The sequence below is a fragment of the Ailuropoda melanoleuca genome, chromosome 7 (genome assembly GCF_002007445.2).
Source record: "Ailuropoda melanoleuca isolate Jingjing chromosome 7, ASM200744v2, whole genome shotgun sequence".
In the NCBI taxonomy this organism is placed as follows: domain Eukaryota; kingdom Metazoa; phylum Chordata; class Mammalia; order Carnivora; family Ursidae; genus Ailuropoda; species Ailuropoda melanoleuca.
The window spans coordinates 44,105,220-44,177,308 of NC_048224.1; positions in this window are offsets into that span (position 1 = coordinate 44,105,220).

The following is a 72,089-nucleotide window of genomic DNA, read 5'->3' on the forward strand; positions in this document are numbered from 1 at the left end:
TGGGGGAGGCACCTGGGTGACTCAGCCAGTTAAGCATTGACTCTTGGTTTCTGCTCAGATCACCATCTCATGGGTGGTGAGATCGAGCCCCTGATGGGGCTCTGCCCTGGGCTTTGTGCTCAGTGAGGAGTCTGCTTGAAGATTCTCTCCCTCTGGCCCTCTCCCTGCTCTCTCCCATGCATGCACCTGTTTTCTCTCTCTCTCAAAATAAATTAACTAATCTTTAACAAAGTAAAAAATAAAATAATTTTTAAAAATGTGGCCTTTGGGGCAAAACTATACAAGACAGGTAAAAAGGAAGGGAAAGCTCTGTGAAGTCAGAAATATTTGCTTCTGACTTCACCATACAGTAGCGTACACAGGGTACCCCCCAAGTCATTTGCAAACTAGAACGCAGTGTGGATTATATCATGGCCCAATTCTCTACCTCTCCCAGTGTCTGCAACCTTTGCCAGGTATCTTTGCAGGTGCTCTTACGAAAGAGGCAGATTCTATTTCCCTTCTCCTTGAATCAGAGCCTGACCTTCGGACTTGTTTTGACTAAATGAATGAGGCAGAAGTGACAAGGGACCAGTTTTGAGCCTTGTGTATTTCTGCTTTAAGTCCTCAGTCACAAGGAGAAGCACATGCCTTGGCTCGCCTACCGGTCTCAGAAGCAGCATGATAAACACGTGGAGCAGAGATTTCCCAGCGAAGGTGCTACAACCAAGCTCAGCTTAGAGCTAAATCCCAGCTGCTGCCCACTGATGAGCCTCGCCCAGAGCTCCAATCAACCCTCTAATTTGTAAGCTCTAATAATAAATCATTGCTTTAGGCCACTGAATTTTGGGGTAGTGTGTTATGCGATAAGAGGTAACCAGGACAGCGAATGATCATATATACTTACGCCCAGGAACAGAGCAACTGAATAAAGAGTAGCTCCCTTTCATGCTTCTTTAACCAGAAGTCTCAGTTCCTGCCAGTGGAAGTCCCCCAAAGACATTAGGATCATGGAGCACATGGGTGGAGGCAGCCAGCTCAGGGACAGCATGCACCCAAGCTTCCCCTTTGACTCCTCAAGCAGGAGGGACGTGCATAGACACCATGGAGCATGAAGTTCCACCACTGACACATGGATGTCCTGGCAGCCTCAGAGCAAGTTTTCCTAGAGTGATTATTTCCATTGCCACAGCTGGTGATTTCTATGTCAAAGTCAGTTCCCCTCTTCACTCTTGATTTTTCATTTCTCGAAAAATGACAGTATCTGATTTAGCTCTTGGAAGAGGGCAGGGAGTTTAGGGAGGGATGGAGGCACGGAGGAGAGAGGCAAGGGAGTAAAGGAACAAACTGCCTCACCAGAATGGGCTCTCCACATATAAAGTGCTAATGAAATTCGAAATAACAACAATAATTATGCTTCCAAGGCCGAAGCCTCACATTTCTCACCATGAATATTCATCTCCATGTTATCTTTCGAAGGAATAAAAATTGGGTGAAACAGTAATGTGCCTGTAGTTTTTTTTTTTTTTTTTTAAGTTCTCCTATTCTATTTTTACCTAGATCCAGGCAGGCCCCTGGTTTGATAGTGCCTGCATTCTAATATTCCTTGTAGCTGTTATTTGAGTCTCACTGGGTGGCCACATACAGATATCTTCAGTGGAAGATGCTTGAAGTGTCAATAAAATGTAAATTAAAAAGAAGGGGTATCGGAGGAAACCTGAAACTCTCTGTGCCTGGTAAATGGTCCCAGGTGGATATCACTTTGACTTTGAGCTTGGCAGCCAGGAACCTGGACAAGGGAATCCAATGTATCTTTTATCAACTGGCACGGAAGATTAGGAGGTTATTACTAAGCTCTCAGTGGAGGGGTGCAGCTTGCCCTCTGCAGTGATCTTCAACTGACTCCCAAGCTCAGAACATCTCTGCAGCAGCAGACATTACACTTCCTGGTAAGTGTATATACAATGTATCAGTCCACTCAGGCTGCAGTAACAAAATTTCACCAGCTGGGTGGCTTAAACAACAGAAATGTATTTTCTCACAGTTCTAGAGACTGGAGGTCCAAGATCAAAGTGCCAGCTGCATTAGTGTCTGGTGAGAGCTCTGTCTTTGGATTGCAGATGGCTGCCTTTTCTCTGTATCCTCACATAGTCTTTCCTTGGTCTGTGAGAGCAAGCAGGGTGACAGAAAAAGAGAGAGATATCCCCCCCTTTTTCCCTCTAAGATTTTATTTTTGAGTAATATCCATACCCAACGTGGGGCTTGAACTCACAACCCTGAGATCATTAGTCTCATGTTTTACCTACTGAGCCAGCCAGGTGCCCAATTCCTTCTGATTAAGGCCCCACCCTCTTGACCTCATTCAACCTTAATTAGTTCCTAAAGGCTCTATCTCCAAATACCACTACCTTTGGGGCTCAGGGCTTCAATATAAACATTTTGAGGGACACAATTCTGTCCACAGCATACAGAATGGTCAACTTTCTCTGCAGGCACTTGGGAAGGTTGCATGGTTCCCACTGTCTCCAAGGAGGATAAAATGGCTCATAGTACCCAGTTATGATGTAATCATTGGCCTATATTTCAAGGATGAGAGTCAGAATGTCAGCATTGATAACATCACTCTGGAGGGGGTGGAAGAAGTGGAGGAGTGAGACAGGAATCACACGCTTTAGCAAATCCCATGAGAACAACTGGGCCCAAGAGCTGTGAGCCAGAGGGCTTCCTTTGCCAGGTCTCTGCAAAGCAACCAGGTTTGTCTAAGTCAGCAATCAGGTAGAGAGCCCCAGAGACAGGAGAAGGCCCTTGGGGGATCGCTGAGTGCAGGTGTGCCCTGGGACAGGGAGGCACCCAGGTCAGTAGGCTGATGGGGTGAGAGCGGGAGAGAAAGCCTAACAAGATGGTAAACGTTGGCACAGCAAGACTTCCCCAAAAATAACTCTCATCATGTCACCCACAATTTTGCTTACAAACTTTCAGCAGTTTTTCAATGCCTTCATAATAACGGGCTAAAGTTCTTAACTTGGCATTCATGGCTCTGCTAGCTGTGGATTCAACTAGCCCTTCCTGTCTTTTGAGATGACAGTCATAGCTAACATTTAGGGCATGCTTATTTCAGATAGCCACTGTTCTGAGCCTTCTATACATATAGACTCACTTAATTCTAACAACACCCCTTTTTAAGGTCTCCTGTTCTATTTTTACCTGGATCTAGGCAGGTCCCTGGAAGGCAGTAGTGACTATCCTCATTTTACAGATGAAAAACAGAGAGTTCTTGAAAGTTAAGTGGCTCGGCCAAGGGCACATGCATAGTAGACAGTCAAGCTGGAACTCAAACCCAAGACATTTAACTGTAGAGCCCATGCTCATAAAAATTAGAGGATACTTTTCCTTCATGCACTTTATGAGACAGAATCTCTGGTTTTCTCCCAAACATGTCCTATATTTTCTGCTCCTGGGGTGTTCAACCTCATCCCATTCTCCGCAGATCCCAATGCTCATGAATATTCAAAGCCAAGTTCAAGGGGTGTCTTCTCCATGAAAAATTTCATGGTGCCCCCTGCTGTATGTGGTACCTCTCAATTCATATCCCACTGAGCATTTTATCTGTTCTTTTTTTTTTTGTGGTGATTACCATTTGGGAACTAAAAGGAAAATTAATATGACTGGGGTGTAGCGTGTCAAATAATCATCAGATATGGATGCACTGAAGCTCTCCCACAGGCTGAGTGCCACATAAGCATGGGGTAGGTATGTCGGCGCGCCTCACAGTGCCTAGAACAGTGCTCTGCACTTAGTAATTATATCAAGTGGGATTAGGTACAGGAGAAATTAACAAAAAACCAAAAACAGTGAATTTAATAGGACAGACGTCTAATTCTCTCTCTCATAAAATAAGTCTGGAGATAGAGGGCAGAACTATTCTAACAGTTCCAAAGTCATCAGGAACGCAGACTGCTTCTACATTTTTCTTCTTAATCCCTAAGGCGTGACTCTGCTCTTCGTGGTCTAAAAGGGCTGCTTGAGTTCCAGCCATCACACACATGATCTAAGTAGTAGGACAGAGTAAGAGGAGACTTCGTGGAAGTGCAGCACAGCAGTTCCGCTTCTATAAGGGATCAGATTTACACAGGCACTCCTAACTGCAAAGCAGCTGGGGATGTCTTTTTAGTCCTTTAGTTGGAGGTATGGCCTCCCAGGTAAAAATGAGAATCATGCCAGTGAGGAAGAAGGGATAAATAGCTGTTGGAAGCAACCAGCAATCTTGTCATAGTAGGTCCCCTGTAAATATTCAACAACTATTTCTTGAAACCTGCTCTGTGCCAGTCCCTGCGTGAAACATAAGGACACAGGATTCAACAAGAAAGCCAAGGTCCCCGCTCGCTACAAATTTATGCTTTACTTGGGAAGATGAATAAAACATGCCTTACACAAAATTGGTGTTGGGGGCTACATAGGGTGAGTCCAGCATACTATAGGAGTCCTGAGTGGATGAGACTTGGGCTGCCTGATGGAATGAATTAGTTGTTTACATAAAAATGTAAAAGAAGCCTTTCTTTTGTTCCATTCTAGTGGGAGTAAATGAGCAAGGGGAGGAGAAGGGGTGCTGGGGGGATGTAAGTTTGGAAGAAAGAATATGGCCAGACCCGTGGTATTCTAAACATGGCAGCCCACCAGTTATATTTTGGACAAATTACTCACCATCTCCAAAACGTAGTATCTTCAATCCATACAATGAAATTACATTGAGTCTTTCATAGAGTTTGTGAGAGACCTTACATGGTACACAGTAGGTGCTAAATAAGTGTTAGCTTTTTTATTGGAGGCAAAGGGATGTAGCCATGATTACCATATTGCACATGCTCGTCCCTTCTTGCTTTTGCCCTCCAACACCAGCCAGGGCCCTCCGACTTCCACACAAGTCAGTTTTGGACAAAGCTGAGATTGAATTTGATTTTTTTCCCCCTTGAATTGACATAAAGGGGTCTGTCCCTTAATTACTAGTCATTGCCCTTCGCACACAAAAAATGGTAACCCGTTCAGCCCATCAAAGCATGCCCTTTGAAATGCTGAACTAGACACTGAACAGAAAGTATCTGCCAAAAGGCGTCTTTTCTTCCAGAGATAAAAGCAACTTGAAATGTATGTAAGTCGCGCGCCCATGTTAATTAATCAGGATTCGCATTAAAAGCTTAAACGTCTTTGATGCAGGATGCTCGGGGAGCCGGAACCTTTTTTCTGTTCTATAGAGGGGAGAGGGGTGAACAGGGCAGCCTGAAGAGGTGTGTGCGGGGATGGGAGGGTATCACTAGCCTGTTGCTACCAGGACAGTTGTAACAGGCAGGGAGGGGATGTGCTCTACGGTAAGAAGACCACCCCATTCACGCAGGTTTCACCCATTCATTAAAGAGCAACTCAAAGCTCAGAACTAGCAACGCTTCCAATACAGCTTTCTTCCTAAGGTGTATTTGTTCAATAGGAGCTTATAGTAGCGATGTCTGTTCCTTCATGCAACGTTTGATTAGTGGCTTTCTACTACATGCCAGGTTGGGGATGCAGTAGTGAATAAGACACAGTCCCTACCTTCAGAAGGGTCTGGCACCGTGGTTCTCAGATGGTGTTTGTGTCCCCAGGGAATATTTGGCAATGTCCAACGACCAAGAGACATTCTTGGTCGTCACGACAAGGGGAAGTGATGTGGGCATCGAGTGGGTAAAGGCCAGGCATGCCGCTAGACACCCTCCCATGCACAGGCCAGCCTCCACAACAGAGTTATCCAGTCCAAAATGTCAATAGTGCTGAGGCTGAGACAGCAAGAGAGACAAACATTTCAACAAGCAATTTCAATAAAACATAATAAGTGCCATGTTCTAGCAGGAGCAAGTAAGTAAGTGTCAGGGAAAGCCTCCCTGCAGAAGTGGTATATAAGCTGAGACTTTAAAGATGATGAGAGTGGAGGGGATGGGCAGGACTGGGCAGGGCAAGCAGAGGGAAAAGTATGTGAGAATTCAAAGGCAGGAGAGCAAGGAACCAGTGAGAAATGGACCGGTCTGTGTAGCTGGAAGGGAGAATGAGAAGGGAAAATGTTGCAGAGGGAGGCTAGCAGGCTAACAGGGGCTGGGACTTATGAGCTGTGCTGAGGAATAGGATTTTATCTGAAAATTATTGCAGAGTCACTGAAGGAATTTAAACCAAAACGTGACCTAATAGAAATGTATTATAGAAAAATATATTGCTAGACACAGTCCTGGGTCCTTGGGAAGAAATACCAAGATTGCCTGGACCCTGACAATCTGATAGAGACCCATGACAATCTGATAGAGAAAATACAATGAGATCAGAGTGCTGTGATACAAATGATGTGTAAAAAAGAGTTGGGGCAGATTGGTTTCTAGTTACAAGGCCAGGGGAAATCAGTCCTATCTTAGTTTGGGCTGCCCCAACAGAACCCCCTACACTGGGGGACTCAAACAACACTCATCACTCACAGTCCTGGTGGCTGGAAGGCCAAGATCAAGGTGCTGGTAGGCTTGGTGCTTGGTGAAGTCCCTCCTCTTGCTTTGCAGATGACTGCCTTCTCATTGTGCCCTCACTTGCCAGAGACAGAATGAAAAAGAGAGAGAGAGAGCAAGAGAGAATGAGAGAGATCTCTTTATTCTCTTATAAGGGCACTGATCTCCTCATGGGGGCTCCACTCTCAGATTTTATCCAAACCCAAGTTATCTCCCAAAGGTCCCGCTTCCAATTATCCTCACACTGGGCATTAGGGCTTTAACATACAAATTGTGAGGGAATATAAAGATTCAGTCCATAGCAAGTCCCCTTTGGGATCAAAAGGATCTGAAGGGATCCCATTCAGTGTTGGTCCAAACCGGGGAGGTGATTCATAGACTGTGGGGCAAGGGGGTCAAGCTGAAGTTGGAAACTATGAATAAAGAAGTTGGCTTTTGTTTACCGTTTAACTTTGTCCAGACTGTCTTTCAATATCTTAAATGCAGCAGTTTCTTTCTTGCTTCCCAGTTGTGCTACTCGGAACATTCTGCCTTCCCTTCCTTCTCAAGCATACTTTCATCCCAGCCATCTGGTCTCCGATTGGACATCACCTTTTCTGGGAATTTCTCCATGGATTCCCCAGTCTAAAGACTGAGGTTGTCTAACTGTCTATCACCCTATTAGATCATAACCTCCACGAGGCAAGGGGCATGAATTGTCCACAGCTGTATCCCATGACTTAGTACAATCTTAGCAAACAGAAGGTGCTTGCTAACTATTTATTGATTTGACTTGCAGTTGAATGCAAACAAGGTGGGATCTAATCTGAGGAATGACTCAGGGTCAGGGTCAGAGTTCAGAACTGAGGCTATGAATTTATGGAGGGTAAGGAATCCTCTGTATTTGGTGCCAGTTGGATGCTGTGGGGGCTGGCATGGGTAGGTAGAGCTCAGAGTTATACCAGGGGCACCTGGTTGGCTCAGTCAGTTAAGCGTCCGACTTATGTCAGGATCTGAGGGTGGTGAGATGGAGCCCCTCTTCAGGCTCATGATGGGCGTGGAGGCTGCTTGGAATTCTCTCTCTCCCTCTGCCCCTCCTCCCCACTCTTAAAAAAAAAAAAGTTTGGGCTACACCAGTAATGTGAAATAAGTGCAAAGATTTGAGAGAATTTTTTCCGCTCCAGGGGAAAGAGGATTCCTGGAAAGCTACGTGGTTCAAGTGATAGTTCAGCCTGGCCTTGACTGATGGCCTTGACATAGCCTTGACTACCGCATGGTTGTGTTGTCTCTATGTTGCCAAATTCTTTACACATCAGTCTCTGTCAGAGCACAGGTGGCTTAATGTGCAGAGTGTCACCTAGGTTACATCCCACAGAGGACACCTATTACGTGCTCCAGGCTGGGATCTCCAGGCGCATGCATTCAAAGCACAAAACACCTACAGTGTATTCAACACAGTGTACTTTGTGCATTAATGATCATGAATAGCGTATGTGTCTGTAGATCCATAAAAACGTGTGTTTTGTTCAGAGGCTTAAGTGTTCAAAGAATTTCTGCAACTAGAACCTCATTTCTTCCGCGTAGCAATCATACGAGGCAGGCAAAGGCCCTGTGATACTCACATTACAGAGGAGGAAGCAGGGGCCCAAAGAGGTTAAATGTCCTGTTCGTCTTGTTCAAGGCCACACGGCTCTCATGATACAACCTGGGATGGGACCCAGGCCTTTTAGTTGCCAATAAATTAGATCCATCCAACCCACTATAGGTGAACTCTCTAGATTGTAAGAAAATATGTTCACATGTGTTCCAAAAATCAACTGCTTGCCTTTGGCTTGACCTACTGTGGAATGTTTGCTGGAGTCTTAACATGATCATTTGCCATGTGAATGACCTTTAATTAAACAGTGGTACCTTCCTGATTGACCCAGAAGATTAATTTCTTTAATTATAAAATTTGTATTCTCATGTTTTAGTAATATGTGCTATGGTGAATTTTAGAAACAAACAAATAATTGGTAATAACATGAACTTACAGTCATTGGAAGTTAAGAGGATTTGGTTACACACCCAACCTCCATCGAAAGAAGCCAAGGATAATCAGTAAGGATCCAAATCCTGCAGAGGAACTGTTTCTTCCCAGAATTTGAACATTAGGCCTAAGAACCAGAAGGTTATTATTGAGATAATCTGGCCAAAAGCAAAGCATATATACATATGCAATTACAACTAGTTGCACCAATTCACAAAGTTCTCCTAAACCCTTTCAACTCAAACTTAAAGCAAATACCTTCTCTTTGTTCCCTTCCCCATACCCCTCCCATCAATCTTTTTTTTTTCTTTGTCTTCGTTTCTCCCACCTGTTTCTCTCCAAGACTGTTTCCTCCCTGTGAAGGTTTACATAATAAAGCCAATGATAACCCAGGCTCGCTAATTCCAAAGAAGAAAGAGCAGAGGTGTGTTGAATTAGGCACAAATGCACTCCTGTGATCCGAAGTTTTTCAACACCGTATGTTTTCAAGCATTCACATAAAGAAGTGTCTTTTTATGGCATTCACATTGCCTTTATCTTTTACTCTCGCTGCTTTCTGCGTGCACTCCCATACACACATGCTTGCTGAGACAGAGGCTGTTCCTACGCAAACTTTGTCGAAACAGTGTTCTCCCACAGATAAATCACTTCCTTCCCAAGGAAGCAAATACCTTTGCCGCATGGCTGGAGTGGGCGGGAGGACTCTTCGTCCTGAAATACTCACCCTGCCTGTCAATCATTCAGCACCCGCAGCAGGGAGAACCTCTCTGAATGCTGAGTACTCAGGAGTTGCCCGCACCGGACATGACACCAGGGCCCTCGAGGAGACTCCAGTGACCAGCTCCGGATGGTCTGAAGGACCCTGTGTCAGGAGACAGATCTGATTAGCGGTAGGAACTCCAGGATGATTTCTGTGATCTGCCTGAAGAGCAGAGCATGCGTGAGCTTCCCAGATGTAATGTAAAGCCTTGGACAGATGACTTCTGTCTGGGAGATCCTGCGAAGGACAGCTCACTCCTCCTACATTACTCAGGGTGGAGAAAAATCACACACAACATACGGATGGGCTGCAAATATGTGAATGCTGATAATGTGCTTCCCCTATTGCACAAAGGAAGAAAACACATAAATGGGTTAATTAGCTCCTATGCAGAATTTAATTAGAGCATCTTTGTTCACTCTGCTTCAGCAAGAATCTCAATTATCAATCCCTATTTCCATGATTTTTGAGCATGGACGTACATTTTCACTTGGGGCTTCCCATCAGAAGCTCAGGGTCTCAGCTATCTTCCCCACGGCAGTGGTAGCCAATTTCAGCACGGAATTCTGATAACTTTGAATTCATCCCATTATCACAGGGAACAATGACTCCTGTCTGCACTCAAAGGCATTTCCCCCCTGTATGTGTATAATGATAACTAGGTTCTTGAAAAGTCCAGATTGGAGCCAGGGCTGGGGACTGGGTAACTTTTTTTTTTTTTCTTTTTCCCCATAAGATGAAGCAATGGTAAGTGACCTGGATCATGTAACAACTCAATTAATCCTTACAACAATCCTCTAAGGTGGGTATTATTATTATTGTCAGCATTTGCTAGAGAAAGAAACTGAGTCACAGAGAGGTTAAGAGGTTTGCCCAGATACTTGAACCCAGGAGATCTGGATCCTGGGTCCACACTCTAAATCATCGTGCTCCCATGTCTCACAATAATACCATAGCCTCCTGCTGCAAGAATGCCCGTGTCAATTCTACTGGAATCATACATTGAAAAAATAATTCATTTTACAGGAATGATATTACTTAGAGCTATTTTGACTCTGAATGACAGAAATCAGACCCTTACTTAACTTATGCAAAAGGGAAAACTTATTATATGGGGCGTGGGGGGGGGAAGGGATGACTCTTGAGCAAGCCTAGGGCAGGAATGTAACTGGACATGAGAAAAGAGTGGAACCAGGATCTAGAAAATCATCAGGACTTCCTCGTGTCCTTATTTCTTTCGTATATCTCTGGCACCTGCTGTCTTCACTCCGTCTGTCTGCAGAGTTGCACCCTGCAAGTAAATGTTCCACAGAAGAGAAGCTCATACCCACAGATTCTGAGCTTCATATCTCACACACTTGGATTCAAAGAGAGACTTATCCAATATTTGCTCCTAATATGTCCATAAAGCCCCAAATGAAAGTGAATATTATTTTTGTTATCACTGAGGACCTTGTTGTACATAACTCTATTGATTTCTGTGCCTGGTGCTTCGAACAGCTCCTTGACGTACGCTGCTCACATGCCTGAAGTAGGAGCAGCTGCATTTTAAAGTAAAAACCTTACAAGGGTCCCTCATCCTTCCCGGGCTGGTAAGGGGCTTCCTTGAACTTTTTAAAATCCATATGTGCTGTCCAGCGTTTGATACTTGAAACAGCATCAGGAATTAAGCAAGGTGGTTACTCTTCTTTCTTTAACAGATGAAAAAAACAGAGGCTCAGAGGCTTGATAATTATTTAATTGTGCACTGCTATCAAGTGGGAAAGTTCTTTGTCAATGACTCTGTACAAGTAATCAAAATTCAAAACTCAGCTTTTAGTCCTGATCTACCCTACATAGGAGAATCAATCCAAAGGCAGTGCACCTGATTTGAGGATTAGGTACCAGATCTCCAGCCTTCTGGTCTTGCCACAAAACACTTCTCTGCACTTACAAGAGGTTTCAAGCACACATTATTTTGTCATCCCAGGCTTCAGAGTTTGACCTTTTTTCCTAGAATCAGTCCTTCTTGGCAATGAGCACATACCATTCACTTTTATTATTTTCTACTTAGCTTCTTGTTTCCCCTGCTAATTCTGGGTTCTGAAAAAGTGGCCAACATTGTAGATGTCGAAGCAATTAAATGTTCACATTTCCTACACGGAAGCCATGATGAGTTTCTTTGCTTCTACTCTACCTTTTTAAAGAGGATTTCCTCCACAACCCATCAACCATTGCCATCATGGAATACATATGGGGACCCACTCCTCACTTCACACTGAGCTAGGCATGGTTCTCTGCAGGGACTTGTGTAACACATTTCCAGGGAAATGAGAACAGATCTCTTGGGTGGATGATGTCCTACAAATCATGACTATGTCGTTAACCAGCTGTACAGCATCTCTCATGCTAAGGCACCAAAGTTGGTTTTAATTTTGAATTTAAAACAGGAGAGACTGAGGGTGTATCTAAAAAAGTGCTTCTAGATCAGCCTGGGGAAAAATACTGGCATGGGCCACTCAAGGACGACGTTGCATCTTCGTCCCTAGAAACCTATGCTAGTGCCGGCTCTCATGGTAGCAGCCTTCCAGGTGGCCCCCAGTGATCCTCACCAGCTGCTACTCATGCCATTGCGTAGTTCCCTCCCAACATGACTGGGACTGAACTTGGAGCCAATAGGAAATTATAGAAATGACAGTATGTAACTTCTGAGGGTAAGACATAAAACGTGTGACTTCCAACTCCTCTCTCTTGGACTGCTCCCTCTTGGGAAACCAGCGGCCACGTCATGAAGATACTCAGGAAGCCCCTGGAGACGCCTGTATGGAAAGGAACTCAGGCCTCCTGGAAAAAGCGAGCAACGACTTTCAGGCATGTGAGTGAGCCACGTTTGACGTGGATCTTCCAGCCTCAGTCAAGCCCTCAGATGACTGTAGCCCTAGCAGACACTGGACTGCAACCCTGTGAGAGAGTATGAGCTAGAACCACTTAGCCGGACTGCTACCAAGTTCCTGACCCACATAAACTGTGAGATAATACATGTTTACTATTATTTTAAGTTCTAGGGAAATTTATTATGTAGCAATAGATGACTAATACAGCTTTAAAATCCTGCTCTGTCCATATCCCATCGTAGAGAAGCTACCTTGATATAACCCTTAATGAATGAGCAGAGCTGTGTTATGTGCTCAGTGACATCCTTAGTCTGACCATAGCACCCTGGGACAGAAAGCCAGGCACAAACACAGCTGGATTCCTCATTCAGGAGTTTGGGTTTGGGTAACTGACAGACTGAGTCAGTACCTGAAGGGCACAGCTTCTGGGGAAAAAAAAAAAAAAGAATAGAGAGTTGGTGGTTGTGTCAGCCACCAGAAGTCAGGCAGAACGCAGAAGATGCTCATGACCGAGAGAGGGACAAGAGGCAAGAGAGAAGCAGAGAAACAAAACAAAACACAAATGAGAAAGTAGTTTTAGCCCCCGGTGGCTACTCAGTCCCTCTTCTTGGGGGATTTGAAGCCAAATCTGAATTGCCAGGTCTCTATGAAATTTCAGACTCCTTGATTTAAACCAATCTAAAATGTACCCCAAATGGTCCTGACAAAAAACATATGATCACCTTTCCAGATGTAAGGATATTTCCCTGGAAGGAAGAGTTCTGGACTCAAAGTCTTAAGAAGCAGTGTTCCATGGAGGTAATAACATATTTTCCTTCCCATCTCTTCATTTTAAAGGCAAAGAAATGACTGAGAGAAATTGGTTTGCACACAGTCTTATTACGCTTTAAAGGGATAATGCTCTCTCTCTCTCTCTCGCATCACATAGGGACAGAACTAAGAAAACTATGTCTAGTATAGATGCCTATTCACTCAGGTTCAAGAACAAAAGAAATTCGCATAGCTTTGGAAATGATCTTGCCCCTCTGAATCCTATGATTTCCCATGGTGGATAGCTGGAAAGGTATCACATCCCTACATTGCTTACTGGTGTGAATACTGTCTCGGGGAGAGGACACTCGCTTGAGAGACCCTGAGTTAATTTGGCACTGAGGCTTCACCCTCTGTGTGCAAAGGAGTTCTGGTTAGATATTGCTAAATATCCAGATTATGTTCCAGTTTCCTCCTCTGGAGTGATCTCACAAAAAGGAGTCTTTACATGTGAAAAATGTTGAGAGAGCTGCCCTCACTTTTCCTTGCAAGAGGGTATAATAATAGGCAGTATTTTGCACCTGAGAACATGAGGTGCGTGAGGTCCTCAAAGCCAGAGGAAGTCAGATTAAGAAGGCATCGGTGGGGATGTGCACAGCTGAGGGAGTCTGTATGCAGGAGGTGGGATTAGAGCTAGAGGTGTGAGGTGAACCCTGCAGACTAGAGAGGCAGAGAAATGCAGTTCTTGTGCTAATTTCCAAAGAGAGTCTGATGAGGTTTCCATCATGAATACGAAATGATGTCTTCTGCAAGGAATGTTTCATGCTTCCATAAACAGCCCACGCCGTGTGATTTTATAGGAGAAATTCTCCATAATGGTGAGGGATTTCTACTTACAGAGAGTTTTAAAATGAGCTGCAATGATGTGTCTTCAATAAAAGAAGAAGTGAAACATCAGAGACATTTACAGGGACGGTCTTGGAATGTGTAACCATCTCTTTTTCTTTCTTTCTTTGTCTCTCTGGAGAACACTGGCTGTCTAGTTTGTGCTTTTGCTTTTCAGTGGAGGGGATTTAAGGTTTCGGGGTCTTGGCTCTACTCACCTCTACAGCCTCAACTTTGATCATCTCCCTTGCAAATCCATTCCAGCGACATTGAACTGTTGCCGTTCGCATCTGCAACCTTATGCACCTGCTCTTCTGCCTGCCTTGAACACTCCCTGGGACCTGTCTTTACCCGCCTGCTTTTTTCCATGTTACAGAGCTCTGCAGAGATATCAATGCCTCTGAGGAGCTTGTTGTGCTCCTTTCTATTTTCCAGTCCCCCCCCCCGCCCCCCGCCACCAAATTCTCCAGCGGAAATCTGTAATGGATACTCGTCTTGCTTTTTCGGCCACTCAGCAGCTTTTGAACATACACACATTCTCCCTCTCTGGTTAGCAATGTCCTGCCTCATTCCAATTTGATGGGTTACAGTCCCAGCCTGCCAATCAGGCACACCCAAGTTAGACTTTGAGTAGAAAGCCAGGTACATGAGGAAGGAGACATGCACAAAATCTCTTTCCTGGTGAAGAGGCTGGGAGAATCATCTGGTGCAAGGAAGTTCTGGAGTCTAGCACCCAGGCCCAGTGGCATGTTCTGCCATCTTTGGGCAGGGGGCAGCAGGGTGCGTTTTGCTGGCACATCCCCACACTATGGTTTGGACGGTATGTTGTAAATAACCTGGCTGTCTGTGAGCCATTCTAATCTATTCCTTTCATCAATTCCTTTTCTGCCTAGGTTACTTAGAAGAGTTGTTTTCAGCCAAGAACCCTGACTGAGGTGGTACCCCCTCCTCGGTGTCCCAACAGACACCTGAACCTCCCCTTAACCCCACCTTATAAGTTCTTCTAGCTAGCCACCCGCCCTCCCCGCAGCCCATCAATTTCCTGAGGACTGGGGCCAGATGTGCCTTCTTCATAACGATAGCCTAGTTCTTACTGTGACGCCGGTGAAATAAATATTTGCTGATTAAATAAATACACACATGAAGATTCTTTCCAGGTGCCTTTTACCATTCTCCAGTGCAGGAGCCCCTTGTCAGCTGTGCTTTCACCCAGAGCACATGTCTGTGGGTAGCAGGTGTCCTGGAAAAGGTGTTTAGGTTCAGAGTAGGGGTGGACAGTCACCCAGAAGAGCCAGAAATAAAACACAGGCACTTTGATCATGGAAATAGACAAGCTCATTACCAGGCGAGTTCAACAGCAAGGACTTCAAGAGGTGGGTCCAAGTCCATGGACAGAGGTGGATTCAAGAGGTGGGTCCAAGTCCATGGACAGAATAGGGAAACCAGGGACAGGAGCGGAGGACAGAACAAGGCCTCAGGAGTGCAGTGTCCAGTGAGAGGGAGAATGAGCAGGGCTTACCTGGTAGTGAGTGGGGGCGGGGCAGAGGGAAGGCAGCTACACAGTGACCTTGAGATGGAAGGTTTGGGCATGTGCCAGGAATGGAAAGAAAGCTAGTTGGACTGGGGGTGGTGATAAGTCCAAAGCTGCAGAAAGCAAGACCCAGAGAGGTAAAGTGACTAGCCTAAGTCTGCATAGCGGGTAAACAGCAAAGAGGAGATATGACCTCAAGCCTGCTTATTTCAGGGACTCGGTCCTTAAACACTAGGTTATAGTGACTTCAGGCAACACTCAGCTGAGTGAACAGGTGCTGCTTGTCTCATCCCCCTTTGAAGTTCAAGAAGCCAAGTGAGGACCTAAGAGAGAGGAAAGAAAAGGAACTTGTCTGGATGGCACAGACAGTGAATGACAGAGCTGGCACCCAGCTCTCAGTGCATTCCAGCTGATCACCTCACTTTGGGAGAACAGTCTAGGAAGACAAGGCTGACCCAAGTAGACTAGGGATGGATATGGGGGAAAGAAGGGGATACCGGCAACTGGCTCTGCAGGTGGGCCAGATCTCAGTGCTCAGAGAAGATGATTTCTGCACAGAGAGTTTGAAAGGCTGGTAACTGATGTCAGTCTGGACAAGCTGCTGCCTTCCCAAGCTGGTGAAACCTGTATGGACTTGCTGCTTGCTTACTTGACATACCCAGACATCAGATGCTCTGAGGGGAAATGCTTCTGATCTGCATTGGCTCCAGTCCCAAAAAGCTGAGATTTATGGGCAGGCCTGTGGGGAGAGAGTTGAGACTGGCTCTAGGCCCTCTTTCAGCTCTCTCCACATGGGGCCCATCCCCCCTTTCATTACCTCCCAGCTGACAGGTTAAGGGACACTCGAAATATGAAATCTTAAGCCTGGTCGTGTCTTCTGGGATCCCCTGAAATGAGGGCCTACCTGCTCCTCACAATTAGGCGGGGCATTGTCAAAAACACACATTGTAAGTCTCATTTAAGCCCCCAGAGGTCTAGGCATTAGCCGTTTCCAGTAGTCCCTTAAAGGATGGTAACCACCAGCCGGGTGGAAGAGCTCTGATCTAATCTAATAGAACAATAGTCACATTTTACAGGTGGGCAGGTGGAAGCACAGGAGGGGAGCGGACAGGCAGCATAAGAAAATGGTTTAAGCCTCAACTCTGCTGTGGGCTTGCTTTGTAGCTTAAGGAAAGGCACTGAAACTTCCCAAGATCCACAGACATAATATTTAAAACACAGACATAATGGAGCTTATGTTATAGCACTGTTGTAAAATAGAAAAGTTCTTAGCTCGGCGACTGACCAAGGAAATGCTCTTGTGGACTAGGAGTGGGGGAGCAGACAAATGAAATACATAAGCCTATCTAGTAGGTTATTTCAATCATTGTTGAAATTGTTTCCATCATTGTTGCTGCTGTTTCTTTTCTTCATAATTTTTTTATGTGATTCAACACTGTTACCATTCTTTCCGTTGTACCCTGCTAGAGGAAATCATGCCCAAAACACAAGCTGGGGCGCCTGGGTGGCACAGTCGTTAAGGGTCTGCCTTCGGCTCAGGGCATGATCCCGGTGTTCTGGGATCGAGCCCCACATCAGGCTCCTCCGCTATGAGCCTGTTTCTTCCTCTCCCACTCCCCCCTGCTTGTGTTCCCTCTCTTGCTGGCTGTCTCTATCTCTGTTGAATAAATAAATAAAATCTTTAAAAAAAAAACCAAAAACACAAGCTGATCCCCGTACCCCATATGTGCCTATGCAGATGAACACCGTTGCTTTGACATGGATCTCCTTTTGTTCTCGACTTTTCCTCTCTCACCAGCTCAGCCTGCAAAGACCTAAACAGACCCCACGACCTGACCTGCCATCAGAGTCCTTCGGAAGTAGAGCAACAGAGAGAATAGGCCTGTCCCACAGTCCAGGGACACAGAAGCAAGGACATGGATAATTCCCAGGGACACTGGCCCAAGGCCTGGCCCCAGGGCATCTCCAGCTCAAACTCCCTGGGCCCCTCTCTGGAAAGACACCAAGTGCAGAGAGCTGGCCTGTGTGGGCGTGGGGCCCTGGCTGTATTTGCATGTCTGTGTATGAATGCAGGTGTGTGTGTGCATGTGTGCGCACGTATTTGCAGGCAATGAACAGACAGATCTACCGCACAGAGATTGGGTAGAGCGAAAAGGCGCTGAGGCTTACACATCTTCCATGGCCATAGGTATGTGCCACATGTTTATTAAACCGATGACGGAGGAGAGAAGGAATGAGTAAATGACTGGACAGATGAATGAAAATGGGAGTGTCTCAAATGGAAGCAAGGGGAATGCCTGTTAATCCAAAGTCTAAAGCCAGGGGCTATTAATCCATGTCCCCAGAAAGAGCTGAACCTTCATGTGAGGTGGCCTAGTTATCAAAGTCCTACAGATTTGATAGTTAGGCAAACTTGGATGAGAATCCTAACACAAGCAGCTTTGTCTCTCTAGGCAACAATTTCTTTGTCTGTAAATCAGGGATGTCAATTTCTAGTTAATAAGATTGTGCTGAAGATTAAATAAAATGCCATATGGGTGTTAAGTGCCAAGCACAGTACCTATTATAGGAGAATTTAGTAAGTCCTTCCTCCCTCCCTCTCTCTCTTCTTCCCTCCTTCCCTTCTTTCCTTCCTCCCTCCCTCCCTCTCCTTTCCTTCCTTTTTTCCTTCCTTCCCTCCTTGCATGCCTTCCTTCCAAAGCTCCTTACTAGGCATGTTAGCCAAATTGCCTTGGACTGAGATAGTGTCTGGGAAGTCCAACTTGAAGACAGGAGGATTCTAGTTGAGTTCTAACATTGTTTGCAAACTTCAAGGCCTGTTAGGAATTCACTAATGCCATTCACTTCCTTTTAAGAGTCAATGTGGTGCTTTGGAAAGAAGAAATTACCAAAATAGACTGATTTGGCATTTTGTCCTTTATGATAGGCTGTGACCTTGGATCAGTCCCTTCCCCTTTCTGGTCCTCACTTGTCCTGTCTGATGGGGGCACCGAATTACATCAGGGCCCTTACAACTCTACAATGCTGGATGAGAATACAAAAACTTGGGTGCTGGAGGAGAGGGCCTCAGTGTCCGGTGTGCAGGTCCCAGGATGCCATGGGGGACAGAATTTGTACAAGGCTCCTCCTCAAACACCCCAGGCCATGTAAGACACTGAACTTGAGCGCTAAGGCAATTTAGGAAAAGGAGGGACCTTTGAGAGTCACAGTCACGGGGAGAGCCTCTCCAGATGTGAGGCATTAGAACACCCTTCAGGAATGCCGCCTGTTACTAGAAAGAAACAATAATTATAACAGTGATAACTATGATTTATTAAGCGTTCACTCAATTCCAGGACCTACACTAAGAGCTTTGCATAAAACATCTGGCACGTTTCTCACAAAATGTGGGGTCGATGCTGCTACTATTATTTCCATTTTGTGGATTATAAGTGATTTGCAAAGTGAATGGCAAGGTAGAACGTGAACTGAGACCACAGGACTCCCCAGCTGGTGCTCCCAATGGCAGCCCTGCCCTGCCCCTCTGCGCCCTGTTCCAACCTGGCAGATGTGACCAACGCCTCTGCCGCCACCACCAGAACGCCCACCAGGACTCCCACCAGGACCACAGGGGCTGACAACGGGCCACCCTTGATGCAGACGTGGCACATTTTCCAAATGCCCTTTCATGTGTCCTCCCTATCGCCTCTAAACACCACCCCCAAAGGAAGTTGTGATGGGATTAATCCCATTTTGCAGACTAAGACAACAAGACTCTAGAATTTGTTTCTTGCTCAAGACACACATAATAGGTAATGGAGATCATACTAGGACACTGGGCTCCAAATGAAGCCATTTCCTTCAGGGTGACACTCAAGTGTCCCGGAATGTAGTGCACTTGTACCTCTAGCCAAAAGTCTAAACCGAGGCACAGAGCTGTCCAGCTGTTTGTTACCCTCCTTATAGTGAGTTGTGAGCACGCTGGGTAGAGACTGGACTCCCTGCTCACGGTCCTGTCTGCTTTGGCTGCCCCACTCTCTATGCCTGCTGGAAGGTTCCCTGGTGTCACTTGAAACCTGAGAACAGCCCTTGGGTAGATGGGGATTTCTAACCCAAGTGCCTCAGTTCAGCTCTCGGCAGAGAGAGCTCAGATGTCATTAATCACTGTTCTGTTTCCATAAATGCTGTCATCTCCCGTCCCAGGCAAAGGCAGACCCCCCCGGGGAGAAACTCTAGAAACAGAAGCTAAAGCATGCACCCCAGCGCCAGACGGGAAGGAAGAGGCTGAGGGAAGGGCAGTGTCAGGAGAGTGAAATCTCTAGCACGCCTGTGGGGAACGAGCTTCGCTTAGAGACTTGTCAGACTACCAGAACCTCAGCCTCCAGGAGCAGCTCAACCAGAATTAAATCCTGATGCCCTCTGTTGGTGTTTTCCAGTAATGGTAAAATGTTGGAGACCTAGAAAGGAAGCAACAATCCATGGGACACAGGTGAAAACCCCATACTCTCACACAAATTCGCACGTACCGCGGGTTTACTCTCAGAGCCTGCCCACTAGAATCCTGGACTGTCAGGCATGCAGGGACTTTATAAACGTCTGAGTCTGGTCCCTTAGTTTTTGAAAACGAAGACACAGAGGCTGTCAGAGGCATAGTCATTTTCCCGTGGGAAGATGGTAGCCATTCTAATGGCGCAGAGCATCGAGCCTGTACTCTCCGTGGGCATCAGAGTAGTGCACGGTTCCTTCCACGGGCCGCCACGTTGAATCCTTCCTGCGGCCTCACGTAGTCTGCATTATCTTCTCCCATTTACGGAGGAGGAAAAGGAGGCGCGGGGACGTTATGGAATGTGCCCAAAGTGAGTAAAGCTGCTACTTGGCAGGTCTAGGATGCTATTCCAGGCAGGTCTGGCTGGAGAATCCATGCCGCCTCCCATCTTAGAGCTTCAACTCGCAGTTGGATCTCCTAACCCTCAATCTTGTGACCTTTACACGAATGTGTACAAAACATGCATATTTGGGCTTTCCCAGACCGCATAGAGATACAATGTACTGATTTTAGGATCATGCCCCAGACACCACTGTGGAACATAATGCTTGTTCCAATAAATAACCCTTATTTTTCCACCTGTATTTAGAACCATTTGAAAGATAGACCCAGGAGCCAAAAGAGAAAAATCAGGTGATCGGTACTGTTTCTGTTAAAACTCTTGGATTATGTGGCTTTGGTTCTTTTGCCCAAGTGGGCTCGCTAGAACGTCAACCCTGAATCGGTTCAGCTCACCTGCCACTGCTGCTAGAGAAGCTTGTACCGTCGACAGAGAACCTGCCCAACTAAGCTTAGCACATGGCTCAGAGCAGCTGAGAATGTGCCTTCATGGCCTCACATGGAGACGCAGACCTGAAAAAACCAACCACCAAACATGCATATTAAGCTTTGCATGCCCGTCTTTCAGCAAAACCCACCAATCAGATGTCACTTATCCTCCCCTGGGGGTCATCAAGAGGCCAGGGATATTGTGCTAATGGAAACGGGAGAAGCTGAGCATAAGTGATTGGACTATACGGTTATTTCGGGTGTCCACTAATTCAGAGCATAGAAAGTTTTTCCGTGCATCACCTGCAAAGCTTGCCCAGTAAGTGAACACTGTGACCTAGTGTCCAGAGAATGGTTAGACCCCTTAAGAGAGTAATTTTCAAGCACTGTGTTATAACTAACATGTCACATCCTAGTTTCCAATGAGTATTTTTCTATTCCCATCAGCGTATCCCCGTAGGGACTTGAATTGAATTCCAAAGCATGCTCTTCTGGAGTTTAGACTGGCCTTCTCTTAATTAGTACAAATGACAGGTCTGGCTCTATGTAGATGAGTTACAGAGTCAACTCCTGTAAGCTACATCACAGCACAAAGGACAGTTTTCACTGTGAGTCCAAATTTCAGCTGCTTGAAATTCTCCAAAAAGCCTCCTTTTGGGTGGTAACTTGTCAGACCCATTTCTTGTCATAAGTCGCAGGAAAATCAATCCTGCTATTTGGGAGCTGGACTCAATCCGAAAGCAATAGGCTTCTCACATTTAATTATTTCACACTCCACTCACTAAGCCATGAAAGTGTCAATTTCACCTGAGGGGTAATGGGACCAGGGAAGAAAAATCTGCCCAAGTGTGGGAAAACAATAAGTTATGGTTAACAGCAACTGCAACCTTTGGAAGTTAAGAAGAAGAAGAAGAAAGTTTCCCCAGTGAGGAACTAGAGGAGTGAGGGGAGAGAGAGATTTGCAGATTGATTTTCTCCTAATTTTCCTCCTAAAAAAAATTAGAATTCTAGAAAACGTGTGCAGAAAAGGAACCTTGGAAGTTATCACATCAAACTCTTTCAGTTTATTGATACAGTGACAGAGGGTGTCTGACATTAAGTAACAATACGAATGACTACCCCCACCAGTGGGGCAGCAACAGTAACCAGTAACCACATAACTGATTATGCGCCAGTCACTTTTCCAAGGTCTCCTTGCCAGTCGGTGGGAGAACAGAGGCCAGAAACCAGGTTTTCCAACTGCTACTATTTTTATACTCTAAAGCCTAAAGGAAGCGAGGATTGTATAGAAAAGCTTGACAATTTTCTTTTTTATCCCCCTTACGTACACATACAAAGAATACATTCAAACAATGTTGTTAGTTTAACTCTGCAATTAGCCATGGTATTGAAACCTCTTCCCACAGAATCAGGACTGATAGATCCCTGCCTCCCCCTAGTTTAAAAAAAAATAAATGTTGAAAATAGAAAGTTTGTGACATTGCATAACATCTCTTTTTTTTCCCTCTAAGGTTTTGATATAAATAAAAACATATTTAAACTTTGCTATTTTTAACAGTTTGGGGGAAAGGGGGGTGGGGTTAAGATTCTTAAACTATAGGGGCGCCTGGGTGGCACAGCGGTTAAGCGTCTGCCTTCGGCTCAGGGCGTGATCCTGGCGTTCTGGGATCGAGCCCCACCTCAGGCTCCTCCGCTGGAAGCCTGCTTCTTCCTCTCCCGCTCCCCCTGCTTGTGTTCCCTCTCTCGCTGGCTGTCTCTATCTCTGTCGAATAAATAAATAAAATCTTTAAAAAAATAAAAATAAAAAAAAAGATTCTTAAACTATAAGATCCAAGATTGTAGAAAATGATGATTTGTTCCAAGTTGCTGGGGGCAAGAGAAAGGAAAGCAAGAGTTAAAGAGATCTTTTCTACACAAAACAAAGGAATTAATGTAAGTGTGTGTCCCCATTGCAATATGCAATTTCCCCCAACTCAGGAGTCTAGAAGGGTTGAACGATCTGGTTTTTAAGGGAGCTGATTCAGACAGGGCTTTGCCTCTTGCCTTTGCTACTTATTCCCTATGTGAGTTTGACAAGAATTCAACGTCTTTTTTAAAAATTATATCTATATCTATATATAACCATTTTTAAGTGTACAAGTCATCGGTATTAATTGCATTCATAGTGTTGCCCAATCATCACTATTTATTTCCAAAACAATTTTATCACTCCAAACAGAAACTCTCTACCCATTAAACAATAACCTCTCATTAATCTTCTTTTCCAGTTCCTAGTAACTTCTACTTTCTTTTAAGTCTCTATGAATTTGCCTTTTTCCATAGAAGTGAAATCTTGCAATATGTGTCCTTTTGTGTCTGGCTTATGTCACTTAGTATTATGTTTTCAAGGTTCATCCATGTTGTAGCAGGTGTTAGAATCATTCTTTTTTACAGAGTTAATAGTATTCCATTGCATGAATATACCACATTTTGTTTAGCCATTCCTCTGTTGATGGCCACTTGGGTTGTTTCTACCTTTTGGCTATTGTGAATAATGCTTGTTTGTTTGAAACCTTGGGAGCTTCCCGGGTGAAATCCAAACTGGGGCTCCCATGTACAGAGGGCAAGGAGAGACTAAAGGAAGAAGCCAACCACTCCAGGTTGGTAGGTGGCTGCTTTAATTAGCAAGGGAACTTACGTACAAGGCTTGTCTTAGATGGCCAAAAGATAAACAGATCTCTGCACTCACCCACCAGAATCTTAAGTTCAAATAGAGGTCTTAACTGGATTCAGTCACACATATACTGTCTAGATGGTCATGACAACACATTGCTCTCTAAAGGCTGTGTCCTTGAAAACAGCTCCCACTGTAGAACAGTGGGCAGAATGTGTACTCTAAGGATGGGGAGGGGGCAGGAGCTTCTGATTGCCTAGGGCCAGTTTGAGGGTCAACGGGCAGTCATGTCTTCTTGATTACCTCCTCCAACAATGCTGTAATGAACACTGGTGTACCATATATGTTTGCACCCTCTTTTCAATTATTTGGGGTATATACCTGGAAACCAGAATTGCTGAGTCATATGGTAATTCTGTTTAGCTCTTTGAGGAAACACCAAAATGTATTTCACAGCAGCTGCACCATTTCACACTCCCATCGGCAATGTACAAGGGGCCCAATGTCTCCACATCCTTGCCAACCCTTGTCTTTTTTTTAATTAAATTTTTTTTTATTATAGCCGTCTTAGTAGATGTGAAGTGGTGCCTTATAGTTTTGATTTGTGATTCTTTCTCAAAGTTACTCAAACTCTTTGTTTACAAAATGGTTAGAGTGCTGATGATTTTGTAGGTGTTCTGTGTAGAGTAAAGAAGATCGTACTGTCTGAAACATAGCAAAACCCAGTAAAGGATAGTGATGGCACTGATGCTGTTGGAGGTGTTGATGCCTTTGTCCATCCAATTGTTCCCTCCTTTTGGAATATTCTCCCTTTTCACATTTCCAGGTTTTCAAATTATATCCATCCTCCTGCCTATTTACACGGGAGTAAGGAAATATGCATTTGAAGTTAGAGAGTGATCCTGGGGTCCATGCTTTGCAGGCAAGGATCTAGGGGAACCGTAATCTCTGCTCATATTCCTTCTTCCTCTTCTTTATCCACCAGAAATGGGAAGAACCACTTCCAGTGTTCTAACAACTTTCATTTAAAATATTAATTAAACAATGGGATGCCTGGATGGCTCAGTCGGTTAAGCGTCTGCCTTTGGCTTGGGTCATGATCTCAGGGTCCTCGGATCAAGTCCTGCCTCAGCCTTCCTGCCCAGCAGGGAGTCTGCTTCTGCCCCCACCCCCGCCACCCACCACCTTGCTCCTGCACATGCTCTCTCTCTCTCACAAAAACAATCTTTAAAAAACATTAAACGAGATACTGTTGAGAAGCCACACCCCCTTTTTTCTTAGAACATTTTACTTTGTCTCCTAGATGTTATGTAGGATTTAGATGTTTTTATTCAATTTCTAATCTATTGAGGCAAGATATGAGCAAGGACCAGATGGATGCCATTCGCAGCAAGATAATGGGGACCTCCCAGAAATTCTCATGGGTGTTTTAAATTACAAGATGCCAAGAGTCACAAGGACAAGAAAACTTTCTGGACAAGACCTTTGAGTACAAACACCTCTGAACTAGCAGCTGTGGTTTCTTATAGTCTCACTACTCTGTCTCTTGTGAACATTTTTTCACTGCTTAAATTAGTTAATGAGGAGATGAGTTGATATAGTTAAAGCATTAAATCAGCACCTATTCTTCTATTAGGAGGTGAGAGAGTTGATTTGATTATTATCATGGTTGTGGAGTTCATCTTGCTATGTTATGGTGTCGGAGCAAATGAAATGAGGGAGGGTTACAAATGATGCGATGAGGAAATTGCTCCTTAATAATCAATAGAGTGGGATAATGTTTTGAATCACTAACATGTTCTTACATTGCTTTATGTAGTGTAGTGCTTCCTTGGAATCAGAAGCAGGGACATTCTCCGTTCGTATTTTCTGGGAAGCATTGTTCCAGTAGTACGTGGGCAACAAAAGAAATTGGGCCTCAGCCTTTGAGGTTCAGAATGAGATTTTGGAACTTACAGCTTTAACAATGCTTAAAAAGAAAATGATTTTGTATTTCAGGATTCTGGACACTAAAAATAAAAGGCCCAAGATTTGTTGCTGCCATGCTGCCAGAGGCCACGTTAGGTTAAACACAATCACCTAGGCTTCTGGAAAGACAAACTGTTGCCAAAGCTAGGGTGGGAGAGTTGAATCCTTACCATGGTCACACTTTCATGGGAAACCTGTATCACCTTTTGCTTAGAAAATTCACTGATCTCTTTTGGCAGTAAGTGATCTCTTCTGCCCCAAATTTCCTAGTTAATGTGTTTGAACATTCCTTAGAGTACTTAATCTTTTCATACATTTTGTTATATTAATATACACCTGTGACTTCTTAATCTTCAGGACCCTGGAAAACAGGAATTGCTAATTTAAGCAGGAATTGCAGCTTGTGAGTGTTAAAATAGATCTAGAATTTCGTGGCACAGATGAATCACTTGGGGTACTAATACAGATCACTGATCTCTGCCTATAGAGCTTCTGATTCCGTCGATCTCAGATGGCATCCAAGAATCTATTTTATAAGCAATCATCCCAGGCTATCCTATTGCAAGTCTAAAGACTGCATTTACAGAAACACTTCTTTGTGACATTGAAAATTATGTCTTGCACACAAAATGTATGCAGTATGTGAGTGCTGAATTAATGTAAGAGGAGACGAAGCGACTGGCAACTTCAAGAACTCCTCCTTTTGGCAAATTTTTTATCTGAAGAGAATCTTAGGAATGAATGGGGAGGGAAATGTGATTGATTGTCTCCCACTCAGTCAAATTCCTTCAGTGCCAGGAACTTCTTTACCATAATCCTGTCAGGTAATTTACACAAGAGGAAACTGAGGCTCCTAGAGTCAAACTCTTGTTCAACGTTAATGAGCCAGTAAGTGACTTCACACCCTGATTCATCCTATTTTAAAATCCATGCCCTTTTCATTTCTCCAGGCTCCTCAGGGTACCGGGCTCAGATGCCACAGCCCAGAAAATGACCTCTCTCAGGGGTACTGAGAAAGGCATTTAACCTCTGTGTGCCTTAATTTACCATTTGCAAAATTCAGGGCAAAGACACTTAATTAAATAGGGCGTATTATGAGAATTAATCAGTGGATACTTGAAATGGGAGACAAAAATGTAAAGGCATCTAATCACACCATCATTATTACGAACAATAATAACATAATCAATGTTGGCTTCATAATTTAACCCACAGAGCATTGAACCACCAGCTCTGATTATTATTACTGATAATTAATAAGGATAAGACATGAGGTTAATGAGGGTTCCTTGTGGCTTTAAATCTTTACAGGGTAGGAGGAGAAGAAAATTAATTCTTTTCTTTGTACCAAATGTAACTGGATTTGGATTTGTTGTCTATTTTTGTGTTTCTTGATCTCTCCCTTAAAATTCCCTGAGGCCCACTTGGAATAATGGAGTAAATGAGTCAGTCTGTGAAAACCCGTTTTAAAGCCCACGGTGGTGGCAGCTGCCACACGTGGTATCTGAGAGAGTGGCTCATCAAGGAAGTGTTGGTTCAATCCAAACCTTGGTTAGTTTCTGAAATTCAGAGGCAAGTGCTTGAGGGGATGATAACCTCCTATAAATGTGCGCCTAGGAGCTAGAAAACCGCAGAGAAATCTCTGGCAACACGACTGACCGGTCTATAAGTTTAGCTATGTTGCAGCATCTCTGTGATCTGATCTGCAGAATAGGGATGACAGCCCTTATTCAGCCTGCAAAGCTGTTTTGGGGATCAAATGATAGGATGTATATGAAAGTCCTGTTGGTCATTTGCTCAGTTTGCAAAGGTGGTCAGAAGGGGAAAGCCAGGAATTTGAATCCTAGATACACTTACCAATTGTGTGCTTTATTAATAGATTCATAGTGAGTTATAATTCAGAGGAATGACCTGGGTCTAGTGTTGGAACTTGCTGCTCCAGAGAGATGTCTATAATGCTCAGAAATCAGGCCACCCAGCTGAGACACCGCGATCCGGGGCTGGGGTTATCTCCCTGGGAATATGTGAGCTAGCAGCAAATCCCCCTCCTCCTCGGTGCAGCACAGACTCTGGGAACATGCTAACTTGCTTACAGGAAGCTTTTTGTTTGTTTGTTTGTTTTTGTTTTTTCCATTTTTTGAAATTTAAATTCAGTTAATTAACATATAATGTATTATTGGTTTCTCAGGTAGAGTTCAGTGATTCATCAGTCTTACATAACACCCAGTGCTCATTACCTCAAGTGCCCTCCCTAATGCCCATCACCCAGCTACCGCATCCCCCAACTTCCTTCCCTTCCAGCAACCCTGTTTCCTATGATTAAGAGTTTCTTATAGTCTGTCTCCCTCTCTGATTTCGTCTTGTTTTATGTGGTACATATATACAATGGAATATTACTCAGCTATCAAAAAGAATGAAATCTTGCCATTTGCAATGACGAGGATGGAACTAGAGGGTATTATGCTAAGGAAAATAAGTCAATCAGGAAATACAGCTATCATATGATCTCACTTATATGTGGAATTTAAAAAACAAAACAGGATCATAGGGGAAGAGTTGGAAAAATAATACAGGAAGCTTGTTATTGAATACATTCCTTGAACATAATTTGACCACAGAAGTGGCTCTATTTTTCCTTTTCATCTGTTCTAAACTCAGCACCCATACAATATAATGCCAATTAGTATTTTGAAAATTGAAGAAGCATAGTTCCAATGTTAGGAACTTATAGAGTGCATGCAAACATGGCTACAATTCTTTACCCTTCCCTGTAACCACAGCATTTACAATACAACTTAGCTATCCCCTCCATCAGGACAGAGTCTGGTCCCTTATCCCTTGAGTGTGGCCTTGAAAAGTTAATTGGCTAAGAGAATATGACAGGACTGATAGTACAATGGTTTAAGTCTAGGCTTCACAAGGTGTTTTGCTCACTTTCTTTGGGAACCTCACCATTGACCATATCAAAAGCCCCAGTTAACCTTTGAGAGGATCAGATTACTTATAGAAGAGAACACAGCCGAAGTCTTCCAAGAGCTATTATTTATAGTCATTAGCACTGACTGGCACACAGCAGACAGCAGATGTGCAGGGAAGGCAAGCTAAGATAAGAAGAACCACTCTGAGGGCACCTGGGTGACTCAGTCAGTGAAGCATCTGCCTTCAGCTCAGGGCGTGATCCCAGGGCCCTGGGATGGAGCCCTGCATCGGATTCCCTGCTCAGTGGGGAGTCTGCTTCTTTCTCTCCCTAGTACCCTGTCCCCCCAACCCCCCATTCATGCTCTTTCTCTTTCACTCTCTCCATCTCAAATAAGTAAATAAAATCTTAAAAAAAAAAGAGGAACCACTCTGTTAATACACAAACTCAAGAGCAATAATAATATTTGTAGTTTTAGGCCATTAAGTTTGAGGTGGTTTGTTAGGCAATGGTTGCTCATATAAACACACAATGGGTAACATTTTTGTGTGTGTGTGTGTGTGGCTTTATAAAAGAAAAAAAAATAGTAAAGTGAAAAAACACTAACCTAGCTTGAGTTTACCAGCAATCAGATTTGTCTAATCTCTAGTTGAGGTTTTAAGAATTTTAAATTGTGATAAAATATCTAATTGTAGTTTTATTGTTCATAGTAGAAAAGATCTCAATCACCTATAGAGTTGAATGTAAGAGCCTGTGAAATGACCTATTCATCTCTTGATTCATTTAAAAACCAAACCAAAACTCTGGCTACATTCTGTGTCATAAAACCTGCTAGGATATAAAGTTAACTAACACATGTTTGACATTCCGTTTTTAGTAAATTATTCTTTGGAAATCTCCTTTGAAATGGCCCTAGAAGTTAGGTCATATTCAATTGACCTCAATGACCAGCACAGATGAAATTCTCTGTGTGTATTCACTTCACCCTCTTCCCCTCATTGATGATCACTTTTCTCATTTGAAAAGCAAAATTTGGGGGCCCAGTTCTCTTCCAACTCTCTATTCCTTGATGTAAATAAGTTTCCTCGCTTTTGTCCCAGATCATCTATGACTGATACAATGACTACATGGATACCAATGACTTAATTCAAAGCAATGACATTCTAATGCTGAAAATTTTGGACACCGTCAGCTCCAACACATAAAGAAGAATCATTTCAGTCTGAATAGTAAGAAAAAGACAGACAAACTGAAAACCAATGCCTTTTCTTGGGCCCACTAGAGAACTGAGGCTGTGGGGTAAACTGCCACTCTGAAATCTGGAGAAACACTTCCATCCAGAAAGACACAGCTAGACCTCCCGCAAAAGCTGTTGGAGCCACATACTGGGAGGAACTCAGTAATGATAATTTTGAAGAATTGCTAGGTAGCTGAGTCTGGCCTAGCATGGAAGTGAAAAATGCCAGGGGACTTCAATCTTAGGGCACCCCTTACACTTTTGTGGGCTTTACCTCCAGAACCTCTCCCCACCCAACCAGATTCTCATTTTGAAGACCTAAGAAGAACCCATTGTGTCTCTGGCAGGGGGATGGTAAAGGATAAGTAATCATTATAAAATACTCCCTGAACCCCTCATGACAAAAGACAACACTTCAGGCAAGATCATATCTTCTTGCGGGAAGGGAAAGGGCATTCTTATTACTCTAGCCCTTGGAGCATTCCTGATTCACCTAAGGGGAGAAGGAGAATGGTGTGGTCCATAAGGATCTGAGATTCAGGGAAACTGAGAATGGTTCAATTGGGGAAGGGAATAGGGGATAAGCAGGGGGGAAAAAAGTTATAGCACTGGGGAGGTAACTGTGAAGGTTATTGCCCTAAGACACAACCCTCAGTAAAACACAGATTTAATGAGAAGATTTTAGAATGCGCCCTGTGGTATCTGAGCAGTAGGATACCACAGCTAAAATATCCACATCTTAATCCCCAGAGCCCGTGGATATGTTACCTTACATGGTAAAAGGGACCTGCAGATATGATTAAGTTAAACAATCCTGAGATGGGAGATTATCCTGGGTTTTCCTAGTGGTTTTTAAGTTTAATCACAAGGATCCTTACAAGAAGGAGGAAAAAGATCAAAGCAGGAAGAAGGAGATGTGAAAGAGGAGCAAGAGGTTGGAGGAATTCAAGGAAAGGGTCACCAGCCAAGAAATGCATGCAACCTCCAGAAGTTAAAAGTCAAATGAACGGATTCTCCCCTACAGCCCCCAGAAGAAACCAGCCATGCTGACATCTGTACTTTAGCTCAGTGACATAGATTTCAAACTTCTTTAAAAAAAAAAAAAAGGGGTTTTATTTATTCATTTGTGAGTGAGAAGGAAGGAGCGTGAGCTGGAGGGAGAGGGAGAGGGAGTTAGAATCTGAAGCCGACTCCATGCTGGGTACAGGGCTTGATCCCAGGACCCCAGGAGATCATGACCTGAGCTAAAACAAAGAGCCGCTGGACTGACTGAGCCACACACCGCCCAAATTTCAAACTTCTGACCTCCAGAACTGTAAGAGAATACATCTGTGTTGTTTTAAGCCACTAAGTTTAATTTATTACAGCAGCAATAAGATACTAATGCAGCTTTCTCTCCCCTACAACTTACTATCACACCAACTGGGGTACAGTGTAATGACAGTAGGTTCCATCTGAAGCAGCTAAGAAACACAGACTCTTTCTGAGGAATAGCGCTTTGAAGAGGAAGATTGCCCAGAGCAGGCCCAGGCCACGAGGCCCCAGAAGATGGAAAGTTACTAACAATCAGCTAGAGATAACCAGAAGCCCTACCGGGAGCAAGACAGCTTTTTCTGTTTCTGTAAACAGGTTCCCACCACAGGCTCCCTGCACTACTGTTCCCGCCTAAAGCAGCCCCCACTCCCTGAGTTTAAACTGACCTATCAGCAGTCAGCATAGCCCTTGGAACCTGACTGCCTGCAGTCCCCTGTAAAAGCCCTATAACCCCGTTGCCTGGGGCCCAGAATTTTGAGCACAAACTCATCTGGGCCCGCCAGCATAAAATAAATCCGAGTTCTCCTACTTCTCCAGGTGTCACTTGGTCTCTCTCTGGTCTGATTTTTATTTTTCCGCAACACTTAAGGAAGTCCTGATTCAAGAGGGCAGACAAAAACAAGGACACTAGAGGAATTGGAAGCTTCTGGAACCTAAAGCTACACTAAACACAAAACGCAGCCCAATTGCTAGGCAGACCACCATGAATCCTCACAGTAAGAGCCGATTCACCATAGCTCTTGTTACCTGATGTCTGCCTTTCAACAACAACAACAACAAATTTACAGGACATGCCAAAAGGTAACAAAAAATAGAGTCTGAAGTGACAAAGCTAGCATCAGAATAGCCTCAGATATGACATAGCTGTTTGGGGAACTCTCAGACAAGGACTTTATTTTTTATTATTATTTTTTATAATATTTTGTTATTATGTTATGTAAGTCACCATGCAGTACATCCTTAGTTTTTGATGTAATGTTCTATGTTTCATTGCTTGTGTATAACACCCAGTGCTCCATGCAATACATGCCCTCCTCAATACCCAACACCGGCCTATCCCAGTCCCGCACCTCCCTCCCCTCTGAAGCCCTCAGTTTGTTTCCCAGAGTCAGACAAGGACTTTAAAATAACCCAGGTGAACGTGTTAAGGACTCTAATGGAGGGGCTCCTGAGTGGCGCAGTCGTTAAGCGTCTGCCTTCGGCTCAGGGCGTGATCCCAGCGTTCTGGGATCGAGCCCCACATCAGGCTTCTCCTCCTCTAGGAGCCTGCTTCTTCCTCTCCCACTCCCCCTTCTTGTGTTCCCTCTCTCGCTGGCTATCTCTATCTCTGTCAAATAAATAAATAAAATCTTTAAAAAAAAAAAAAGGACTCTAATGGAAAAGGTATATGACACACAAGAACAGATGGGGAATGTAATGCAAGGGGTGGAAACCAGACAAAGAAGAGGAACTTAAGCCAAAAACAAGCAGAAGAAAAAGAATAATAAAAATTAGAGCAGAAATCAATGAAATTGAACAGTAAAAAAAAAAAAAAAAAAAAAAAAAGGAAAAAGTCCACAGAACTCAAAGCTGTTTCTTTGAAAAGATCAATAAAATTGATAAACCTCTAGCTAGGCTAACCAATAAAAAACAGAGAGAAGATGTAATTTACCAATATTAGAAATGAAGGAGAGGTCATGAATATTGATCCCATGAACATGAAAAGGAGACTAAAGGAATATTATGAAAAAAACCTTGATGGCCAAAATTTAATAACTGTGATGAAATGGACCAATTTCTTGAAAGGTTAAAAATACTCACACAGAGAGTAATATATAACCTGAATATACCTCTATCTAGTAAAGAAATTGAATCAATAATGAACAGCCTTCTGAAAAAGAAAACACCAGGCCCAGATGGTTTCACTGGTGAATTCTACCAAATATTCCAGGAAGAAATAATATCAATTCTCTACAGTGTCTTCAGTAACTGTAAACTGATGGTGGGGGTAGAAGGGAGAACATTTCCAAACTAACTCTATGAGGCCAGCATTACCTTAATATCAAAACTGAACAAAGACATTGCAAGAAGAGATAACTACAGACCAGTAACTCTTATGATCATAGATGTGATAGATGTGGAAATTCTCAACCAAAAAATAGCAAATAAATTCCAACACTGTATAAAAAGAATTATACAATATGATCCAATGGAATTAATTCCAGGTATGTAAGTCTGATTCAACCATTGAAATCAACGTTATCAACCATATAAATGGACTAAAGAAGAAAAAATCATGTGATCATACCAACTGACACTAAAAATGCATTTTAAAAAATCTAACACTAATTCATGATAAAAACACTCAGAATATTAGGAACAGAGAGGAATTTCCTTAGCTTGATAACGTACAGCTACAAAAATTCTATAACAACATCATACTTAATGTTGAGAGATAGGGCACTTTCCTCTTAAGACTGGGAACAAGGCAAGAATGTTGTCTCTCACCACATCAATCCAACATCATAATGGAATTCCCATCTAGTGCAATCAGAAAAGAAAGAGCCATCAAAAGTCCACAGATGGGGAAGGAAGAGGTGAAACCATCTTTATTCTCTGATGACATGATTGTCTATGTAGAAAATCCCTAACAATCAATTAAAAAAAGTCCTGAAACTAGTACACGATGATAGCAAGATTTCAGGACACAAGAATAATATACAAAATCAACAGCTTTCCTATAGACCAGTAATGAATTTTACTATAAAAAATACCATTTACAATAGCACCCACAAAATCAAATATTATATATAAATCTAACAAAATATGTTATAATATCTGTATGTGGAAACTATAGAACACTTACAAAAGAAATAAAAGCAGAACCAAATAAATGAAAAAATATTTCATATTCATAGATGGGAAGATTCAATATTGTTAACATGTCAGTTTTTCCCAACTTGATCTATAGAATGAATGCAATTACAACCAAAATCCCAGCAGAGTATTCTGTAGATATTGCAAAACTCTTTCTAAAGTTTGTGCAGAAAGCAAAAGACCGAGAATAACCAATACAATACTGAGGAAGAATGAACTTGAAGACTCTACTCCCTAATTTCAAGTCTTACTGTGAACCTACCATGATCAAGACAGTTTGGTATTGATGGAAGAAAGTAGATTGAGCAACAGGATAGAAAAAGCCCCAAAACAGACCTGAAGGAATAGAGTCAATCTATCTTTGACAAGAACGCAAAGGCAATTTAATGAAGAAAGAAAGACTCGTCTTTTCAACAAGTGATGCTGGATCAAGTGGATATCCACATGTAAAACGAACAAAAAACAAAAGACAAGAATCTAGGCAGAGGCCTACCACAAAAATCAACTCAAAATGATTATATACCTAAATTTAAGTGTAAAATTATAAAACTTCTAGAAGCAGGAGAAAATCCACATGATCTTAGACTTGAAGATGAGTTTTTTCGATATCATAAAAAGAGAAAAAAAAATAACAAAAGAATGATCCATAGAAGAAGAAAATTGATGTTAGGCTTCATTAGAATTTATTTATTTATGTTCATTCGAATTTTAAAAAAATTCCTCCATGTAACACATTCTTAAGAGAATGAAAGGACAAACCACAGCCTGGGAGAAAATATTTGCAAAACACATATCTGAGCTTGTATCCAAATATACAAAGAACTCTCAAAAATGGGGCAATAAGAAAACAAATCAATTTAAAAATAGGAAAAGATCTGAACATGCCTCACCGAAGAAGATATACAGATGGCAAGTAAGCATATGAAAAGATGTTCCACACAATTTATCGTTAGGAAAATGCAAATTAAAATAAGAAACCACTACACACCTATCAGAATGGCTACCACCCAAAAAGCTGACAATACCAGTTTCTGGCAAGAATGCTAAGCGACAAGAGCTCTCATTCATTGTTGGTGGGGATGCAAAATAATGCACCCACCTTGGAAGACAGTTTGGCAGTTTCTTACAAAAGCTAAACATAGCCTTCTCATACACTTCAGCAATCTCACTCTCAGGTATTTACCCAACTGACTTGAAAACTTATGCCACACAATAACTAGCGTTCAAATATTTATAACAGTTTATTGATAATTGCAAAAAAACTGGTATCAACCAAGATGTTTTTCAGTATGTGAATGCATAAACAAATTACAGTACATCCATGCAGTGGAATATTATTCAGCAATAAAAAGGAATGAGCTTTCTGGCTAAAGACATAGTTGAATCTTAAAACAGCTAAGTGAAGGAAGCCAGTGAAAAAAAGGCTACATACTGTACCATTACATTTACAAAATATTCCGGAAAAGGCAAATCTACAGACACGATAAATAGATAAGTGGTTGCTAGAGATTCGAATTAAGGAGGGAGACAAACAGGTGAAGCACAGGGCATATTTTAGGACAGTGAAACTGTTCTGTATGATACTCTAATGGTGGATCTATGACATTAGGTATTTGTCAAAACACGTAATAGAACTTTACAGCACAAAGTGTGAACCATAATGCATGCAAATTTAAAAAAATAATATGGGAGTTCAGAGAATCCCAGGACGAAATGCAGACTACCACAGAATAATCTAATGATTACAAATACATGATACAATCTCACTGAAGGGAGTTGTGGTGGGGAGGAGGTGTTAATCTAGGTAACCTTAGAAATGAGTGGAGTACATAAGACTCAAGGCAAAAGTTGCTGTACATAGCATTGCACTCTAGTTGAAAATGTTGTTTCCCACTGACTATTCTGGAAACTCTATTATATACACTGAAACTGAAAAATTAAGTAAATGATGGTAGATAGGAGGAGCCAGGTTTCTCACTGTTGGAGGGGGAGATTATAGACAAGCAAGAAGAGGCTGGAATGATACATGTGGCTCAGTTAGCAACATCGGAATGAACTCATGTTGCTTACTATGGATACAGATGGTTGCATAGAACTATTTATAGACGTGTGAGCATACAAGGGTTAGTACACCATGTATGTTTCCTTGCTGTGTCAGCTGAGGGGCTCTGTAAGACAAAACTCCAGTAGTATCAAGCATATTTAGTACCCATAAATTAGTTCCTAATTCCATTCTCCAGTAAAAGTAACCAAGGCTCCTTGGAGAAAAGTCTGACTTGAAGACTGGCAGGAAATGCACAAGGTGGGAATGGAAAGTCTCCTAATGCTAGAAATGAAACCACACACACACACACACACACACACACACACACACACACTCATACATTGGGATATGCCAAAGGGACACAGGAATGAATTGTAAGAGCTCCCAATGACTAATGCTGGACCAATTTGAACAATACAAGAACTTTTATGTGGTATTGAATTATAGCCTAAAAAAATAAAATAAAATGTATTATAGCTTAAAGTATAAAATAAATATCCATGAGTCGCACTGATTTAAATAAATGATTTAAGCATATAAGTAAATGGGGGAATACAGACAAACCTCTTATGCAGAAGAATCTCAAATAATTTTTGCAGAAAATTATGTATGGAAAGGGGAAAAGGGGGAAAAGCCTGGAAAGGGAGAAAGGGTAACTGTATAGGGGAGAAAGCTGAAAAGCTCTATCTTAGCCATGTGATCAAGCTGAACATTATCAGTGATAAGTCATGTTGATAACATGTACCCTTGATATGAGGTGATGAAAATGACATTTCATCTCTGCGATCTTCCTCAAAACCCCAGTCCAATCATGAGAAACATCAGACAAATCCCAACTGAGGGACATTCTATGAAATACCTGAATAGTACTCCTCAAAACTGTCAAGGTCATCAAAAATAAGGCAAGTCTCAGAAATATCTCAGTTAAGAAGAATGTAAGGAGACCTGACAAATGCATGTATTGTGGAAATATGAAACAGAAATAAAATACTAGGTAAAAACTAAGAAAACCTGGATAAAATATAGATAGTAATTAATAATAACATACTAATATTAATGCATTAATTGTGGCATGCTAATATGAGATGTTGATAATAGGGAAAACTGGGTGTGGGTTATATGGGAACTCTGTACTATCTTTACGGTTTTTGTATAAATCTAAAAGTCTTCTAAAATTTTAAAAGTTCATCTAAAAGATGCTGGGAACTGCAACAAGGTTGGTCAGCTGAATATTTTTTAGGTAGAAGAGAGAGCCAAGGGCATCAGCACAGTGTATGGATTTTAGGCAGTTGGTGCTGGACAGATCTGGGTTCTGAGGTCGTTCCTGCTACTTTCTGGATGTGTGCTGCTGAGCATCCAGTTTAACCTTTATTTCCTCATCTGTTAATTGGGTATCATGTAATGATTACAGCTGAATTATATAAGTCAGGTGGCACGTATGCCAGGTAGCTGTGGCTGGGGCTGGAACTGCCATCCGCATTATGACATGACTCTTCTTGGTTTGACTATCTACACTGATTATCAGCCTCCAGCGGGTTGACACCTGTGGCGCATTTGGTTCGTTTTTTTGTTTTTTCTTTTAATTTTTAAAAATTTATTTATTTGAGAGAGAGAATGAGAGGGAGCACGAGCAGGGAGAGGCAGAGGGAGAAGCAGCCTCCCCGCTGAGCAGGGAGCCCAAAGCAGGGCTGGATCTCAGGACCCTGAGATCATGACCTGAGCGGAAGGCAGATGCTTTACTGACTGAACCACCCAGGCACCTCTGTGGTATGTTTGGATGATTATTGCATTAAGAAAGCCCTTCCTTATATTCAACCCAAATCCAGCTTGCTGTCATTCAAGCGTGTCCCCTCTTGGGGACACAGGAAGCAGATGCTCCCCTTTCCCTGAACAAAGACATCGATTATTTAGTCAGATATCTATGCAGACTTAGGACTTCTTGTCTATCTTTTGCATTTCTGTAAACAGGTCCTGTTATTATTTCAGTTGAAAGAGACTTGAGGCTGAAATATTTATTATGATGTTATAAATAACTGTTCGATTGTTTTCCTTTTTACAAAAACAACAGATATCCACTATAAAAAACTGATAAAATGCTGAGAATCAGAAAGAATTAAACCACTTATAATGGCAATAGTCAAAGTTTTACAACCAGCTTTCAAAAACTAACATGTACGTGGGGAGCCTAGATGGCTCAGTTGAGGAAGCATCTGCCTTCCGCTCAGGTCATGATCCCGGGGTCCCGGGATTGAGCCCCACATTGGGCTCCCTGCTGAGCGGGGAACCTGCTTCTCCCTCTCTTTCTGCCTGCCACTCCCCCTGCTTGTGCTGTCTCTCTTTCTCTGTCAAATAAAGAAATAAAATCTTTAAAAAACAAAACAAAACAAAAAACAAAAAACTAACATGTACCTTGTAAACACATGATCATGCTCTGTGTGCTTAAATATTGTCACACAGATAATTTGCAATTTCTGCACAGAATTCTACATTTAATGACTGTGCCATAGTTTGTTAGTTCAATTGCTTGCTTTTGGGGTTTGGGGAGCCTTATTTTATTTATTTATTTTTACATTATAAATACCTTGGTGATGAACATCCTTGTAATTAAATCTTTATGTATGTTTTTAATTATGTCCTCGGGGTGGTATGTTATTTGTCATTGTTGCTTGGCATCATGAGGGCCCCAAGATCAGCACTGTTCTTAGGCAAGAGGAAGAGGGAGGTGGAAGGTGGGAGGTAAGGGGGTTCAGAATGAATACTTGAGTAATTCAGAGTAAAACCAAACCAAACAAAACTTGTATTTATGTGAGGTTGGACTTTGAGTCTCAGTGTCTACATGTCTGCTATATTCTGGTGGCGAAGATTCCAGCCACCGTGCCCTTTCTAGTCAGGACACTTGGCTATTAATCCCAGTTATGCACACTATCAGTGTGACTCATTAAATCCATCCATAAAATGGGGTTGTCTTAGGGAAATGAAAAGAAAAAAAATACATGTAAATTTTCTCACACCTGATATAAGCCAATAAACAATGGATGGCCTCATCCAAGTGATGCTTGAATCTTTCCCCATCCCACATCAAGGGATTTTCACCCTCAACTTTGGGCAGTTTATTATATCCAGGCAATATTTTCCTTCTGAGAAAATCCAAAGGGCATTTTTCTCCCCCTCCCTCTTTCTGGGTCCTCACAGCTTCAGGCCCTTCTGAGACTCCTAGAACCACAAAGTCACTTCCATTATAAGCAGGAGTAGAAGAATATCTGTCCCTGACAAACAGGGTTTTAATCCACGAAGGGCCCCCTAATACCCTGGTGCCCAAAATGTTTTGTCTGGCATTTCCTTAGCCAATGCATGAATAAGGAAGAAAAGGCAAGATGCTATGCAGAGTAGAAATCTAATAAGCCCTGAAAAATTCATCTTCTGTTTCTCCCCACATCTTTTGGGGGAGCTACCCAGTTTTCAACAGTTTCAGTTTTACATCAGAAGGGACCTGAAAGGGCATAGGCTGGGTAGTGAGGCACATCAGGGCTCTACCCTATGTCTCTGCTACTTACTAGCTTTGGGATCCTGGCCAAGTTGATTGGGGTCTCTGAGCCTCCGTTTCCTTAGGTGCACAATGAGGATAATAACAGCTGTTTGGTAATAAGTTCGAGATTCATGTAAGATGCAGAGCACGGTTACTGGCACATTGTAGCACTTCCCCATTCACTGTTTCTTTCATCCATCACAAACTTTCGTTACTACACCTCTACTAAATTACCTGAGGAGAGAGAGAAAATCCTTCATCACTATATCCCTCTACGTGTGCCTTCCAGAGCACTTTACTTATAATAGCTGCCTAAAAACCTGCCTAACTAGACTCATTCCTTCATCCATTCACTTCGCTTGTGCTAGGAATTATGCTGGGCACTGAGAAGGCCAAAATGAAAAAGGCATTCCCTGCCCTGAGGGAGCTCATAGCCTAGTGTGGGAAATGGACAAGGAAACATGCAATTATAATTCAGCAACAAAGGATTTGTGTGTGGCAGAGGGACATGCAAGGGCTTGGCAGGGCATTGAGCAGGGTCACTTAACCCAGCCTTGTTGGGGACGATGTCCTGAGGGAGGGGACAGTGGAGCCGAGTTTGATGACCCAGTTTGAATTCGGTTGATATAAGTTAAATTTTGTGATTTAACTTTATGACAAATCTGAAAATATATGTTTTTATTTTACAAAGATAGAACCTAAAGTCCAGAGAGATTGATTTATCCACGATGACCCAGGAGGGTGGCAAGGCAATAAAATCTAAAGGAACCTGGCTCCAAAGCTCATGATCTTTCCCCTGTGCCACGCTGCCCCTTCCAGACTGAGAAGGTATCCTTGATTGTGACAGTTCGGGCATCCTGTTGGTACAGCTGCTGCCTACGCAAAGCCAGGCCTGTAGTATGCTTTTCAGCTTCCTTACATCCCCCCACCCTTCTTTTTTCATGCCGAAGCTCTTCTTTTTCAATGGTTATGCTGGGATGTAGAGAAGGCAGGGACTCAGCTTCACTTCCCATGCCCAGCCCCAGATGTAGGTTGCAGGGGCCTCAGCCACCCCCCAGTCATCATTCTTTCTTCCAGGGACAGAGTTATGGCCCCCGGGAGAGGTCTGTTCCACCAGAGTAGTCAGTTACTAATGAGCTTCATGCTGCTTCTCCGCCCCCGGCTCCCCAGCCCTTCTCCATCCTCACATCTCCTAAGTCACCTTCATCTGGCAGCTGGAGACTAGTGGGAGTGTGTGTGTGTGTGTGTGTGTGTGTGTGTGTGCGTGTGTGTGCCTCAGCAGCTAGAGGATGCCTCCCAGGTCCCGTGTGTATCCACTGAGTGTGAGCCAACCTCAAGGGAGGTGGATCCAGCTCCTTGGACCACTGCCACGGACAGACAAGCCCGACCTCAGTGCATCAGACCTTGTGTCTCCATCCCCTCTGAACAACCTGATGCCCACTGGACTCTGGGTGTTCTCTGCCAGAATCCCAGGCCCCCTCTGCTGAGCCTGTGCCTACTGCATGATGGGATAACACACTATCTCATGGATTCAGATTGGGAACATCAATATCAGCACAGCTACCATTTATTGGGAACTTGTTACATGCAGGATACAATTACTATCTCTGCTCTATATATAAAGAAATTAAGGCTCGGAGAAGTTAAATAGCTTGTCCATCTTCCCACAGTTGAAAGTGATAGATCCAGGATTTTACCCCAGCAACATGGCTGCAGACCTTGTACCCCGACTCACCATCATATAGGGAGAGGAGCTAACGTTCGAGCATTTACTGTGTGCCAAGCATTGGGCTAAGCCCTGTGCATGGATTATGTCAGTGGCTCCTCCCAACCAGCCCATGAGGTAGGTACTATAGTTATCTCTATCTTATAGATGAGGACCTGAGGTTCAGAAAGGTTAAGAGGTTTCCTAGGTCACATAGTGGGAAATTGGTGGATCTGAGATTAAAGTCCCTGGCAGCCTGACTCCTGAGTCCACGCTCCCTGGCACCACGCCATTCTATCCGTACTGGGTTGAATAGCATCCCTCCTAAAGTTCATGTCTGCTTAGAAACTCAGACTGTGACCTTACTTGGAAATAATGTTACCGATGTAATCTGGTTAAGATGAGATCATCCTGAATTAAGGCAGATCCTAAATCCAATGGCTGGTGTCTTCATATAAAAGAGAAAGGAGAGGAAGATCAGACACAGAAATACGGACAAAGAGGGAAGATGCCCATGTGAAGACAGAGGCAGAGATTGGAGTGATGCAGCTATGAGCCAAGGATTGCTGGTAAACACCACATGCTAGAAAGAGGCAAGGAAACACTCTTCCCTAGGGCCTTTTTGGAGCATGGCCTTGCCAGCAACTTGACTTTGGACCTCTAGTTTCCAGAGCTGTGGGAGAACAAATTTCTGTTGCTTTAAGCCACCAAATGTGTGGCGATTGGTTATGGCGGCCCTTGGAAACCAACATACCATTTGAGTACCAGGTTATCATTAAAAACAAAAAAAAGTACCATTAAAAACAGGAGACTAGGCTTCATGCTCCCATGAAGTTCTTTTTGGCTCCAAGAAGTATGATTTTATGATTCTTAATTAAACCAAAGGTTGTGGAGCTCCTGCAGGAAATGATCGGTGGGATGCTAGGGCTACCAATTTGGGTCTAGCAGCATGACTCCCTCCTTCATCATCCCATGGCCTTCTCTGGAGTAGGGAGAAAGGACCTGAGTTTTCCAATAGAGAGGTCTTGGATGAGTCAGTTAACCTCTTATCCTCAATGTTCAAATAGTGGGAGTAACTATTTCATTGAAATTGTGAAGATTGAATAAAGTAGTGGATATATAGTACCTACACAGGGAGAAGCAAATATATGCATGAGTCCCCCACCTCCACTTAGGGAAGTGTTTTTTAAAGGTGGTGGCATTTTTGCAAGGATGTTCCCAATAGGAGAGGGGCCAAGACTATTTGGGGGTGGAAAGTGCGGGGCCCAGGGCAGGGTCACTGGGTCTCATGAAGATGTTTGCATAGCAGACATTTGCTGCTGGGGGAGGGCGTTAGGCAGGATTTGACAGGTCAGTTCATCAAGACATTTGCTGACCCTCTGCTGTGTCCTGGGCACTGGGCTAGATGCCATGGCAGGGGAGGAGTCCCCCAGAAGCTGTGTGCCAGATGGGGTTGCTTGCTCTGCGGTACAGTTTAGCTGTACCTTTCTATATTTAGATTCTATCTTTGTCAAGCAAGAAGACTTGTTTGACAGGGCTCTGGTTTTTCATCTCTGAAAAGCCACTCATCCATAGAGCTTGGGGTTTGGGGGAGAGGGAAAGGGGAGGAGATCTGGCTCGTCTCCCCCTCTCCGAACAGATGGGATCAGAACAGGGCCCTTCCACATCCCCAGCCAAGATGCCTGAGCCTTGGCAGTTGTCCCAGGACACAGACAATGGGGTCTGATGGCAGCTTCTCAGGCCTGGCTCTCCCTGGGCAGGAGGCTTCTCCTGGGGCTGGCAACGCCATTTCTTCAGACGCAGAAAAGGGATTTTGGGAGAGAAGACTGCACTGAGGCAACTCCTGACAGCTTCTCTGGAAAACTAGGACACAGCTTGTGGGATCCCAGCCCAGTGGCCCTGCCACCTGACCCCTCTGTCTCTGCCAGGACAATTGTCTAGGGAGACAGAGGCAGAACTGGCCTAGGAACATGGATCTGCTGGGTGAGGCGGGGGGAGGAGGGTCAGGCGGCCAGGATGGTACAGTTGGTTAGACTGATGTTTCTCTTTATTGGTGAGGCAGGGTGTGGAGGGAATGGGTAAGAACAGTTAGCCTCTGAGCACAGCCAAAATAGAAAAGATTAAGCATTGGGTAGGGGAAGGGATCTGTCTGCCCATACATCTTAGACACAGACCTGAAAAATGAAGGAACCAGATCCTGAAGAGTCTTTCAGAGGCGCTGGAGCCCAGACTCATGCCTTCAGAAAGATGGATTTCAAAACCACCCAGGGAGAATGGCTGAATGATGATCTCCCCATTCATCTCCTGGTGACTCTATCCTGCCGTCTAAGCCATTGTACTCCTCATAAGTCCCCAGCTTCCTCCTTCCTAAGTAGATGACTTACCCTGTTCTTTATTGAAATTAAGTCCATCTGGTGCTATCTCCCCCTGCTTTCTTCCTCTTTCTCTGTAAATGTGTTGATCTTCAGCCCAGCAGAATGTAAGCTCCTCAAGGGAAGGAGCCCTGCCTTATTCCTTGTCTGTGTCCCTGTCATCTGGGATAAAAGGAAGAGGGAGGCAGAGAGAGGAGAAGGGAGATGGAGATATCTATACATATAAATATAGATAGAGCTATGTAGAGAGAAATGTAGCAGAGTCGTAGAGAAACCTGCAGAAAGCGAGCCAGAGACAGAACATGAAAGCACATGAAATCCGTGTTATGTGTCAAGCACAGTGTTAGGCATATAAAATACGTTATTATTATTATTATTATTATTTTGGTGGAGAGACACTTCATTGGGTTTTCAGTTCACATTACAAAGGATGATAAATGCTGCATGATAGGTGAATACTTGGCAAATAACTCAGACATGAACACATATAAAACCAGTAATCTCCCTCTTTCCTGGACACCCCCCTCCCCCCCACACACATTGCAATAAACAGCAACAATTAAGTGTGTCGGCTTTTGTCTTACCTGGCCTATCCATATGCTTGTATAAACATAGGCTTCTATTTCTTCTCTTTCTTTACCAACCCCCCCCAATATTCTACTACACCCACTGACTCTGTACTTTGCCTTTTCCACTAACAATATATCACAGACATCCCTTTTTGTCAATACACATAGATCTAACTCATTCCTTTAATAACTAAACAACGCTCCACAGGGTAGATGCGTAAGAATTATTCTATTATTGACGGGCATTCAGGTTGTTTCCAGGCAGTGTCTTATGTTATGATAAGCAATTATCTAATAAAGATCCTTGGCTATCTATTCATATACACTGGTGTTTGTTTTTCTTTCTATATGCTGGCCTCCTCCGAGTGGGATTGCTGTGGTAAAGGGTTACAGTTTTTCAAAATTTATTAGATCCTTCCAGCTTAATTTCTAAAAATGTTATAGCAGTTTATAATCTCATGAGCAACATGAGACAATTTTTATTTTTCCTAACCCCTCGTCAGCAGCTAGATGGAATCAATCTTTAATTTTCATGCATTGGATGGGGAAAAACGTTATTTCATTGTTGTTTTGATTTGTACTTCTCTAACGGCTAGGGGAGCCTAATCCAACTTTGGGCTTATATTGGCCATTAGGGTTTTCTCTTCTGATATTTCCCTATCACATCCTTTGTCTTTTCCTCCTGGGATGTTCCATTTTTTTTCCCCCTCCTACTGGGATGTTCCACCTTTTATTGTGGGTTGGTAAGGGACTTTTTAATATTATGCATATGACACATATATTGTTTAATTTAATCTTGAACGTGATGCATCAAGGTGCCCTGGGGGGCCACAGAAAACTTCGAGGGGGCACCAAGAGGTAGTTGACACTTTAGGGAGAAATTCAGTGGCATTTGGCATCTGCTGAACCCCAAAACTATGAAGGTGGTGGAGTTCACCCTGTCAACACCAGATCACACTATGGTCCCCTCAGTGATGTCATAGGTATGTGATGCTGGGTTTCAGAGGCTTGCTGTAATAAAAACGCAAGTAACATGCAAAGATCAATGTGGAATAAGAAATGGGGGTCATGGTGTTCAATCTAATTCCAAGTTTTCCATGTTTTGAGAAGCTGAGCAGCATCCCCCAACCGATACATTCCACAAGTAAGCAAGTAATTGCATTTATTTAAAAATGAAATAACATTTCTTTCACACTCTGTGTATCAGGTGATAGAACATACATACTTATGAAATGGTTTGAACCTAACTACTCCATAAACGGGACTGTCGGGCCTGTCTTCTGGCCTAGCAGTCCCATGAAAAGTCACTTAGACATTAACAAATGTATGAATCAGGCACGTTTGGGAATCTTTGCCTGGGAACAATCCAGTGAGTGGGGTGATGACATCTCTGTTTTGGATCCTTTTCACAGATGCAGCCATCTCTGAGGCTCAGAGAGGTCAATTGATTTATTTAAGATCAGAGACTTAGAAAGCAACAGAGTCTGGATTTGACCCCAGGTCTGCCTTGCTCATACCCTGAGACTTTCTCACTCCAGCAATCTGATACGATGCATCTGTTGGTCCAATTCAATATCACGCCTGGAGCCTTAGAGAAAGGTGATCTTCCTTTCTTTTTTCTTTTTTTTTTTTTTGAAGATTTTATTTATTGGACAGAGATAGAGACAGCCAGCGAGAGAGGGAACACAAGCAGGGGGAGTGGGAGAGGAAGAAGCAGGCTCATAGCAGAGGAGCCTGATGCGGGGCTCGATCCCGGAACGGCCAGGATCACGCCCTGAGCTGAAGGCAGACGCTTAACCGCTGTGCCACCCAGGCGCCCCTGATCTTCCTTTCTGAAGCACTGTCCTCTGACGTTGCCTTCGATTGGGCCACGGATTATATCTCTGATCTTCCTTTCTCCACCAAATCCTATAGGCCATGACAATGTTCAATTCTTATCTTAAAAGAAGTGGGGGAAACAGTCCTTGACCTTGATAATCCGTGTAAGCCATTTTGCCACTGTGCTCCTTTGGACCACAAACTTCTCCATGGTTCGTTGTCACCTGCCCTTCCTCACTTCCCACTATAATACAGCACTGACGGTAATCTGCCTGCGGTACTCAGCTGACTGATGTGGCATTCACCAAGGCTACTGACATGATTTTTAAAAAATCATCACAAAGTTCAAGGCTTGTTTTAAGGAACTCCATCCCACTGCCCTTGTGCATCTTGGAATTGTATGCACTAAGTGCTCAATGCATGCCTGGGACTTAATTGGCTCTGCAGGTTTGCCCTCCCCCCCCCTTCTCCAGTGTCCTTCCTCAACTCTAGGCCTTTATTAGTTTCTAGCTGCCTCATGAGAGCCCTTGAGTGAGGTTCTGAAAGGATTATCTATGTAAATAAATTGTCCCAACTGCCTCTGAATTCCACATGTCCCCCCCTCGAACTTTCCTTGACCACCTCCTCTTTTCCTTTTTCTGGTGTGTAATGGAAGCATGGGAATTTTAAATCTATATGACCTTGGGCAAGTCATTTTACCTCTCTGAGCCTGTTTGTTCATCTATAATAAAATACCAATACCAATATCAATATCAAATAACAATAATAATGCTTTGTATGGATGTTGTAAGGATTAAACGAGTGATTTCATGCAAAGCATCTAACTAACGTCGGGTTTGGCACTTAATCGGGCTTAAAACATGAAGCTGACATTAGTGCTCATTTATCAACATCATCTTTGTCACCGTGGTCATTACTACCATCTTCCCCAAAATAGACCTGTTCCTCCTTTTCCTGTTGAAAGAAAATGTGCTTTAGCAAAAAGGAGCACCAGATTTGGAGTCAGAAAGACCTATGTTCAAAACCCAATGATATGTCAACTGTATGTCTTTGGGCAAATGACTTCACCCCTCTGAGCCTGAGTACCCTCATCCATAAAAAGGGATTCCTATCATTCACCTATAACGGAGTGTCCGATGGGACGATAAGTGAGAAGACACTTTATAACTTACATATTACAACACAGGTCACTTTCAGCAGATGGTTTATTACTGTGTCCATGGGGCTACCATTTTCACAGGAGAGAAGGTCAAAGTCAGCTTTGACATCCAGCCTCCACCCCTCCCACACACACCCAAGGCTCCACATTCACCTTCAGTTCCTCCTCTCACTTGGGCCGGTCAGAGACGTGCCCTGGATCGAGGAGCACTTTTCTGCATTGTGTTTCCTCTGGACTCACAATTCATGTGTAACCCCCAGCAGGAGGAGAGATGGAGTCCCACGGCTGCTGTCCCAGCATATTTTCCTAACACCATATGCTGTCTACTTGCCTGATAAGGTTTTCCAACAAGGTGAGTATACTTTCTGAGTATCTCCATATCTTAATGGAAAATTCTCCTGCAACTTTTCAGACACTTTATCTGTGATTAAATATTAACATTCCCAACCAGCATATTTTTCATCGGAAAGCGTGAAATATTACAAGATCCTCTCATGTTGTCTATTCGTGCGATTTGCTGAAGCCAGTGCCAGATTGGGAAGCTGATTGGAAAACAAAGGACATTAAAAAAAGGCGAAGATACAATGATGTTGGGGGTGGGGCAGAGAAAGAATGCAGACAGACCCCTTGAAGACTGCAGGGGCTGGCTTGGAGCTGCTCTTCTTTACCACGCTGTGATTGGAAGATGCCTTGCAAAGTGTCCAGATCGCCCCTCTTGAACTACGGAGCCCCCTGAGATTTATTTATATGACTCACAAAACGTGGGGAGCAAAATGCAACTGTCAGGAAGATATTACAACCAGGATCTGTTTTTAATGCAAAATCTTTAACTCACCAACTTATTCATCTCCAGAAAAAGTTTTCCCTGTCCAAACCCCTCGCATCAGAACTCGGCAAAATGTATGGGGGAGAGGAAGGAGTTCGCTTTAACCGATAGCATTCACCGTGTGTTACGGTGCTATTCGTCTAAGTGACAAAGCCAGAAGGCAAACCTATACTTCTTTCTGACTTTTTATTGCTTTTCATCCCAGTGGGAGCCAGCGGAGGGGGAGAAAAAAAGTCTTTTGAATGGTGAAATGTGCTTAAGATTTTTTTTTTCCAGAAGGAGGGAGGAAAAAAATGACCAACAAATATGATTCGAGTTTGTTATAGTCTAGGGAAAAATGTTGTTGAAGCTGGGCTTCTGCAAATTCTTTGTGACTTCTGTGGATCCAGTTAGAGCAGAAGGGTAGCTGTGGGACAGAGGGAGGAAGCTACTGCGACTTGCATTTTGGCTTAATATAAGAGAGTGTAGCCCACAAATGTGTACAAAGTGAGTTACTATACAGGTGGTGAGGTCCCCATCACCAGAGGTATTCAAGTATATGCCACTTGGTGAGGACACTGTAGAGAAAATGCAAACGCTGGAGAATAGGTTAAGTGGATGGCCAGTGAAAACCTTTGTTGGACTTAGAGTCTGTAGTTCTCTAAAATCAGCTGAATGAAAAAAAAGGGAGGGGGGCTGTGGTAGTGAAAATACAGGCACTTTCTTATCTCCCTTTGATCCAAACAGAACTGAGTTTTGATCACTTTACTGAGTGAGAGGGTATATATTCCATTTTATAATGGGAGGGACTAATAATATTAACATTAGCAACAACCGCAGTGATAATAGTTAATTTACATTTACTGTTGGCGATGTGCCAAGCACGGTCTTAAGTGCTTTCTAAGCATTATCTGCTTCGTTCCTCAGAATAACCCTATAAGGAAGAAGCTGTAATTATTCCTCCCAACTTAGAGTTGGGAACTGAGATACAGAGAGGTTATGTAAGGTCACTGGAACCTCCTTTATTGATGGAAAAATTGTAGCCCCAGGGCATGTTTGAAGCCAGATGATCGGAAAGAATATGGGGATTTGGAGTCAGAAGATGAGGATCCCAAAGTTCTAGGCATTGAGGATCAGTGTGGGCCCATTACTGCACTAGGTACTTGATCTCATTTCCTCTCACAACAACCGGGAGTGATAATTTCATCTCCCTTCTATAGATGAGGAAAGTGGAGATCAGAGAGGCTGAGAAACTTGCCCAATATTGCACAGCAAGGTCAAGGTAAAGATTGGTATCTTCACATCGATTACTGTGTTCGTACACAGAGACCCTCCATACTTGAATCAGATCTCAGGGAAGTCAATTAACACTTTGAGGTTTGGTTTTGCTCATTTGAAAAATGAGACATAATGGATGTCCTTGGCTTGTCAATTGTCCAGAGTTGTTCAAGTCCTAATAATGCTGATTAAAGAATATTGTGAATTAAGGATAGAGTCTTATTATTGCAATCACTGGGTCTTCTGATTATAAACCTGGGGATCCTCCAACTTGGTACTGGACTTGTGTGTGTGTGTGTGTGTGTGTGTGTGTGTGTGTGTGTCCTTAGAACAGCAGCTAGAGGCCAGGGAAGTGTTCTTTAAATGTCAAGGCCTTGGTGGGTGGTGGCTCTGTTCCCATAAGCAGGTGAAAGTAGATGCTGGCTTCCCTGCCTGACATTGTACTTGCTGGGTGTCAGATAGCAGAGAGGCCAGAGGAAAATGCCCTTTGAGGGATAATGGGGCCCGGCAGAGTGGGGCCAGGCCCCCCGACTTATAACCTGAGTTCCCTCCCTCACAAGTGACGGAGTCTCTGTGGCCTCGTTGGCACTTGTCCAGGGTTTGTGGCAAAGGTGCTCTGTGTGCCTCAGTCTAGAAGGAGCTTCTGCTTTGGGCTTTTGCTCTTAAATCTCGCCTGTGTGTTTCCAGTCTGGAGGATAGAATCCAATTGCTAAGGTCCCTACAGGCACGACTTTTTCCCTCTCTGGTAGTCCTAAAATGATTCCTTAATAAATTCCATGTTGACCAACTTTTTTTTTTTTTTCTTTTCTCAAAAATGTGTGATCTATGGAGGAAAAAACCAAATGCTGGAGGTTTTCAGAGCCCTTGCCAAGTTCTCCAGCACACAGAGCCCTTGAGCCAGGAGAAGGCCTAGCATTTCCCTCCTGCCTCTGCTGTGAGATCTTGGAGAAGTCATGTTCACTTCACCATCTCATGTAAAAAGGAGATGGAAATGCAGTAAGGGAAGCGTATGCCAGATGGAGGCATTGGGTGCCAAAATGCCCAGAGCAGGCACTCAGTGGATTCTGCAGTGAAGGATTGCAGGCAGTGAAGTCTTCCTAGAGGAGGTGTGATGAAACTGACACTTGATGGGTGAGTTAAAGTTGGCAGGTAAACAGGTGGAGGAAGGCCATTCTGAAGAGGGAACAGTTTGTTCAAAGCAGAGAGGGGCAGTGAGAAGGCCTGGTGCATTGAGGAAACAAAAACCAAGAGGTGTGGCTGGGGCATGAGATGACTCTGAAGGGATGGTGGAGGCCAGGTCATGAGGAACCTGTGTGCCCAGAGAAGAGTGTGCCTCTATCCTAACAGCAATGGGGACCCATCAGCAAATGCTAATCCATCAGAGGGTAAGAGGGCTCTATACCAAAAAAGCCACTGGGGTTGCATTTTGAAGGGCGTTGGGAGGTGGCCGCAGAGGCTAGGACTGGATGTCCAAGAGAGGAGAGACAAGGCATAATCTAAGGTAGGGGTGGTGAAGAAGAGGGGTCTCAGGGTATAACTTGCTTCTTTGGGCTTCCCTTTGCTCATCCATAAAACGTGGGGCTGTCATCCACATCCTTCATCACTCCACTCCTAAGTTTTTCTTCTAGAACTTTTCTTTCCATACACCCCCAATGTTTCAAGAGGTTATGTCTATTAAGTTACATTTATTAAGGGATAATTAGTTTTCCAATAAGTACCAGTTTTAGTTGATATAATTCCCACCAAAAGCAATTAAAGTCTGATTTTATTGGGGAAATATATGATTCCCGTTAGCATCTGTGAAATATTGAAAGGAGATCATGGACTGCCATTATATCTCCTGGGCTTTTCTTGCCAGGGAGTGTGAGGCACCGCGTGTGCAAACCACTGGATGTGGTCATCAGTAAGGCTCACCTCTGCAATTTTATGAGTCTGGGAAATAATCCTCTTTAACAAGTACTTGGCAAGTTGTAAATCAGTCTGCAAGTGTGAGGGATTGTTATAATTCATTATGATGAGGGTAGATTCTCCCAAAATATGAGCCTTCAGACACAAGAGGTAGTGAGATGGGACCACCACCATTTAACACATGAGTAACTGACAGCTCAAAGAAGTTGAGTGATAGGTTTTAAAATGTCAGCAAATTAGTGAAAATAGCACCCCACGCTCCCCCTGCTTGACTTCCTTGGGCATCTCTGATTTTAAAGAATGTTTGAAGTTCTCTTCTCCCCACCTTCTGACGTCCCCACTGAGTAGGAAAGGAATTCATTTCTTGGTGCAGGAAGCAAGGAATCAAAGGGTGGTTCTAATAGGGGACTCAAATTGGCCATGTGCCAATTTGTGAGCGGAAGGAGATACCCCCCTGCACTCCCGCTCTGTCTGAAGGGCAGAGACAGCGAGGGGACGAGATGCTGGCAGAGCGAAATCATGGGCCATTCCTTATAGAAGGGCATTCGAGGGCTCTCAGTTCAGTCCCCAAGTGGAAGGAGACCAAGGACAAGATTTAGAAACCCATAAGTGGCCCGCGTAAGGTGACAGCCCTATAACTAACCTGAAAACGGCGATGGGAGGAGCAGATGGATTCCAAGTTTAAATACCAAGGTTCATCTAACTGCAACGCGTTTTACACGGAAAAAAGCACACTGTGGGCTAATTGGTCTGGTATGATCCCATTCACGGATGAAAGAAATAGTAACTGTGCTTCAGCGTCCTTACCGGCAAATCGGGGGTAAAAATAGCACCCGTCTTACAGTGTTGCAGGGATTAAATGAGGTAAGGCACCAAAGTGTTCAGAACCATGTCTCGCATGCAGTGAGTACCGTGAAAATGTTTGCTCTCGTGTTTACTACCGTGTCTAAGCATTTATACGTCTGTGACTAAAGAGGATGGATTTGAAAGAGCCAGTGGTGGGTAACTGAGGGGAAGAAGTGGGACAAGGATATGGAAGGAGGGCCTTGCCTTTGCTGTAATTATTTGTTTGTTTATTTATTTATTTTTAAAGATCTTATTTATTTATTTTAGAGGGAGAGAGCGGCAGAGGGAGAGAGAGAATCCCAAGCCGACTTCACGCTCAGCATAGAGCCCACTGGGGCTCGATCCCAGGACCCTGAGATCACGACCTGAGCTGAAATCAAGAGTCGGTTGCTTAACCGACTGAGCCACCCAGGCGCACCTGTTTATTTTTATTTTGTATCCTTGTCGTGATGATTTCTTTTGTGTGAGACAGCATTCCGTATTACACAATAAGAAATTAATTCGGCTTCTTTGAAACTCTGATAGCATAACATACAGTTCTGGAAATGCCGAACCAACACATGAAATATTCTCGTTTATTTGTTTATTCATCCATCCTTCATTCCATGAGTACCTGCCTCATGCCTGTTTTGTGCCAAGGACTTTCAGGCGCTGGAGATAAAGCGATGAGCAGAACAGACAACCCACCCTTGCTTTCCTGTGAAAGGTGGAGACACAGCGAATGAACGAGTAAAATATTCACCATGTTAGATGGAGGCGTGCTCCTTGCTACCCACTGTTAGCCAACGCTGGCTATGTTCTGTGGGGGAAAGTAAGGGCAGGAGGGGGATGGGAAGGTCAAAGAGGGAGGAAAGTGGCAATTTTAAAGGGGATGAACCAGAAAGTCCTCTCTGAGAGGGGCCACCTGAGTAAAGGTCTGATGTGTGGGAGGACTATGCAGCTTTTTGGGGGGGAGGGGAGAAGCGGGGAAGAGCATCACAGGCATTATTTCATTTAATCCTTTCAAAAATCCTCACCAGAACCCTAAGAAGGAGGTATTATTAACGTCCTCATTTACATACTGAGAAACAGAGGCTCAGAGGAGGAGAGGTTGCCCAGCTAGTAAGTGTCAGAATTGGGACTCAGCCCAGTGCTCTTCCTACCGTGCCGGGAACCCTCTCTCCCCTGGACCTATCTTCAGAAGAAGATTTGGAGCTGACTTTGGGACAGCTCAAGGCGGCTCTAAGCCTCTCAGGAGCTGTGGCTCTGGGGGATGAGCCCTCTAGAACCACCTTTGCTTCTCTCCCAATGTTAGAAGGTGACCAGCATGTCTCCTTCTCCCCCCCTCTTCCTCCTTTCTTTTCCTTTTTGGTATCTCCTGTCCCGAGCACGGGAGTGTGGGCAGAGCATAGCAACTGATTTCAAACCTGCACGCAAGCCTCCGCCTGTCATACCTTGGCTCTCCTGATGTCCTGCTGACACGTAGATGCGTGAGTGAGAGGCAGTGCAGTACTGTAGAAGAGAATGGAATTTGGAGACAAAAGACCAGGCATCTTGCCATCTCTGTGAACACCATCAACCCTCTCTGAGCCTCAGTTTCAAATTGTACCTGGCTAACTCGCTGATTTTTATTGCCCATTAAATGAGAAGTAAAATAAGCAGGATTCTGCTGACCAATTCCAGTGTGTGTGTGTGTGTGTGTGTGTGTGTGTGTGTGTGTGAGCACACTCACGTGTGCATGGAGTGTGGAGGGGAACCTTCTCCACACTGACAGGTGGTCCTTGGACACCGGTTGGGTGTCCTACAATTCAACTCGGCTCTGACACATCTACCAGGAGATAGCCTCCGATCGCACAGGTGAAGGGCTCAGTTCCACCAGACTGCCGTCTACCTCAGATGGCAATCCCAAGTTCAGGTTATGCCCCGTGCTTCTGACTGACTGGCTATAGCCTGGAGTTTCTAACAACTCCCCTCCTTGGGTTCAATTAATTTGCTAGAGTGGCTCACAGATCTCAGAGACACATTTCATTTACTAGACCATGGGTTTATTATAAAAGGATGTAAGTCAGGAACAGCCAGATGGAGAAGAGGCATAGGGCAAGGTCTGGGAAAAGGGCCCAGAGCTCACGTGCCCTCTCTAGGTGTGCCACTCTCCCCAAATCTCCACGTGGTCACCGGCCCAGCAGCACTCTGAACTCCATCCTTTTGGGGCTTTATAGAGGCTTCATGACACAGGCATGATTAATTAAACCACTGGCCATTGGTGATTGATTCACCCTCTAGCTGCCCACCCCTCCCCAGAAATCAGAACCAACCCTCTAATCACAAGGTTGGTTCCCTTGGTAACCAGGCCCCATCCTTAGGTGCTTTCCAAAAATCCCCTCATTAGCATAAACCCAGTTGTGGTGGAAAGGGGCTTGTTATGAATTCAACCACATCCCCTCCACTTCACCTTTATGGCTCTGAAACATTTCAGGAATTAGGAGGAGAGACCAAATAGAACAAAGGATGCTCCCTTTGCTCTTATCCCTGAAGAATTCCCAAGCCTTTGGGAGCCCTGAGCCAGGACTCAAGACTAGGTCCAAATATAAATGAAAAAAATATTTTGGTTATCTGAATGATCAAATATGTATTTCTTATAAATCACAATAACACGGTAACTTTAGCAATTATATATATATATATAATATGTAAATGTTTGCTGTTTAAATGGACTTATAAATGTTCCATTTGTTAGAAGTCTACCCTGAGGCTTAAGGTCAAGACAATAAAGATAGCAAAAACCACAGAAATAAGAGCTCATTTGGGGGACCCCTAAATTCCCAGGTAATAGTGCTACCGTTTTCTAAAACAAAATCTAATGATGTATGGTGAGAGAGAAAACAATGAATGTTCTATTTGACAACTTGGAAGCAAAACTCAATAAATGTGGTGGTGGATACGCCACCCCAAGCCCCCTCCACTCCCTCATCCAGGACCCCAGCGGGTTCTTACTGGGGTTAGTTCAGACCTCTGTCTGCTCGCATTCAGTCACGTACAACCACACAATAGCCAGAATGAATTCTAAACTACTCATCGCAACGTGCTACTCCCCTGCTGAAAACCCTTCCATGGCTCCCCATCGTCCTCAAAATAATTTTCAAACTTTCCACCATGGCTCAAGACACTCTGGATGAGTGGGTCCCTGCCAACATCTTCAGACTTAATCCCTTCTCATCATGACTCTTCCCCATTTCCTTCTTGCCTGTAAACTCCACCAACCGGAGCTGCTTGAAGTTTCCCCTGCAGTCTCTCTCCTCTCCTGGGGTTTCCCACCTGCTATTGCTTCTGCCTAGAGACTTCCCACTTCTCCACCCTCTGTTTCCACCCACCACGGCCAAGGCTAGCTGTGTGGCCCTGCTCGGTGCTACTCCAGTGCTCCTGCTTGTCCTAACGGCACTTGCCGCCTCCAGTCATAATTGTTTGCAGCATCTCCAATCAGATCCTAAGCTCTGAGGGGAGAGGTCACGTATGTCTGCTTCACTTTTTAATGCCCAGGACCTACCACAGTTTCTGACATAGAGAAAGTGTCAGTAAAAGTAGAAAATGAATATAAATAGCAGCCATTTATTGAATTCTTCCTGTATAGCAGATACTGTGCAAAGCTCTTGACACACTGATCATTTAATTGTCATAAAGCAGGCACTGATCCTTCAGAAAACACCCTGTTTAGGGTGTTGGAGGGAGGGTCTGGCTGCTCTGCTGTGCCCAACATTAATTCTTTAGTAGATGAAGTGTCTATTTATTTATCTATTGTGTTCTGGGGTGGAGGCTGGGCTGCCCAGGTGTGTGTGTGTATGTGTGTGTGTGTGTGTGTGTGTGTGCATGCGCACACACAGCTGCTGTTTACCAAAAGGAACAGAAGTATTTAACAAAATATTTTAGCCAATGTAGCTATATTTAGGGTAATCATATAATTTATTGTCCAAATGGGGATTTTGGAATCGAAAGAGGGCACAATTAATAAGCAACTAAATCAGTGATTTAAAGTGAAATTTCAGTGTGCGTCAGAATCACTTTGCAGGGCTTGCTTCTGATTCTGAAGATCTGGGAAGGGGCATGAAAATTTGTATTGATGGCAAACTACCAAGTGATTCTAAGAAGGGCGGTGGGGAGAAGGGAGGAAGAAAAGGAAAGAAACATACAAAGGAAAACAACTACAGAGTCTAGGAAGAGATGAAAGGATCTAATTTCTCTGTCTCTCTTAGACTTCCCTACCTTATTTTTTCCCCCAGTTTGAAGCAGTTGTTACAATGCACTTGTCTTAATAGAAGGGATTATAGTTCAGTAACTCTCAAATTTTATTTCCTGCTAGACTAGTTCTAGGATATAATAATGACTGATTCCCTAGGAAAAACAAAAGCTTTTGTGGTCAGGTAATATTTCTAGCTTAAAGGCACTGAGGAGGTCTGCATAAAGAAATCTGAATAATTGAAAATTCAATTTGATTGTTTCGATGAACCTTTAAATTTTTTTCCCCCTAAAGAACATTTATTATTTCATAGAAGTGGACTTTCCTGGCACCCAAGCTGGGAAATCTGAGGCAGTAAAGAGGTTTTGTAAAATGCGAATAGTCATTTAGACCCCAAACACATGAACATACATGTGATTTTTTCATAGTTTGTCATGCAGTTTAAAATGCATAGTATAGTTTGATTATCTCATAAACTTGGGAACCAGATGGAGAAGGCAAAATCATATGAAAACCAAGACTCAGAGGAGGTGTCCAAGAGAACTCCAAGAAGAAATCGCAGAAGTAAGAATTGAAGTTAGGTTTTCTGGCTCCCTGACACCTGGTAGGACACAGGGCAAAGCAAGAAGTTGGGACCTTTGAGTCCAAACATCAGGCAGAGAGATGCATACATTTCTGTGGCAGAAGAGAGAATCTTGAGAAAGCAAGTCCTATCATAGCCAAGCTTATGCCAAGAGAAGGTGGAAGATGTTCATCTGATATTAGTGGGGTAATGAGAAGAGGGAGTAGGAGAGTAATCTCAGCCAGGGCCCTGTGAGGACCAGAGAGCAGGTTCTGGCCGGATGATGTCTGAATGATATTCTGTAATTAGTTGGCAAATAGATGCTGATATTTCTTTTAACTGCCTGGAATATGGCCCTGGCACTGTGCCTCCATCCTGCTTGAGCCAAACATGGGGTCCCAGCTGCTGTCACAACTTTGGGTCTTTTGTTGTGTCCCTTGTCATTTCTAATCAGGTCATGTGGACACTTGACTGCACCTTCTGAGAGCTCAGGCTGCCACAGTAACCCCTTAAGCGTGCTCAGGTGCTGCAGCTGATGCTCTGTTACCTGGACACAAGCCACCAGGTCCCTATCGGGCCCTTGCTTTCTTCAGGAGGGTAAAGTTGGGACAAACAAGTAAGATAAAAGGAGAAAGAAAGGCTGTTTATGTGAGTGCCTTCTTCATTTGTTCTAGACTGCTACATCTGGTTGGACCATTCACTATTATTCCATCTGTCCCACTTCACAGATGGAAATACTGAGGTGAAGAGAAGGAAGATGCCTGCTCCAATACCTCCCAGTGACTCAGAGGCAGAAAGAAGCCTAAGCCAAAAACAGAGACTCCTGGTGCAGTGCTCTTTCAATTATGCTAAACTTTTACTCAAAATATTCATGGCCGATTTTTTTCAAATTGTATTCTCCAGAGATGTAAGGTTTTCAAGAAAAGTTAGAAAAACAGGGAGTAGAAGAAGAGACAGGGTGGCCTGCCCCTCAAAGGAAATCTGAAAACAATAGCTCCAGAAGGATTCATAGAGAACGCATTCTCCACGTTGGGATAGGTGTGGATTTCCTCACGTGATGGGATATTTATCTCTGTATTCATTGTGAACGTGGAGAGAAATTATTCTGGCATTCTGAGCCAGGGACCAGAAAAGTAAGGCCTTTGATTTCTCATCCAACAAGGCCCTGCTTGAGCGAAGATGCTTACAGGAGTGGACCAAACAGGCAAAATCCTGGCTCTGGAGCGCTTACCATCGACAGAACTGGTGATACTCTTCCTGCTTCTACCACGAGTAATAATCCCTTACAGGGATGGAGTGACTTCTGACATTACAAAGGGTTCCCACACCTCTCATCGCACTGGAGGCACGTAGTAGACCCCTCGGGGGAGGGGAGGTAGTGGGTTATGCTCACTCTCTTAGAGGAGCTTGTGGTCACACAGCAGAAGGAGGTACAATGAGGGCCCTGATTCTCAGAGAAATGATGGCTGATCCTTATAAACCCGGAGTCTAGCACGGTGTCTGGCATGCGTGTTTGACTGAATGGTGTGTGAACAACAGTGGTGGGGATGGTGAGGATGATTAATATCTCAGGTCACTTGGGGTTCTCCAGAGAAACAGATCAATCTTGCTAGTGAAAATCCTGAGACGTACAGGAGCAAGGCTACAAATCTGAGCCTCACTTGTGGAAGTCACTGTGCCATACGAGAAAGACCTAGGGGCTCAATGTGTGTACAGGCGGTCTGGGAAGGCTTCTTGGAGGAGGTGAACCCAGATTTGTATGGATGAAATCTGTACTTTATCCTGTACAATGGAGAGATGGATATTCTTGTCAGAGGTAACAGCTTCTCAGAGCAAAAAAAAAAAAAAAAAAAAAAAAAATGGCCCTAGAGTTGAGGGTGAACTCAAGAACTGGGAGTTGGGCAGGTGTCATGAAAAACCTGAATAGGATAGTATAGGAGAGTCATGAACTTGGAGTGTGGGCATCTGGAACTGGTGGCAGGTTTGAAATGGGCTAACATGATTTTCGTTGAGTTGTAAACATTATTGTGAGGTTTGACAAATTTACATAATACTCTCTCCACATAATGGATTCTGACAGTTACATACCTGCATCAAACCACTTAGTACCAATTCCCTCAACGGTGACTTCCAGCCATGGTACAGGCAGGAAAGGATCACAGCAGGAGCACATTCATGGCTCAGTCGTCCTAGACAAACAGGACAACACCCTCCTTTTGCAGGGGAGGGGTCAGACCCAGAGAGGACATGGGACCTACGGAAGGACCCTGAGACCGAGGATGTCAAAGTCAGGGCAGGACTTGGGTTCTTGCATACCAGGGTCTTTTTTTCCTCCCCCCCGCAGGAGATATATGACAATTTCTTTTTCTTTCTTTCTTTCTTTCTTTCTTTCTTTCTTTCTTTCTTTTTCTTTCTTTTTTCTCTCTTTTTCTTTCTTCTTTCTTTTAGATTTTTTATTTTTATGTATTTATCTGAGAGGGAGAGAGAGAGCAGGAGAGCAAGAATGTGAGTGGGGGGATGGGCAGTGACAAGCAGACTCCCCGCTGAGTGCGGAGCCCAATGCAGGGCTCAATCCCAGGACTCAGAGATCATGACCTGAGGTGAAGTCAGATGCTCAACCGACTTGAGTCACCCAGGTGCCCTGATATTTGACAATTTCTGAAGACATTTTGATTTGTCACAGCTGGGGAAGTGCTGCTGGATCTGATGGATAGAGGCTGGGAATGTTACTAAGTGTCCCGCAATGCACAGGACAGGTCTCCCCAGCAAGGTCTTTATTCAGCTCAGAATGTCCATCCTGCTGTGGTTGAGAAAAACCTGCTTATGCCATGCCTAATTGAAGCTCTTGTTGGATGGGGTCCTTGGAAACCATCTGGTTTCCTTCCAGCTGGTTTAGTCCAGGTCCAGAGAAGATGTGTGACTTCTCCAAAGTGGACAGTGCAAAATTGCCATGCATCATTAAATTCCAGTCTAGCCCTAATATTTATTATTAGCCTCTCATGGACCCGAACATGGGGAAAGAAGAGAGATGCCACCCCAAAATGAGATGTCACCCAAAAATGGCCAGAGAAAGTTGTCCTGACCAAAGTGTGTAGCAGTCACTCATACCCTCCACTAGAGGGGAAAAGAAACAAAACAAAACAAAAAAACAGGCCCTAAGGGAGCAAACAGTCAGCACACCTGAACTCAGTGCATAGTTAGGGAATGCCTGTTCCTCTTCCGGCACTGTGTTAAGCACCAAGGCATCAGTCATGGACAAGACATGGTCCCCGCCCTTTCAGCATGTGCACAGGCAAATGAGCACACTCTCTACCACCCAAACTTTGAGGATCCAGTGCTTGAGAATCCAGGCCCTGGATTCAAATGAACTAATTTCATGCACTTCTTCACTGCATCCTAGCTGGTGGAGCTTAAGCAACTAACTTAACCTCTCTGAGCTTCAGTTTTCTCATCTGTAAAATGGGAACAATAATAGTGTCTCCCTCATAGGACTGATTGGAGTAGCATGTAGCCTGACGCTGGGAACAGCAAATAAAAGTGAGAGCAGTAGGTGCAGAAGTAATTAGAATTACAGACAGGAACCCTGAATTCTTGTCTTGCTTCTCCTGACCTCAGCTAAGTGATCTTAGAGAAGTTACTCTCCATTTCTCTTCCAGTAAAATAAGAGACTTGACTGGCTCTTTGTGGATTATGAATCTTACCCTCTGTCCTCTAACAAAGCGACTCTTGGGTCCACACTGCCCTTCTCTTCTGGAACGTGGCTATTCCCCCCACCCCATGCAAATGTTGTTCAGCCCCCCACATCACCCATACCCCAGCCAACGTGAGGATGGCTGGATCGCTTCAATTCAGCAAAGTGGAGACGATGACAAGGCTGTGATTTCAGGTAGGCCAGCTTCCTGGGCTGCCCACTGGCTGTCCCTGGCTTCTTGGAATGCATCTCAGTGCCAGCCTGCAGTGATCATGAACAAAGCCATTAGAGGGAAGATGGTAGTGTTTTTATTTTTAACAAAATGACTCATTCCCCCTCCAGCTGTGAGCTGTTGAAGGCTCAGGGAGGGAGCAGGAGATGTTAGAAGTGCAAGTTCAGGACACTTTGGCCCCATTGGGAGCCAACCACAGGGGATGTCATACACTTTTGCTCAGTTTAATAGGCCCTAGAAAAAGGTGGTTAAACCGAAGAGGCTGTCTCTATGTTGTGGTTTTAAGGGCAAGGGGAAGGAAGGGCAAACACACAGCCAGGGACAGTGGCGGCATTAGAAGCCTGGCTAAGGGTGGGGAAAGGTGCTTATGGAAGCTGCATGGTGAGGGGCTAGAGGCTTTCTGGAACTGGGTTTACCAGATGTTGGTTTAAATCAGAAGCTTTTTTTTCTAAATAAGATTTATTTATTTACTTGAGAGAGAGAGAGAGCATGAGCAGGAGGGGCAGAGGGAGAGGGAGAGACAGAATCTCAAGCAGACTCCATGCTGAGCACAGAGCCAGATGCGGGGCTTGATCTCACAACCCTGAGATCATGACCAGGGCTGAAATCAAGAGCCAGACACGCAACCAACCACACCACCCAGGCGCCCCAATCAGGAGCTTTTAAATTGCATTCTGCAAAGTCGTAGGAGTTCCCCTGGAGCACCCCCTTGCCATGTGGTCCTAGTTCTCTGCCCTGCTTCACCTGGAGAGTCTCTGCTTGTGTCCACTTCTCATATTAAAATCTCAAGAGTTGAATAATTGGGTCCTTATTATGTGCCAGCCATTGCACTAAACACTCAATAGGTATGAAGTCATTCAGCTTCCTATCACCCCTGTGAAATATTTACAGTTAGGATTGCTATTTTACTCTTTACGAAATGGAGGCTTAAAGCCAAGGTAAATCATTTGCCCTGAGTCACAAGGCTAATAGGAAGTTTTGCCAGAACTGGAAATCGGACCTGTCTGTCTGCAAAGCCCATTTTCTTAACCACAATGCTACATGGCCCCCCATGCTGGGTTTCCACATAAGCTTTCATTTCCCCAAAGTGTTCCATGGTTATTTTAAAAGGAATAAAATGAAAGTTTGAAAGTGACTGATTAGATGTTCTGAGATCCCTCCTGGCCCCAAATTTCCAACTTTTATGATTTATAGAAGGAAGAAAGCAGAGGCCTTGTTACAAAGGTTGATAGTGGGAGACAATGGACAAGCCCTGGGATAATAATAGTAGCTAATATCTGAGCACTTAATAGGTCAGGCGCTGCTCTAAATCCTTCATACACATTAACTCATTTAATCCTTGCACCAGTCCTTTGCAGTAGGTGGTATTCTTGCTATTTCCATTTCTAGATAAGGAAACAATACAAGGTTATAACTCATACCCAAGGTCACACAGATAGAAGGTAAGAGGCTCGTTTCCAGAGTCTGTGCTCCTCACAGCTATGCTCTGTTGAGATGACTAACACTGGGGGGAAACCACTTTCCCTAATATCAGCATTTATTTTTTAACATCACACCAATGCAAATTTATGTAAATAGACATGCAGATCAGCTGCTACCCTAGCATTGGTGCCAGCTTCCCATCAGGGATGTTGATGCAACAAAATTTGGCCATTGTCGCTGATTTGAGCTATCATAGTGGTAGGCATTTCAATAATTCCCCATATTTTTCAGGCTCGGAAGAAATAAACACGTATTATATAGCTATGCGCCTATACATGGTGAAATTTTGCATTTTATTTCTTAAAGGTAGTTTTCCAACTGTGGATTGTTGGTATCCATTGAAAATGAGATACTGTCTAGCACTGCATTTTCATACCGCTGCATTTGGGCCATGCCGCAGTCCTACAAAGAAGGTAAAACGTCCCTTCTTGGAGAGGTAGCCCACAGGGTGAAGGGGCTTTCTTAGGGTATNCGGGGGGAGGGGAGAAGCGGGGAAGAGCATCACAGGCATTATTTCATTTAATCCTTTCAAAAATCCCACCAGAACCCTAAGAAGGAGGTATTATTAACGTCCTCATTTACATACTGAGAAACAGAGGCTCAGAGGAGGAGAGGTTGCCCAGCTAGTAAGTGTCAGAATTGGGACTCAGCCCAGTGCTCTTCCTACCGTGCCGGGAACCCTCTCTCCCCTGGACCTATCTTCAGAAGAAGATTTGTAGCTGACTTTGGGACAGCTCAAGGCGGCTCTAAGCCTCTCAGGAGCTGTGGCTCTGGGGGATGAGCCCTCTAGAACCACCTTTGCTTCTCTCCCAATGTTAGAAGGTGACCAGCATGTCTCCTTCTCCCCCCCTCTTCCTCCTTTCTTTTCCTTTTTGGTATCTCCTGTCCCGAGCACGGGAGTGTGGGCAGAGCATAGCAACTGATTTCAAACCTGCACGCAAGCCTCCGCCTGTCATACCTTGGCTCTCCTGATGTCCTGCTGACACGTAGATGCGTGAGTGAGAGGCAGTGCAGTACTGTAGAAGAGAATGGAATTTGGAGACAAAAGACCAGGCATCTTGCCATCTCTGTGAACACCATCAACCCTCTCTGAGCCTCAGTTTCAAATTGTACCTGGCTAACTCGCTGATTTTTATTGCCCATTAAATGAGAAGTAAAATAAGCAGGATTCTGCTGACCAATTCCAGTGTGTGTGTGTGTGTGTGTGTGTGTGTGTGTGTGTGTGAGCACACTCACGTGTGCATGGAGTGTGGAGGGGAACCTTCTCCACACTGACAGGTGGTCCTTGGACACCGGTTGGGTGTCCTACAATTCAACTCGGCTCTGACACATCTACCAGGAGATAGCCTCCGATCGCACAGGTGAAGGGCTCAGTTCCACCAGACTGCCGTCTACCTCAGATGGCAATCCCAAGTTCAGGTTATCCCCCGTGCTTCTGACTGACTGGCTATAGCCTGGAGTTTCTAACAACTCCCCTCCTTGGGTTCAATTAATTTGCTAGAGTGGCTCACAGATCTCAGAGACACATTTCATTTACTAGACCATGGGTTTATTATAAAAGGATGTAAGTCAGGAACAGCCAGATGGAGAAGAGGCATAGGGCAAGGTCTGGGAAAAGGGCCCAGAGCTCACGTGCCCTCTCTAGGTGTGCCACTCTCCCCAAATCTCCACGTGGTCACCGGCCCAGCAGCACTCTGAACTCCATCCTTTTGGGGCTTTATAGAGGCTTCATGACACAGGCATGATTAATTAAACCACTGGCCATTGGTGATTGATTCACCCTCTAGCTGCCCACCCCTCCCCAGAAATCAGAACCAACCCTCTAATCACAAGGTTGGTTCCCTTGGTAACCAGGCCCCATCCTTAGGTGCTTTCCAAAAATCCCCTCATTAGCATAAACCCAGTTGTGGTGGAAAGGGGCTTGTTATGAATTCAACCACATCCCCTCCACTTCACCTTTATGGCTCTGAAACATTTCAGGAATTAGGAGGAGAGACCAAATAGAACAAAGGATGCTCCCTTTGCTCTTATCCCTGAAGAATTCCCAAGCCTTTGGGAGCCCTGAGCCAGGACTCAAGACTAGGTCCAAATATAAATGAAAAAAATATTTTGGTTATCTGAATGATCAAATATGTATTTCTTATAAATCACAATAACACGGTAACTTTATTGCAATTATATATATATATATATATATATAATATGTAAATGTTTGCTGTTTAAATGGACTTATAAATGTTCCATTTGTTAGAAGTCTACCCTGAGGCTTAAGGTCAAGACAATAAAGATAGCAAAAACCACAGAAATAAGAGCTCATTTGGGGGACCCCTAAATTCCCAGGTAATAGTGCTACCGTTTTCTAAAACAAAATCTAATGATGTATGGTGAGAGAGAAAACAATGAATGTTCTATTTGACAACTTGGAAGCAAAACTCAATAAATGTGGTGGCAGATACGCCACCCCAAGCCCCCTCCACTCCCTCATCCAGGACCCCAGCGGGTTCTTACTGGGGTTAGTTCAGACCTCTGTCTGCTCGCATTCAGTCACGTACAACCACACAATAGCCAGAATGAATTCTAAACTACTCATCGCAACGTGCTACTCCCCTGCTGAAAACCCTTCCATGGCTCCCCATCGTCCTCAAAATAATTTTCAAACTTTCCACCATGGCTCAAGACACTCTGGATGAGTGGGTCCCTGCCAACATCTTCAGACTTATCCCTTCTCATCATGACTCTTCCCCATTTCCTTCTTGCCTGTAAACTCCACCAACCGGAGCTGCTTGAAGTTTCCCCTGCAGTCTCTCTCCTCTCCTGGGGTTTCCCACCTGCTATTGCTTCTGCCTAGAGACTTCCCACTTCTCCACCCTCTGTTTCCACCCACCACGGCCAAGGCTAGCTGTGTGGCCCTGCTCGGTGCTACTCCAGTGCTCCTGCTTGTCCTAACGGCACTTGCCGCCTCCAGTCATAATTGTTTGCAGCATCTCCAATCAGATCCTAAGCTCTGAGGGGAGAGGTCACGTATGTCTGCTTCACTTTTTAATGCCCAGGACCTACCACAGTTTCTGACATAGAGAAAGTGTCAGTAAAAGTAGAAAATGAATATAAATAGCAGCCATTTATTGAATTCTTCCTGTATAGCAGATACTGTGCAAAGCTCTTGACACACTGATCATTTAATTGTCATAAAGCAGGCACTGATCCTTCAGAAAACACCCTGTTTAGGGTGTTGGAGGGAGGGTCTGGCTGCTCTGCTGTGCCCAACATTAATTCTTTAGTAGATGAAGTGTCTATTTATTTATCTATTGTGTTCTGGGGTGGAGGCTGGGCTGCCCAGGTGTGTGTGTGTATGTGTGTGTGTGTGTGTGTGTGTGTGCATGCGCACACACAGCTGCTGTTTACCAAAAGGAACAGAAGTATTTAACAAAATATTTTAGCCAATGTAGCTATATTTAGGGTAATCATATAATTTATTGTCCAAATGGGGATTTTGGAATCGAAAGAGGGCACAATTAATAAGCAACTAAATCAGTGATTTAAAGTGAAATTTCAGTGTGCGTCAGAATCACTTTGCAGGGCTTGCTTCTGATTCTGAAGATCTGGGAAGGGGCATGAAAATTTGTATTGATGGCAAACTACCAAGTGATTCTAAGAAGGGCGGTGGGGAGAAGGGAGGAAGAAAAGGAAAGAAACATACAAAGGAAAACAACTACAGAGTCTAGGAAGAGATGAAAGGATCTAATTTCTCTGTCTCTCTTAGACTTCCCTACCTTATTTTTTCCCCCAGTTTGAAGCAGTTGTTACAATGCACTTGTCTTAATAGAAGGGATTATAGTTCAGTAACTCTCAAATTTTATTTCCTGCTAGACTAGTTCTAGGATATAATAATGACTGATTCCCTAGGAAAAACAAAAGCTTTTGTGGTCAGGTAATATTTCTAGCTTAAAGGCACTGAGGAGGTCTGCATAAAGAAATCTGAATAATTGAAAATTCAATTTGATTGTTTCGATGAACCTTTAAATTTTTTTCCCCCTAAAGAACATTTATTATTTCATAGAAGTGGACTTTCCTGGCACCCAAGCTGGGAAATCTGAGGCAGTAAAGAGGTTTTGTAAAATGCGAATAGTCATTTAGACCCCAAACACATGAACATACATGTGATATTTTCATAGTTTGTCATGCACTTTAAAATGCATAGTATAGTTTGATTATCTCATAAACCTGGGAACCAGATGGAGAAGGCAAAATGGATATGAAAACCAAGACTCAGAGGAGGTGTCCAAGAGAACTCCAAGAAGAAATCGCAGAAGTAAGAATTGAAGTTAGGTTTTCTGGCTCCCTGACACCTGGTAGGACACAGGGCAAAGCAAGAAGTTGGGACCTTTGAGTCCAAACATCAGGCAGAGAGATGCATACATTTCTGTGGCAGAAGAGAGAATCTTGAGAAAGCAAGTCCTATCATAGCCAAGCTTATGCCAAGAGAAGTTAGAAGATGTTCATCTGATACTAGTGGGGTAATGAGAAGAGGGAGTAGGAGAGTAATCTCAGCCAGGGCCCTGTGAGGACCAGAGAGCAGGTTNGTTAGGTTTTCTGGCTCCCTGACACCTGGTAGGACACAGGGCAAAGCAAGAAGTTGGGACCTTTGAGTCCAAACATCAGGCAGAGAGATGCATACATTTCTGTGGCAGAAGAGAGAATCTTGAGAAAGCAAGTCCTATCATAGCCAAGCTTATGCCAAGAGAAGTTAGAAGATGTTCATCTGATACTAGTGGGGTAATGAGAAGAGGGAGTAGGAGAGTAATCTCAGCCAGGGCCCTGTGAGGACCAGAGAGCAGGTTCTGGCCGGATGATGTCTGAATGATATTCTGTAATTAGTTGGCAAATAGATGCTGATATTTCTTTTAACTGCCTGGAATATGGCCCTGGCACTGTGCCTCCATCCTGCTTGAGCCAAACATGGGGTCCCAGCTGCTGTCACAACTTTGGGTCTTTTGTTGTGTCCCTTGTCATTTCTAATCAGGTCATGTGGACACTTGACTGCACCTTCTGAGAGCTCAGGCTGCCACAGTAACCCCTTAAGCGTGCTCAGGTGCTGCAGCTGATGCTCTGTTACCTGGACACAAGCCACCAGGTCCCTATCGGGCCCTTGCTTTCTTCAGGAGGGTAAAGTTGGGACAAACAAGTAAGATAAAAGGAGAAAGAAAGGCTGTTTATGTGAGTGCCTTCTTCATTTGTTCTAGACTGCTACATCTGGTTGGACCATTCACTATTATTCCATCTGTCCCACTTCACAGATGGAAATACTGAGGTGAAGAGAAGGAAGATGCCTGCTCCAATACCTCCCAGTGACTCAGAGGCAGAAAGAAGCCTAAGCCAAAAACGGAGACTCCTGGTGCAGTGCTCTTTCAATTATGCTAAACTTTTACTCAAAATATTCATGGCCGATTTTTTTCAAATTGTATTCTCCAGAGATGTAAGGTTTTCAAGAAAAGTTAGAAAAACAGGGAGTAGAAGAAGAGACAGGGTGGCCTGCCCCTCAAAGGAAATCTGAAAACAATAGCTCCAGAAGGATTCATAGAGAACGCATTCTCCACGTTGGGATAGGTGTGGATTTCCTCACGTGATGGGATATTTATCTCTGTATTCATTGTGAACGTGGAGAGAAATTATTCTGGCATTCTGAGCCAGGGACCAGAAAAGTAAGGCCTTTGATTTCTCATCCAACAAGGCCCTGCTTGAGCGAAGATGCTTACAGGAGTGGACCAAACAGGCAAAATCCTGGCTCTGGAGCGCTTACCATCGACAGAACTGGTGATACTCTTCCTGCTTCTACCACGAGTAATAATCCCTTACAGGGATGGAGTGACTTCTGACATTACAAAGGGTTCCCACACCTCTCATCGCACTGGAGGCACGTAGTAGACCCCTCGGGGGAGGGGAGGTAGTGGGTTATGCTCACTCTCTTAGAGGAGCTTGTGGTCACACAGCAGAAGGAGGTACAATGAGGGCCCTGATTCTCAGAGAAATGATGGCTGATCCTTATAAACCCGGAGTCTAGCACGGTGTCTGGCATGCGTGTTTGACTGAATGGTGTGTGAACAACAGTGGTGGGGATGGTGAGGATGATTAATATCTCAGGTCACTTGGGGTTCTCCAGAGAAACAGATCAATCTTGCTAGTGAAAATCCTGAGACGTACAGGAGCAAGGCTACAAATCTGAGCCTCACTTGTGGAAGTCACTGTGCCATACGAGAAAGACCTAGGGGCTCAATGTGTGTACAGGCGGTCTGGGAAGGCTTCTTGGAGGAGGTGAACCCAGATTTGTATGGATGAAATCTGTACTTTATCCTGTACAATGGAGAGATGGATATTCTTGTCAGAGGTAACAGCTTCTCAGAGCAAAAAAAAAAAAAAAAAAAAAAAAAAAAAAAAGGCCCAANAAAATGGCCCTAGAGTTGAGGGTGAACTCAAGAACTGGGAGTTGGGCAGGTGTCATGAAAAACCTGAATAGGATAGTATAGGAGAGTCATGAACTTGGAGTGTGGGCATCTGGAACTGGTGGCAGGTTTGAAATGGGCTAACATGATTTTCGTTGAGTTGTAAACATTATTGTGAGGTTTGACAAATTTACATAATACTCTCTCCACATAATGGATTCTGACAGTTACATACCTGCATCAAACCACTTAGTACCAATTCCCTCAACGGTGACTTCCAGCCATGGTACAGGCAGGAAAGGATCACAGCAGGAGCACATTCATGGCTCAGTCGTCCTAGACAAACAGGACAACACCCTCCTTTTGCAGGGGAGGGGTCAGACCCAGAGAGGACATGGGACCTACGGAAGGACCCTGAGACCGAGGATGTCAAAGTCAGGGCAGGACTTGGGTTCTTGCATACCAGGGTCTTTTTTTCCTCCCCCCCGCAGGAGATATATGACAATTTCTTTTTCTTTCTTTCTTTCTTTCTTTCTTTCTTTCTTTCTTTCTTTCTTTCTTTCTTTCTTTTCTTTCTTTCTTTCTCTCTTTTTCTTTCTTCTTTCTTTTAGATTTTTTATTTTTATGTATTTATCTGAGAGGGAGAGAGAGAGCAGGAGAGCGAGAATGTGAGTGGGGGGATGGGCAGTGAAAAGCAGACTCCCCGCTGAGTGCGGAGCCCAATGCAGGGCTCAATCCCAGGACCAGAGATCATGACCTGAGGTGAAGTCAGATGCTCAACCGACTTGAGTCACCCAGGTGCCCTGATATTTGACAATTTCTGAAGACATTTTGATTTGTCACAGCTGGGGAAGTGCTGCTGGATCTGATGGATAGAGGCTGGGAATGTTACTAAGTGTCCCGCAATGCACAGGACAGGTCTCCCCAGCAAGGTCTTTATTCAGCTCAGAATGTCCATCCTGCTGTGGTTGAGAAAAACCTGCTTATGCCATGCCTAATTGAAGCTCTTGTTGGATGGGGTCCTTGGAAACCATCTGGTTTCCTTCCAGCTGGTTTAGTCCAGGTCCAGAGAAGATGTGTGACTTCTCCAAAGTGGACAGTGCAAAATTGCCATGCATCATTAAATTCCAGTCTAGCCCTAATATTTATTATTAGCCTCTCATGGACCTGAACATGGGGAAAGAAGAGAGATGCCACCCCAAAATGAGATGTCACCCAAAAATGGCCAGAGAAAGTTGTCCTGACCAAAGTGTGTAGCAGTCACTCATACCCTCCACTAGAGGGGAAAAGAAACAAAACAAAACAAAAAAACAGGCCCTAAGGGAGCAAACAGTCAGCACACCTGAACTCAGTGCATAGTTAGGGAATGCCTGTTCCTCTTCCGGCACTGTGTTAAGCACCAAGGCATCAGTCATGGACAAGACATGGTCCCCGCCCTTTCAGCATGTGCACAGGCAAATGAGCACACTCTCTACCACCCAAACTTTGAGGATCCAGTGCTTGAGAATCCAGGCCCTGGATTCAAATGAACTAATTTCATGCACTTCTTCACTGCATCCTAGCTGGTGGAGCTTAAGCAACTAACTTAACCTCTCTGAGCTTCAGTTTTCTCATCTGTAAAATGGGAACAATAATAGTGTCTCCCTCATAGGACTGATTGGAGTAGCATGTAGCCTGACGCTGGGAACAGCAAATAAAAGTGAGAGCAGTAGGTGCAGAAGTAATTAGAATTACAGACAGGAACCCTGAATTCTTGTCTTGCTTCTCCTGACCTCAGCTAAGTGATCTTAGAGAAGTTACTCTCCATTTCTCTTCCAGTAAAATAAGAGACTAGACTAGCTCTTTGTGGATTATGAATCTTACCCTCTGTCCTCTAACAAAGCGACTCTTGGGTCCACACTGCCCTTCTCTTCTGGAACGTGGCTATTCCCCCCACCCCATGCAAATGTTGTTCAGCCCCCCACATCACCCATACCCCAGCCAACGTGAGGATGGCTGGATCGCTTCAATTCAGCAAAGTGGAGACGATGACAAGGCTGTGATTTCAGGTAGGCCAGCTTCCTGGGCTGCCCACTGGCTGTCCCTGGCTTCTTGGAATGCATCTCAGTGCCAGCCTGCAGTGATCATGAACAAAGCCATTAGAGGGAAGATGGTAGTGTTTTTATTTTTAACAAAATGACTCATTCCCCCTCCAGCTGTGAGCTGTTGAAGGCTCAGGGAGGGAGCAGGAGATGTTAGAAGTGCAAGTTCAGGACACTTTGGCCCCATTGGGAGCCAACCACAGGGGATGTCATACACTTTTGCTCAGTTTAATAGGCCCTAGAAAAAGGTGGTTAAACCGAAGAGGCTGTCTCTATGTTGTGGTTTTAAGGGCAAGGGGAAGGAAGGGCAAACACACAGCCAGGGACAGTGGCGGCATTAGAAGCCTGGCTAAGGGTGGGGAAAGGTGCTTATGGAAGCTGCATGGTGAGGGGCTAGAGGCTTTCTGGAACTGGATTTACCAGATGTTGGTTTAAATCAGAAGCTTTTTTTTCTAAATAAGATTTATTTATTTACTTGAGAGAGAGAGAGCATGAGCAGGAGGGGCAGAGGGAGAGGGAGAGATAGAATCTCAAGCAGACTCCATGCTGAGCACAGAGCTAGATGCGGGGCTTGATCTCACAACCCTGAGATCATGACCGGGGCTGAAATCAAGAGCCAGACACGCAACCAACCACACCACCCAGGCGCCCCAATCAGGAGCTTTTAAATTGCATTCTGCAAAGTCGTAGGAGTTCCCCTGGAGCACCCCCTTGCCATGTGGTCCTAGTTCTCTGCCCTGCTTCACCTGGAGAGGCTCTGCTTGTGTCCACTTCTCATATTAAAATCTCAAGAGTTGAATAATTGGGTCCTCATTATGTGCCAGCCATTGCACTAAACACTCAATAGGTATGAATTCATTCAGCTTCCTATCACCCCTGTGAAATATTTACAGTTACGATTGCTATTTTACTCTTTACGAAATGGAGGCTTAAAGCCAAGGTAAATCATTTGCCCTGAGTCACAAGGCTAACAGGAAGCTTTGCCAGAACTGGAAATCGGACCTGTCTGTCTGCAAAGCCCATTTTCTTAACCACAATGCTACATGGCCCCCCATGCTGGGTTTCCACATAAGCTTTCATTTCCCCAAAGTGTTCCATGGTTATTTTAAAAGGAATAAAATGAAAGTTTGAAAGTGACTGATTAGATGTTCTGAGATCCCTCCTGGCCCCAAATTTCCAACTTTTATGATTTATAGAAGGAAGAAAGCAGAGGCCTTGTTACAAAGGTTGATAGTGGGAGACAATGGACAAGCCCTGGGATAATAATAGTAGCTAATATCTGAGCACTTAATAGGTCAGGCGCTGCTCTAAATCCTTCATACACATTAACTCATTTAATCCTTGCACCAGTCCTTTGCAGTAGGTGGTATTCTTGCTATTTCCATTTCTAGATAAGGAAACAATACAAGGTTATAACTCATACCCAAGGTCACACAGATAGAAGGTAAGAGGCTCGTTTCCAGAGTCTGTGCTCCTCACAGCTATGCTCTGTTGAGATGACTAACACTGGGGGGAAACCACTTTCCCTAATATCAGCATTTATTTTTTAACATCACACCAATGCAAATTTATGTAAATAGACATGCAGATCAGCTGCTACCCTAGCATTGGTGCCAGCTTCCCATCAGGGATGTTGATGCAACAAAATTTGGCCATTGTCGCTGATTTGAGCTATCATAGTGGTAGGCATTTCAATAATTCCCCATATTTTTCAGGCTCGGAAGAAATAAACACGTATTATATAGCTATGCGCCTATACATGGTGAAATTTTGCATTTTATTTCTTAAAGGTAGTTTTCCAACTGTGGATTGTTGGTATCCATTGAAA